A 60948-nucleotide genomic window follows, 5' to 3' on the forward strand; every position below is an offset into this window, starting at 1 on the left:
CATTAACATCATTATATAATTAATTTGGAGAATAGTCACTGAGAATAGTCACTATGGATACACAGTTTTTTAGGATACCTTGTAAACACAGTTTTACAATTATTTTGGAGGATAGTCAGTATGGACACACTACTCTCTAGGATTCAATTTAATTCATCCACAGCACAATTAACACACTACACACACATTAATCACATCACCAATATATTTTTATTCACAAGATCACAACTCTTGACATTATATGTACAACATTTATAATCATGACATCACCATTTATTCATATTCATTTATATCTATTAAACCTTTGACACCATATGTATAATATTTATAATTATGACATCACCAGTATTTAATATTTATCTAATTCATTTATATCCACTAAATTAATTATCTAATACATTCCTTTTAAATTTGAACCAGTTAACATAATTTTAATTTTTAAATATTCATTTTAATTCATTGAATACTATACATTTTAAAATATTTAAAATATTTAAATCATACTCGGGTATGTAACTAACTTAATCTATTAAAATATGCTAGCCATATGGAACATAGACCTAGATTTTAATTGCATTGTTGTACACATCACGATTCCAATTACTTGATCAGACATAATGAATTGATAAATAACCTCTCTTGATTCCTTTAATCATAATCACTTAGGTATATATAACATCCAGGCCCGGACTGGGACAAAAAATAGGCCCGGGCATTTAAGCCTGAGCAGCCCATATTTATTTATTTATTTATTGTTAAAGCCCACCCTTCATGTACCATCTTTGCATTTAATCATTCACACAAATCATTAACACATTCATTAATGCAGTCTCACAAATCATTCAAGCAATTCATCCACACATGAATTCATTAATTGTCATACGCATTCACACAATTCATCCACACATTTATTCATTCATTCTCATACGCATTCACACTACCCCCTCTCATCATCTTATCTGCCCCTTATCACTATGTTCCCCCTTTTCACTATGTAACCCCCTTCCCCACTTCTCAATATGTACCGCCTCTATCTATCCCCTCTCCCCCTTTCTCACTACCTAACCCCCCTCTGCCCCTTCTCACTGCAGCCCCTTCCCTCACCCTATTTACCTTGTTGCCAGAGCAAGCAGCAACTGCGACCGCGCCTGTGGCAGGGCAGGATTGACTTAGGGGCTGATGGAGCTGCAGCTCCAGGCTCCTACCTTAAAATAGGCCCAGTCAGGACCGGACTGACTGGGCCTATATGGCCGCATTAAGGCAGAGCCCCTTAAGCCCGCCGCAACTGCAACCGGGTCCGCCACTCTAAGGCAGAGCCGGCCTTAGGTGTTCTGGCGCCCTGTGCGGACTACTCCTCTGGTGCCCCCCCATCCCAAAAAAAGAAAGGAATAAAAACTTGTAACAAAACTCCCCTTTCTCACTATCTATCCCCCTGTATCACTATCTACCACCTCTGCCTCTTCTCACTGTTATCATTATATACTGAGGCAGACATTGACGGTGGTACAGCATAATACTTATCACTATATACTGAGGCAGAAATTGACGGCGGTACAGCATAACACCTACCACTATATACTGAGGCAGACAATGACGGTGGTACAGCATAACACCTATCACTATATACTGAGGCACACATTGACAGTGGTACAGCGTAATCCCTATCACTATACATTGAGCCAGACATTGACAATAGTGCAGCATAACCCCAATCACTATATACTATGCCAAACATTGTTGTGGTGTAGGCCTACCACTTCATTGTCTGGCTTAGTAGTAGGGATGCACCGAAACGAATTCTGGACTGAAACCGAAAATGCAGCATTTACCTGTCCGAAACCGAATATGACCTCCCCACACCATAAAAAAACCCCTTTTATTTAAAGTAAGTAACACACCAAAATAGGACAAAACAATTAAAAAACAATATTATATGTATATATATATGATTGTTAACAGCAATCACATTCCTATCATGCCCAGGCATTCCCAGATTCCAGGATGTACTCGCAGACTTGGCATGATAGGAGTATGATTGCCCTATCTACCCCTTCTCACTCCCTTCTGCCCCATCTACCCCTTCTCACTCCCTTCTCCCCTATCTACCCCCTTTCCCCCTATCTACCCCCTTTCCCCCGTCTCACGCCCTTCTCCCTATCTACCCCCTCCTAACTATCTACCCTCTCCCTCTTTGAAGTTCACTTACCTTTCAGGAGTCCTGCGGTGAGGGTGCAAGGCCTCTGCCTCCCAGCTCTGCCACTGTATGGAACAGTATAGAGTGATGGGAGTTATGATGTACTTTTAGAGCATAATTAGATCATGAAAAAGACATTGGAAATGGTACAGCATAACACCCATCACTCTCACACACTTACCAATCCACACATATATACCAATCCACACATATATACCAATCCACACCTATACCAATCCACACCTATATACCAATCCACACGTATATACCAATCCACACGTATATACCAATCCACACGTATATACCAATCCACACGTATATACCAATCCACACGTATATACCAATCCACACGTATATACCAATCCACACATATATACCAATCCACACATATATACCAATCCACACGTATATACCAATCCACACGTATATATCAATCCACACATATATACCAATCCACACGTATATACCAATCCACACATATATACCAATCCGTACATACACCAATCCACACATATATACCAATCCACACATATATACCAATCCACACATATATACCAATCCACACATATATACTAATCCACTCTCACTGAATATTTTCCTACCTTTCCTCTTTTCTCCTTACAGCTCCTTTTCCTCCTCTTCGCTCCTCTTCTTCAGTTCTTCTGTCTTCTCTGTCTTCTTCCGGTTCAGAGGGCACGGACAGCGGTGGGCGCGGCTTCAGTGTTGTGCGCCGGGATCTAACAACAAACCCCGGCGCACAGCAGCTGTTGCCGCGCGGATCACAAGGGAGCGGTATCGGAGGTCTTTAGCAGACCTCCGGCTCCCTTGAGTGATTTTAAGCCGGGTTGAACCCGGCTTAAAATCACTCAAGGGAACCGGAGGTCTGTTAAAGACCTCCGATACCACTCCCTTGTGAGCCTGCTCCTCCAGCGGCGGACATTACTGTCCGTCTCTGGAGGGGTGTCGGGTGGCGCAAGTTGGCACCCCCTGATGAGCGGCACCCGGTGCGGACCGCCCCCTAGAGTGTGACGCCCTGTGCGGTCGCACACCCCAAAGGCCGGTCCTGCTCTAAGGGGCCGGGAAGCCCCCACCAGGGCCGGCCTTAGGGGTTTGCGGCCGCACAGGGTTTAAATTAAAACATCGGGGGGGGTTTTCAACTTTATTTAACATCCTCCATGTTAAATAAAGTTAAAAAAACCTTTATTTAACATGGAGGATGTTAAATAAAGTTAAAAAAACCCCGATGTTTTAATTTAAACCCTGTGCGGCCACAGACCCGTAAGGCCGGCCTTGGTGGGGACTTCCCGGCCCCTTAGAGTGGCGGACCCGGTTGCAGTTGCGGCGGGCTTAAGGGGCAGGTGCCCCTTATGCCCTGCGTTAATGCGGCCGTAGGTAGGGTAGGGGCCTGGAGCTGCAGCTCCATCAGCCCCTAAGTCAATGCGGCCCTGCCGTTGCCCGGCCCACCGGGCAAACGCCCGGTGTGCCCGATGGCCAGTCCGGGCCTGATAACATCCCTATAAAATTATCATAAGTGCCGGTATTGTGAACCGTCCGGTTCAATCCACAAAACGACTGAGGTTAAACATACATACATATAATACATTAAAGCAGGGGCGTCCAAGTTTTTTCTGCAGTGGGCCACTTCATCAGAATTGTATCCATGCGAGGGCCGCACTCATTTTTCACTGAGAGAAAATATGGCCTTTAATAAGATATGCAGATTAAAATAAAGTAAATGACACAAAACCTTTACTTTTCTCTCACTGATTTCTGGGATTTCTGGGCCTACAAATTCAGGATTCTGGATAAGTAAAAATAAAAGAGTTCTATTTATTTTAGCGATGCACTAAAATGAAAATTCTGGACCAAAACCAAAAATTCAGGGTTCACTTAGCCGAAACTGAAAGTGACCCCCACACACACTTTTAATAAAAGTAAGTTACAAACCAAAATTGTACAAAAAAATGATATATTATGATTGTTAACAGCAATCTCAGGCATACCCAGATTCCAGCATGTACTGGTTGGATGGGCATTGTATTTTTTGTCCAATTTTAGTAACCACACTTTTATTAAAAGTAACACACCACAATTGGACAAAAAAATCAACAATATGACTTGGCATGATAGGAGTGTGATTGCTAACAGCAAACACACTCTTTTTATACCCAGGCAACCAGTAAATGCTGGAACCTAGGCATGATGGGACTGTGATTGCTGTTAGCAGATTGCTGTTAGCAATCACACTCCTATCATCCCAAGTCAGCCAATACATGCTGGAACAGGGTGGCTGTAAGTGTGGACCCCATACTGCTGGCAGCATCAATACACAAGGGGGACAACTAGCCAGCTTTCAGCATGTACTGGCTGACTTGGCATGATAGGAGTGTGATTGCTAACAGCAAACACACTCTTTTTATACCCAGCCAACCAGTAAATACTGGAACCTAGGCATGATGGGACTGTGATTGCTGTTAGCAACCACACTCCTATCATCCCAAGTCAGCCAGTACATGCTGGTACAGGGTGGCTGTAAGTGCAGACCCCATACTGCTGGCAGCATCAATACACAAGGGGGCAGCTAGCCAGGTTTCAGCATATACTGGCTGACTTGGCATGATAGGAGTGGGATTGTTAACAGCAATCACAGTCCCATCATGCCTAGGTTGCAGCACTTACACATCCATGCTATCACACACACATAAATTCATTCATTCACAGATTCATTCCCTCAATCAGACATACTCATTCACACAACCTCCCCACCCCCTTACCTGCACTACAGCTCTCTCAATGCCGATCACAGACTTCAGCAGGGGGCGCGGCCTCCCTCGTTCTCCCCACAGAGGAAGCAGGACTGGAGCAGAGAATAGCCCCTCCCACAAGTAAGCAGCAGGGCTCCTGTGATCCTGGCTGCCGATCTCACGCGGGCCGCACCTCGAGGTCCCGCGGGCCGCATTTGGCCCGCAGGCCGCATGTTGGACGCCCCTGCATTAGAGCCTTGGATGGGTTTTGTGCTCGCTCTTTTCTATGCACCTCTTCTCTGCACTCGATCATATTGATCATTCTCTTAGTGCCGATCTCCGTGAACTGTATTAAACTGTGTCTTCTTTCTCCGCCTATCAGGAGGTTCGTTCAAAAACCGTCCCGAATATAGGCTAGATAGCCTTCGTTTCTTTTCTTCGAACTTTATTGACACGCGAGAACAACAAAAGAACATCAATGTTACGTGACGATATCAGAGGAAGACGTGAATACGTAATGACACACACGGAAGCGGCTATAAGAAAGCGGACAGAAGAAATGGAACCTCTTACCGATCACTGATTTACTCACCGTTTGATCTCCTGAGGAAGCCCAAGGGGCGAAACGCATCGAGAGAAGGATCCAAGTGGACTTTTACTACTTTCTGCTTTTTGGTGGACTTTAACTAACGCCTGCATATGCACCTTTGTGCATGAACAAAATTGTGAGTGCATTTCTACCAGCAAACTTGTGTTTTATCTGAAGTTATTGCACCATTTTAGTTTGTTTTTTAGATTTTTAAGAAGAATATTAAAGAATTTCTTATACTTCATGCTGATGGGTCAGAATCACATTCTTCACTTGTGAGTGCAATACATCACCTTTCATTCACATTGAATATACCTTTGATAACCCCCATGCAAGGCTGAGAAACAAAGAGATGAGTAGGATTAATGGTTATTTTAGGAATAACCAAGAGCACAGTACATCTGCGGGGTCAATTGTCATTGTATTCAAAAAATTTGCCAAAAATGAGTAGTGTTATGTAAGGCGTGTAAATATTATTATTATTATTAACAATCACTATTATATAGTGACAAAGACAAAGAATGCCTGTGGCAAGGGTACTTGTGTATTTCCAACACAAGATGACAATGTAGCAGTACTTCTGTCCGTGCGTGGTGTCTAATTATGGAATTAGAGATGCAGAATGGACATGAAAAAGTGAATAATGGCACAGAGATAAAATCTTAAAAGAGGAGAATTAAGGTATAAAGAACGGGACATGTTAATACAGGGAAGAAGGGTGACAGGGAGAAAACTTGAGGGTGAAGAAATAAATGTCCTTTGGAAACTAAGGGATGCAACAAAGCGCTGAAGGTATAGATGATGTAATGTCTAGAAACACACATTCTAAGGCTAATTTAACCCCTTAAGGACCTGGCTGTTTAACCCCTTAAGGACAACGGGCGGTCCCTAAACCCATTGAAAACAATGCGTTTTGAGCCCGTACATGTACGGGCTTTGTCATTAAGGGGTTAAAAAATCTTACCCTTCTTTACAATGGCTGTTTTAACATTTCTGCTGTGTTTGTGTTTTGCTGTAATTTTTTTCAGGACAAGAAGGTCTTATTATTTTTATCATATCACCTAATTTACGATTAAAAAGAATTGTGAAAATAGAAAAAAAATACTTTTATGAATTTTGAGACAAAAAAACCCTGCTAAATAGATTCTAATATTTGTTCTGAGTGTAAAAATACCCAATGGTTTTACATCTTTTTGGAAGTTATAGGGCAATAAGGACAAGTAATAAATTGCTACTTTTTTTTTATTTAGCAGTAGTGACATTGTAACACTGATAGCTCTCATGGATTCCTGAATCACCCCACACGTGTACATATTTTTCAAAAGTAGACAACCCAGGATATTTAACTTGACACTTTTCATGTAGCCTTTTTACCACCAACAAACATTTTTTTCACATAGATAGCAATTCAGGTATAAATGTACAAAAAATTTAAAGGGTTACTAAGAAACAACACCCCAATCTCTTGACTAAAGTGATGCCACCCATGCATAAGTTTGTCACGTTGTTTGGAAGCTAAGATACCACATATCTTCTGGGTCTCTGGGGTAAGCTGTGTTCCCAAACAGGTCTCCCACAATCACCCCAGTCAATTCCATCCAGGGCGGACCAAACAGAAGCATAAAGAAAGCACTTCTGTATCCTTTAGTATGTCTAAAACATATCAACCAAAATTTCTAAATAGTCAACCTGGGACCTCATGATTTTGGAGTAGTCAGTCCGCTGATTGAGAACTCTACCAAGATATGAAAGTCTAATTGGAGAAGAACATTAGATATCTTTTAGTAAAGTACCATATAATACTTTTTTAAAAGCACCTTGGAATGCCAGGTCAATGATATCTCAAGACAAAGGACTGTACAATACTTTAGATGAACCATTCTGAATGAGAATTTCAGGTCCATGCTTGTAATTATTATTACAGGACAGGGGGAGTGATAGCAATAGAGCCAGTTAAGCTATGCCGAAATGTCGAAACTAAAAATCGTAAAGAATGAAATGAAACAAAAAAGATCTAGTGTAATGTTCTGTTGTTTTTGAAAGGGAACATTGAAAAGATTTAAAGATCATTGATTACAGGGGTTAAAATACTAATCCACAGATTGACCTTGGAATACCAAGCTGTAAATGCAACATCATTAAATGAAAATCGAATTAAAAGGTTTTTTGTTCATTTGTAGCAAAGAACATAACACTGGGTTCTCTGCGTTCAACACAGAGAAAGGAGAACAAACTCTGGTTTGGATGATGCACAATTTGTCATTTAATTAAAATTATTTGTGTGAGGTTACAATTAGCAATTTATGGTGTAAAGGAAAGTAAAAACAAATACATTACCATCAAACATAAACTGCATTAGTGAAATGTTTCCAATACATATCTTTGCATGCATGCAGATGACTACAGAGAATCCAGTTACACTTTGAGACATGGGCTCTGTAGTTGATATTCAGAGAGAAACACGGTCATATTAATAGGATTTGGACCAGAATCCCCACCTAAATTGTTCTATCACAATAACAGAAATTTGCCCTAAGGTGTATTTTGTAAAGATATAAAGATTTTAAAGATATTGGTTGCTGTTAATTCTAACATGGTTTTAGAGAATGACAAGGTAGGCTTTTTTAAGATTTGGACAAGGATGGAGAAAATAGAACTTTAAAGAGGAACTTCCACCAGCCAAAGTTTTTGTAGCAAATAAATAATAAGGAATAATTTCCTTTAAATTCCTGAAACACTAACAACGTATTTGCAGTAAAACTTTAATGAAAAGATATAGGAAACAGCTTCTACACTCCACATATAGCATGCTGGGCTGATATTTTATGGAATATGGATGCACCCAGCATGTTCTATACATATATGTTAAGTGTGGGGGCTGAAAAAAGGTATTTCCTATATTCTTTCACTAAAGCTTGACTGAAATTATGTTATCACCATTAAGGTAATTTAAAGAAACTTTCCTCACTATAGTTGCACTTGAGGTTCCTTTAAATATTTTATTTTACTTACCTATAGTTTGAAGAGAAATAGTCACCTACCTATGATCCTCTGGCACTCTTTTACGTCTTCACCTGTGACCTGTTAGCCTGGACCGCGAACATTGAGAACACTGTGATGATGTCACATGCAATGCGATATGCGTAGTGATCATGGAAGTATGTATATTACTGCAAATTGTGGTCTTCTTTGCAGCAATACATGGCTTCATGCAAGGGGTGTCAGAAGTCATTGTCTGCAAATGGCATCCAACGTCCCATACGGAAGACATGTATTGCAGAAAAGGCATCAAATTGCAGCCCTTTTTTAGCAATATGTGGCTGCTAACAAGGGGGTCTGACATCATCTGAGGATATCACTGTCCTGTTTGGCCTGAGGTCTGACTTGGTGAGGTGAGGCTGGAATGCTATGAAGACTCAAGAATCGGCAGCCTGCCCAATGGACGGAGCCAATGAAGCAAGAACAACTATGGAAAGTTTCTGGATAAATATTCCAACACACTGCTTTACCTAAGACTAGCTAACTAGTTTGCCAACTCCTTGAAGATCAATTGTGGAAGGAAGATACTGAAGCCATCAGGTATTGTCTCTACCAAATGCTTTTTATATTGGAGCAGGGTGTTCTCTGTGGTTAAGTCAGCAGCTTAATTTTTTAGCTATTTAAGAAAGCAAAGACATGCTGTATCTACCTATCATACTGCCATACTGTATCGGAAAGCTATATATTGTGTTCATTTGTATTTGCACTGGACTCTATTGTTTAGTTGGAACAATATACAATATCAGCATGAAGTGCCCATCACCAAGTGATAAACCCATAACAATATAACAAAACAATTGCAGTGCTGTATTAAGTCAGTTTTGTTTGTCAACAGGGTATGTTTTCTTTTATAGCCAGGTCTGACATTTTCTGGTAATAGGGAGGGTAAATTAAATAGAGCGGAACAGTACAAACTTTGAGTATTTTTGTTTTTTGTCAGATGAATAGAAAAAGGGTATAATGGCATGATTGCTATGTGTTCTAACAGCTTTGTGTGAATTGTGCTTTTTGTGCTAGGAAAGCTAGAATAGAGACAATTATTTGCAAAACATATTTGCTGTAAAAATCAAGTATATGAAATGAACGTGGCTGTCTGACCAGGGAATAATTTTCTTGCCTCTGACCCAATTCACATTCAGTAACTGCAGGAAGATGGCATATTCCGTCAACATCACTCACTAATGTTGTGAATAGAGCTGGCCAGAAAAAGTCTCCCATCTCCAAAAAAATGGGCTTCGGAGATTATGTTGGTGTTTCTTTCGCAATTGGTGGGAGCAGCTTCACATACGAAAAGGAAAGAACCACTGAAAGGTGTAAGGAAAATAAAAAGAAATGCATTCCCACCAAACGTGTCAGGAACCACATCGTTTGAGCCTGTGACCCAGATCATTCTTCTGTTTATATCACCACCAGCTGCCTTTGCAGTTGCTGGGATTCCCGTCTCCTCCATGTTCCCTTGTCATGCCATCTCCTGAACCACCTGCTCCTTGCTGGGGCATTTTTTCCTGGCCCACTTTGTTGTTGGTGCTCCTGTGCTTCCACCTGTACTTTGATTATTCATATTGGTTACCATTCTTTGCTGTCTTCTGTTCCCTGCTATGTACGACCTTGGCCAGCCTGACCTGAATTATGTCATAGTCTCCTGCCGTCTACCAGTTCCCACCATAGTCTCCTGTGTGCTCCTTGCCTGTAGATGGCACACAAAAAAATGGCTATGGCTGCAGTGGACAAGTCCCATATCTGCATGGGCGTAGGAACCCCTAAAAATCTGGGGGGGACAGCATTTTCCCCCATCAGATCCCCGCTTTCTCACACTATCTACCCCCTCTCACACGTTCTTACTATCTACCCCCCTCCCTACCCTCCCTTCTCACTAGCTACCCTCTCCATATCGGCCCCTTCTCACTAGCTACCCTCTCCCTACCACCCCCTTCACACTAGCTACCCTCTCCCTACCCCCCCTTCTCACTAGCTACCCTCTCCCTACCCCCCCTTCTCACTGTCTACCCCAGGGGTGTCCAAGGTTTTTCTGCAGTGGGCCACTTCATCAGAATTGTATACGTGCGCGCGCCGCACTCATTTTTCACTGTGAGAAAATATGGCCTTTAATAAAATATGCAGATTAAAATAAAGTAAATAACACAAAACCTTTACTTTTCCTCTCACTGATTTCTGGGCCTAGAAAGTTTTGTGACTACAAATTCAGGACTCAGGATAATTAAAAATGAAATAGTTCTATTTATTCTAGGGATACACCGAAATGAAAATTCTGGACCAAAACATTCACGGTTCACTTAGCCAAACCGAAAATGACCCCCCACCTTTAAAAATAATAATAAAAACTCACATTTTTAATAAAAGTAGGTAACACACCACAATTGGACAAAAAAAATAGCAATATGACTTGGCATGATAGGAGTGTGATTGCTAACAGCCAGTACATTCTGGTACAGGGTGGCTGTAAGCTAGCTATGTTTCAGCATGTACTGGCTGACTTGGCATGATAGGAGTGTGATTGCTAACAGCAATCACAGTCCCATCTTGCCTAGGTTCCAGCACCTTCACATCCAACCAGTAAATGCTGTAACCTAGGCATGATGGGACTGTGATTGCTGTTAGCAATCACACTCCTATCATGCCAAGTCAGCCAGTACATGCTGGTACACGGTGGCTGTATGTGATGTGCAGACCCCATACTGCTGGCAGCATCAATACACAAGGGGGGCAGCTAGCTATGTTTCAGCATGTACTGGCTGACTTGGCATGATAGGAGTGTGATTGCTAACATCAATCACAGTCCAATCATGCCTAGGTTCCAGCACTTACACATCCATTCTATTACACACACACTCATTCATTTACAGATTCAGAATCACGCATACTCATTGAAACACCCTCCCCACCCCCTTACCTGCACTGCAGCTCCTCGATGCCGCTCACAGTCTTCAGCAGAGGGCGCGGCCTCCCTCTGCATTCTCTGGTACTGCACAGAGGATGTGATGTAATGTCACGTGAACTCTGCTGGGTTCCGGTTCCTCTGTGCAGTACAGAAGACCCTCCCACAGGTAAGTAGCAGGGCTCGAGGTGCGGACCGCGTAAGATCGGTTGCCCTGGCCCTGGGGGGGATTTCTTAATTATCGGTCCCCCCCGCATGAGTTACTGGGGGGGATCTATCCCCCCCCGTCCCCCCCGGTTCCTACGCCCATGCATATCTGGTATATACGGGAGCAGTCTACTGGTAGATGGTAGATACTCCCATATCCGCCAGACCCAGGCAGGGTCCTGAACAAGCACCTGTCCCTGTGTGGAGACTCTTGTCTGACCCAGTGTGGGTAGTCATAAAACAGCTGTGGTTATGAGTGGCCAGCCCCAGGCAGACTTTCATTAGAGCGGGGCCTGAGTGGGAACCTGGGAAAACTGTATGGGGAGTAGGGCCAACGTGGGTAGGGAGTGGCCATGGCTACACAGCACTCCGCTGCCCAGAGAAAAAAGAAACTGACCTGAATACCTGGCTTCACCTGGAGAGTTCCCAGATTTACGCATCCTACATACTGTAGGACATTACTTTACATAAAGAAAAATTCAAAAACGCTCATGCTTCTGCTGGGCTTTAAGTGATTACACATGACCAGGATAACTATTAAAACATTAAAGGGCTTAAATCATGCTAGCCAAAAACTATAAGCCTTTCCATACTTGTTTGTTCTTAGGGTAGTAACGCTTGTTTAATATTATGGTTATTGGGTCTTAATCAAAATGAAAGGCTTAAATGCTCAAAATGAAATTCAGTCTCTAATTACCAACTACCAGAGAGCAGGCTTTCACGTTGGCATAATGAAAGTTTGTAAGATGATTAAATGATGCAGCAGTTCAATTTAATGAAGTGTAACATTGCAAAACAGTTAATAATGTGCTGTTATTTGAGTCCCCCTTAAAATACAATCCAGATTTTGCCAGTTTTGAACTGATTTTTATTATTTATCAACGAATCAAAAAAGGATTGAAAACTAAGTTATAGCTCAAAATATAGTGGGTTATTTAAAAATGTCTGGTGCATAGTTTAAAAAGTGGTCACGTCACCATAGGATAGGTGATAAAACCAACGATATAGATAGAGATAGATATATAGACAGATAGAAAGATAGATAGATAGATAGACTTTATTAGGTACATCTGTTCAATTGCTTAACACAAATAGCTAGTCAGCTAATCACGTAATCACGTGGCAGCAACTCAATGCATTTAGGCATGTAGACGAGGTCAAGACAATTTGCTGAGGTCCAAACCGAGCATCAGAATTGGGAAGAAAGGGGATTTAAGTGACTTTGAACTTGGCATGGTTGCTGGTGCCAGACGGCTCGTCTGAGTATTTCAGAAACTGCTGATCTACTGGGATTTTTATGCACAACCATCTCTAGGGTTTACAGAGACATCTCTAGGGTTTACAGAGAATGGTCCGAAAAAGAGAAGATATCCAGTGAGCAGCAGTTGTGTGCCTTTGTTGATGTCACAGGTCAGAGGAAGATGGGCAGACTGTTTTGAGATGACAAAAAGGCAACAGTAACTCAAAATAACCACTCATTACGACCAAGGTATGCAGAATACCATCTCTGAATGCACAACACGTCGAACCTTGAAGCAGATGGGCTACAGCAGCAGAAGACCACACCGGGTACTATTCCTGTCAGCTAAGAACTGGCTATAATTCACACAAACTCACCAAAACTGGACAACGGAAGACTGGAAGAACGTTGCCTGGTCTGATGAGTCTCAATTCCAGTTGCGACATTCAGATGGCAAGGTTACCTTTTGAGTCATAATTGCAACATTCTCACAGATTCTTTGCTGTCTCAGTCTTCTCTTGGAAAGAAGCAAGGCAAGAAAGTCTTTTATTATGAAGTTATCACAAGGATAGCCTGCACTGACCACCAAATCAAATAAAGGGTATTTTACAATTCAAATTCAGAAAAACAGACTCACACTATAATATATAGCTAGAGCTTTTCCTGCAAGAAGGGCCAAGGTTGCCTTGTATAATACATAATTAAAATTGTTTTAACCCCTTAATGACACAGCCCGTACATGTACGGACTCAAAACGCATTGTTTTCAATGGGTTTAGGGACCGCCCATTGTCCTTAAGAGGTTAATTACCAGCATTACGTCTTAGACTGTTCTAGTTTTTGCATAGTATAATATTTCAGACAGATGTAAATTAGCAGTGTGAATATGTTCTAGCTATGATATCTTAGACCAACCTACTAGACAAACATCCTGACTCTTTGGCATACTACTTTGTGATTAGCAATAGAATGGCTCAAAATCTATGGATGAATAGACTTAATTATAGAAACGGGACTTTATCACATTCCTTAAAATGCAGGGAAAGTCCCCCACAATATTACATGACTGACAACAATGGTAACTTCCAGGTGAGTAGATAAAGACGCTTATTGGAACAAAATGAGATAAAGTCAGGTGTTCCTCAATCCTAATCTACAATACTGTATACAGCACTGTAATACTCAAAATTATATTTTTTAATTCAATTAGATGAAATCTCACAACATTATTGTAAATAAACACCATTGTGTAGAACATACACAGAGTTAGTGATGTTTAGTTGTGTGCCACAGTGTTATAATTCCCTTCATCAGAATGGCATTTTGATTATTCTTGTGGTGTATGTATTAAGAGTTAATTACTTCTTTGTGATATTCAAATTTAGAAGTATAAATGTAATCAAAAAGTGATTACAAAGTAGGCAAAAATAAACGATGTTAACAGCTACTTCAATATTATAGGAGAGATAATTTCATCAAAAAGCGGAAAAAAAAAACTCTTGAACACATAATCTCTTGAACAGAAGGATAGATAACTCAAGACAGTATTAAAAACTCTGTCTGTACAAAATGTGGTGCGAATTTACAAAGTAATATCCCCAAGGAGGCAAAAAAGTAAAGGAAAACTTTAGAAATAAATTTAAATAAAACTACAATTGGTTTGGGAGAACAATGAAAAAAAACTGTGGGTAGTTGGTAATGCAGTATGGGTATCATATACTAAGCATATGTTGATAGCAACAGAGCCTGGTCTACACAGAAGAGATGTGGTTGACCTATACCCTCTACCATATATATAACATGATCTTCTACAGAAGAATACTACCTTCCAGAGCATCAGACTTACTCATAGGTTAGGGTTACTCGTAGAGTATTTTTATACATATTATTCTATAGGAGGGGGGTGTCAGGGACATGAGACTTACCCTTTTAACTCAGCCAAATATTTAATTTAATTTTGCTCAGATAAGCCCTAGTGGAAATCGCAAAATTAACTCTGTAATACCTTTTGTTTGTTCTGCAGGATGCAACGATGTGAAAAAGTTTATTACAGAGCCACTGACAGAATCCCTGGCCAAGTATTTAGATTAATGCTTGTATTGGGTAATTAATGGTACCAACTCACTATGCATGGTACATTTACATCAAGTTGAGAGAGTACTAAATCATAAAAATAATGGCAGCTGGACGCTTGCATAACAGCGAGAGAACATAATTCATTTGTCTTTCTTTCATTTTGTCTTTGGGCACTAGGGGAACGTGGTTATTCTGTAATAATAATTCTCCAAGATTTCATCTTCACCATAACCAATTGAATACTTCAGATCAAATTTCTTCTGTAACCTCCAAGTCTTGACAGTCTATGTTCTAATTACAGATCAAGTGCAAATTAGAAGGATAATTTGTTTAGGGGTTATTTTGAGGGGAGGATAGTTGGACCTTTTGTCTGGTCCTTCAATGTATGACCTTGGATGACTGCACATTAAGGAAAGTAGGGATCAGCAAACTGAGCTTACTTTGTCACGGTATGTCTGAAGCAGAAAATAGAGATTGTGTGAACTAATTAGTTCATTAAAATATCTCCTTTTAAAATTCTCCTTAACATACGATCTGCATGAATAAATTGTAATTTGCAGAGCATGAACAAGAGTCGACAGGGTCAACAGAGGAGGTCCTAGGGCAATATTCTCACAAGAAGTCCTATTCGGGAACTATACTATAGTGGAAAGAGCTCGAAATGGCAGGGTCAGCTTCACACACAATACCATAGCTACAAATAGGATTTCTTGTGAAGGAGACATCAGCAGTTGTAGCCATATGTGCTGGAAGATTATGTATGTGAAGCTTCAACTAGGCTTCCTGTTCTGTTCTGAGATCCCATATGTTTTATAGAACCTATGCAGAGTTTCATTACATTTAGCAACACCTACAAGACCTAAAAAAGACCTTATCTGAAACCTACATCCTAAAGTAATGAAATGCCTGGGTGTGAATAAGAGATGGTAATTATTAATCTCTGCGTTATTCCTATTGAAACATAACTGGAACCATGAGGGCGTTTGATTAAGCCAACCTGGGCAACTGATCTTCCTAATAAAATACCCCTCCTAACCACTTTTTCTAAATGTTAAAATGAAGCAAAACGGCTTGTTAGTTAAGCATGCAATCAAACAGGGGTTAAGCTCTCATCTGAGCTCAGAGGCAGGTTGCGCCATGTCATGGCTGTTTGTTCATCTCGCTGAAAGGTATAATTTCCCTGCCATTGATTTTCTCCGTGAAAACAACATGTTTGCATGTGGCGGGAGCTAATTTCATAGAAGAAATGAGAGACCTGCTCATTGCACCTTGATTGGCAATTGTGATAAATTTCTGTAATTATCTTTTGACTCGGAGCAGAGTCTGAATGTGTTAAGATGTTACAGAAGGTGACAGAGAAGTAAGAAGACTGTTTATCTGCATGTACAACTTTGAACATTACGCATAATATTTATATCTCCCACCAGGGATATAGTTAGGCCTAGGCCAACAGGGCTTAGGCTTGGGTTATCACTAATCTCTGATTGGCCATCTACCCCCCCATTACACAACCGCAAAAGGATACTCCAAATACAGGTCAAACAACAGGTACACAGGAAACCATAACAGGGTACTGGTGGGTTAAACAGAGGCAGAGTTAAAGTCCAGGCCAGGTTAAACATATCCAATAAAAGACGAATATTTATTCCTCCAAAATAAAAATATTAAAATAATAATATGCTTACAAAATAGAGTGGTGAGCACCCCAGACAGAGACTCATGCATACAGCTTCAAAATAGTCTAATTAATCCATTTTTTTTACGGTATTCTTGCTGAAGGAGTTGCGTGAAGAGCTCTTGCAAGGTTAGCTGTATCCGTGTCTCTTCTACTGCAGCCGTTGACGCATTTCACCTTTTTTCAGGCTTTCTCAAGGGAAGAGGTATCTTTGTTCTAGGGTTATTTAGATCACATTTATTATACAGTGCTTTCCTTCTTTCTTTTTTTTTGTTTATAAGATTCCAACCCTCCTGGACAGGGTTCCTGACAAACAGCCCTCCAGCAGAAGTGATAGATGTTAATGCAGTGAGGGAATTGAAACGTAAATAAAGAATAAATAAGAATATTCTGAAAATAGGAAAAGGGTCAAATATCATTTGAGGATAACAGAAAATAATTGACATGCCTGCTCCTTTCACTTCCAAGCAGGAATTATAGGGTTAAACTGGGTGGCTCAGTTACATAAACTTTTTGACTTCACTGTTTTCCCCCACAAAATTTTAAAATGAAGATGAACTGCATCTTCGTATCCATTCAAAGAAAGAATATATATTTTTAAAAAGTAATGATGGTGGGTCAGATGGTTCCATAAGACCAACCTTATCAGTAATCACCCTTACTAGTGCTAAACCCCCTAATGTAATCAAATGGGAGGCAATGAAACTTTCATCTTTATCTAATAATATATCCAGATTTTGAAGCCACTCCAGTAAAGCAATGAAGAAAAAAACACGTCGAAGCATTTTTATTTTAAAAGTTATGGTTTATTCTGAATTCATCTAAATTATTTGGCATTTTATGATAATATTTAGTAGCCTGACATGTCTTAACTAATTATTTAAGTGCATCGGAGAGAAAACTGCTAACGTCACAATTTTTTACATAGATGTTTTAATACAAATATTAGTTTTAAAAAAACAACCAATTTTCTTCTGCCATTAACCATTTTAAAATATGCAGTAATAATATATACATAAGATTTACACTCACTGGCCACTTTATTAGGTACACCTTGCTAGTACCGGGTTGGACCCCCTTTTGCCTTTAGAACTGCCTTCCTTCTTCGTGGTATACTTTCTACAAGGTGCTGGAAACATTCCTCAGATATTTTGGTCCATATGGACATGATGGCATCACGCAGATGCTGCAGATTTGTCGGCTGCACATCCATGATGCGAATCTCCCTTTCCACCACATCCACCACAGCCATTGGAGTTCAGTGAACTCATTGTCATGTTCAAGAAACCCGTTTGAGATGATTTGAGCTTTGTGACATGATGCATTATCCTGCTGGAAGTAGCCATCAGAAGATGGGTATGCTGTGGTCATAAAGGGATGGACTTGGTCAGCAACAATACTTAGGTAGGCTGTCGCGTTTAAACAATGTTCAATTCATACTAAGGGGCCCAACGTGTTCCAAGAAAATATCCCCCACACCATTACACCACCACCAGCCTGAACCGTTGACAGGCAGGATGGATCCTGGGCTGTAAAAGAGAGGTTGTGAGGGTCACAGAGAAATGTGAGGTAAGGGGGTGCGAGAGGGAGTATGAATGAGTAAAAGAATGTATATGTGTGTGCTAGCATGGATGTGGATGTGTGAGTGTTTGTGGGTTAGCATGGATGTATTAGTGTTAGGGGTGCACAAATGACACAGTGTGAGGCACGGAGACCAACTCCTACCTCGCCTCGGTCGAGGCAGGCTGCATCCCCAAACTCGCGTTCAGCCTGCCTCGACCCCTGGACTGTGACCCCGATACCGATCGTTTGCCGCCTGCCTTGACCCCTGGGCCGTGACACCGACTTCTCTTTTGGATTTGCCCTCTTGATAAGGTGTTCTGGACTTTTCTTATAGTTTCCTGCGCTACATTCCACATCCCTGCCTGACACACAGTTAGGCTCTTTGGGGGGCAGAAATGGCACAAACAAGCTGCTTGGAGGGGCATAGGTGGCACAGTGGGACGTGTTGCTTGTGGAGTTGTGGGGGAGGTTGGGGTCGGTTCCCTAGGTAGTTATTGGGGCTTTCTAACACTTTTGGTTGTTGGGATTTTAATAATAATGTGGTATTCTGTTATCATTGAGGAACAATTTATTGTATATTTGAATGGCAGTGTGACTCAGAAAGGTATGCATAAGTGATGTAGTGTGTGCGTACAAGAGCGATAAAATATATGGAGCGGGTGCCCAAATATTTCCAGGGCTGTTTCCCTTCCCAGTTGGGTCCTGGCTAGCACTATGAGATTCGTAGTCAGCTAAAAGAGGCAGGTGACCACCCTTACAGCCCTCTTACCACACACACACACACCACCAAATACAGGCAAAATCCTGAAAATTATCCAACCGTGGATCACCCTCATGCCACATTTTCGGTCTGAAGCAGTCTCCAACTTCTCATTTACTGAAAGTAGATTAGTTAGACTAAATGCTACTTGGGACATTGACCTGCTTTTCTATGTATTCAATCACATCTATCTGTATCATGACTGTATGATTACTGTACTTATCTTACGACAACAGTTAATATAATATATACATACAAGATGAACCAATTTTTAAGAGTTTTTGAAAATGTATTGTATTTTGAAAATTTTATTTTTTCATTCACCGCCCTCATCTTCCACAGTACCATCATTTTGAAAGCTACATGTTGCAGACACCTGATATATCAAAATGAGCTATGCCTTTATGTATAATATAAACTATGTCTCTATCAATTTATTATATGGCACTAAGGTATTACATTTTATGTTTATCTTGATTCTATAGGATTTTATGTTCCAAACTGCATTATATCATTTCATATATGTACAGTTTGCTTTATAAATTGGAATGATTTTTTGTATTGATCAATAAGGTTGAAGCTTATTGATAGCTACTTGAGTTAGCCATAGGCAATCAATGTATTTTATTTCACAATTTAATTTATGAACATTTTTTCATATTTATTATTGTGACTTCTAGTTTTGTAGAAGACTGTGATGCACTCATATCCACTAAACACTATGGACTCCAAAGAAACTGGGACATCTATACATGAAAGAGGGACAGAAGGGAGTCCTAAATTCTTCAGAAATGGACGTTCTGGGGAGACAGATACACAGTGGGGTGATGTAACCCGGTGATAAAAGTGAGTGACAGGGTGAAGAAGTGTGTGTGTGTATGTATGTATGTTAGAGTGAGGTGCATGTATAAGTGTGTGTGAGCATGAATGTGTGTCAGCATGAGTGTTTAAATGTGTGTTAGTGTGAATATGTGTGTGTATGCATGAATGTCTGTGTTAGCGCGAATGTGTAAATGTGTGTCAGTACACGTATGATGTGTTTCCAGGGCTGGCCCTCCTGTGCTAGTGGTATGTGACCGTCTGTATTGAATGCTGAACACAGGTTCAAGCAAGATAGATCTGTTCACTGTATTATCCTATTCTGCCGCTGCTCTGCATGGCTGTGCTGCAGGAATGACAGGGTTAAGCAAGTTGCATATAAAGCAGCTATATAGTTTTGCTAGAAATTATAGCAAATGTACTAATAAGTGAGTGAACATGAAGCTGTTTGAAAGTACAGAGCTACACAGAATCCCAAGGTCTCACATTATAAATTACCCCTGTCACATTTTTATGAAGCATATTAAGAAACACAGGGAGCATAAAGTCTGTTCTCCATTTACTGAACTCCTAGAGGGAGCTTGTAGAACAATAGACTGCGAGGTAAGGTTCAAGCCACGTGAAATACAGGAGGTAGACTCAGGCACACAATAAGGTCAGGATCCAGCACCGAGGTAGGGAATAAGCTCAGCACAGTCAGCAGGGACAGGAATGGTTTGATCGGTTCCATCTCTGTGCATGAATAATGATTGGGTCAGTGGCATGCGCTAGGCAGCGAGGAGATTACGGCAGTGTCATTGCCCTTTCTCACCGTGTCACTTTTACAGCTCCCAGCCATTACGGATAGACTTGTTCATAATCATGTCGCTATCTCTAAGAACATAGCAACAGTACATTTAGTTCAGAAGACATATAAACCGTTTGCCCTTTGCCCGCATCTAGTAAAACCTAAGGCATTGTTTTCCATTCCAATGCTTTCTTTCATTTTAAGAATAGATTTGCTATATATGCATTTAGAAAAGGCTTTAATGTACTAGGCACCAACGTGACCCCTTGTAATGTCTATTTGACTAGCTCACAACTTATTGAAAAGCATTCCTTCCCATGATGGCTTATGTTTGCCATTACTTAGTACTCTCCAATTTAAGACGATAGCTTATTGCGCTAAAATATACCCAAGACAATTACAATGGCTGTAGAGACTACTATATCTCTCTCTCTCTCATATATATATATATATAAATAGAACAGCAGAATTGTCTGAGGGAACATTGTCAGAATCCATTGTGTGTACTTTACAGACAGAACAATGCTACTACCGCCAACTTCCAAGTAACATAACCACAAATTAGCAGAGGTACAGGGTATGTACAAGTGCAGTAACAAGGACCAGTAGCTTTACAAACTAAATCATTTTCATGGCTATAACAGAAAAATGTATATTTTGTGAAACATTAATTTTAAAATCTTAGTTTAGGAATAGCACTATAAATAAGAGAGAAATGCAGTAGGCTGTTCCCTGTGACAAGACATATACCGGTACTTCCCTGCCACTGATGTCAGAAATCAAGACATGTTTATACATTTTTATACATGACCATACCAGGGAACTTTCTCTTAGGTAGGTATTATTATTACTAGGTATCACAACCGATTGCTAAGCCTCTAGTGAAATACATCACCAGTCTCCGGGTACGGGGTGGTGTTTAACCCATTGTTGCTAACAGTCCCAAAAATTAACAGGATAATCTCTAGAACCATGATTATGTCTTGGCTTCCCTGTCAGATGTCCCATTTGGATGGATATGTTGGGAACATTTTGTGTTTGGTTCCCAAATCTGCATTGTAAAAAGGGTAGGAGATGGCATGTTGATGGATAAAATGACCTGTGATGCCATGGCTCGGCCAATATGAGGAGGTTCAGCTTTATATTAAAGCACTGCCATTTATGTGTCGCGGACATATATGCATGTAATAACACAAGCACACTTCATACAGAAAAGTTGGTATGATGGATGTATCCACTCTCCACTAATTCCTACCCTCTAATCATTTTTAGTTTAAGAGACTATACCCTGCCTTCCAAGCATCCCTTTTAAGTAGGGACCCAGATCCCTGTCCCTCTTTCCTTCCTCTAATGTCCTTCTTCTCTAGTAGCTCAGAATGTTTGCCAGGAATGGAAGTATCACAGTTTTATACAGCCATAAAAGTCACAATGATTTGTATAAATACAGTGTACAATGTGTTTATATATTAAATTGTGTAAGTAAAATATATGTTGAGAGTTATGCTATAGCCACAACAATTGGCACCACTAGTCCCTCATTACCAGTTCCACCTTTCCCTGGTGCCAGTATAAGACAGAAAAAGGTAGACTAAGCCTGCTTGGTCCTCTGCGTATATATATATATATGACATTACATTTATTTATATAGTGCCAGCAGATTATGTAGCCCTATTACAATCAGTGGGGTAATTTAAAGTCACACACAATAACACACCAGTACAAAAGCAGAAGAGGGTCCCTTCTCTTTTAAGCTTACAATCCACTTGGTGGTAGAGGTGGAAGTAAAACAACAGAAGAGGACTGCTTAGATGGGGATAAGTTGATGGTTCATATGATTGAGGTTGTTAACCTCAACATTGCTTGACGGCGTGATTAGGATGATGACTGAGATCTAACTTTGTGGAATTGTATATAACATTATCAAATTAAGCTCTCACTTTTTGTTTGCGGATCTATTAAAGGTGCAGATTTCTACGACAAATGATTTAATATATTCTGTCACACGGACTGTAAATCCTGCTGTGTACAATGAGAAAATACAGTGGGAATAAATTGAGTTGACAGCAAAGGAGACCCATATAGTCCGTTGACTATAAGAGCTTGGTGGTCAGAGTGGACAACTCAGTTTTGAGTGGATTTCCTCAAAATGTACTGTAAAATCTGGTCGCCACAAACATAGAGCATAAAATTTTTGAGAACTTTTGTTTTATGTTGATGTTCCTCAGTATCCACATAAACACCCTGCTTTTATTAAATTGGACTGAAAATTGCATTTTTTATCAACAGCTAAATGAGGGTAAACCTAAGAACCAGTTTTAAGAAGGATAGTAATGGGGTTATAGCTTTGCATGTCCTATTACCTTCCCTGGATCTTACATAGGTGATTTATTTGACCCAACTATTATTCAAACTAATCCTCATTGTTACCTTCTTTTTTAACCCCTTCGTGACAAAGGCTGATTTTACTTTTTGTACCCTTCGTGACAATGGCCGTTTTAACATTTCTGCGCTGCTCGTGTTTAGCTGTAATTTTCTTCTTTCCCGTTTACTGAACCCAGGCACATTATATATTGTTTTTTTCAGGACAAGAAGGGCTTTCTTTAGATGTTTTGATTGTATCATATTATTTACTATTAAAAAAAGTATAAAATATGGTGAAAAATTTAGAAAAAAATGACTGTTTCTAACTTTTAGTTGAAAAATCTTTTACTCATCTATAAAAGGTAATGAAAAAACCTGCTAAATAGATTCTACTATTTGTCCTGAGTTTAGAAATACCCAATGTTTTTATGTTTTTTTTGCTTTTTTCTACACATTATGGGGCAAAAAAGTACAGGTAGCGTTTTGCTATTTCAAAGCCATTTTTTCCAAATCTGGTAATTCTCCCCTCATGTGCCATTTCGGGTATCTTTGAAGCCGGCCAATGCAATTTACCCCATCAAGTCATATATTTTTGAAAACTAGACAGCCCAGGGTATTCCAAATGCTAGTATTTTAACCCTTTTCAAGCACTAATTCTACCATCAGCCTTTGTCAAACTTTGTGGTAGTCATTTTTTTGCATTTGTTTTTCCACACACATTTTACTTCAGGTATGAATTAAAAGGTTCTGGTATATGTCACTATCACAAAACACCCCAATATGTGTTCAGCAACATCTCCTGAGTACAGCGATACCTCACATGAATGATTTTGCCTGGCTGTTTGGGGGCAGAAGGGCCACATTTGGGACATGCGCATTTTTCAATGCTATTTGGTACATCTTTGAGCCGGGCCATTTCAGTGTGGCCAATAAAGCCATATATTTTTGAAAACTAGACACCCCAGGGTATTTTAAATGCTGGTATTTTAACTCTTTGCATGCACACATTTTTACCACCAGAATTTTTTCAAAGTTTGCAGTAGTATTTTTTTGTGTATTTTTCCCCCACACACCTACTTTATGTATGAATTTACAGCTCCTGGTTTATGCCGCTGTCACATGACACCCCAATATGTGTTCAGCAACATCTCCTGAGCGCAGTGATACCCCACATGCATGGGTTTGTCATTTTTTGGGGGAACTAAAAGGCCACATTAGATGTGTGGCCATCCTTCCCCCTGTGTTATTTGGGACATTGTTGAACCCGGCCAATTCAATTTACCCCATCAAATCATACATTTTTTAAAAGTAGACACCCCATGGGCATTTTATATGCCAGTATTTTAACTCTTTCCATACGAGAATTGTTTTAAGCTAATGTGCTAATTTTAGGACTTGCTCACAAAAATATATTTTTTATATATATATTTTATTTTTTTTTGCCTTTTTTTAAAAAAAAATGTAAAACATTTTTTCAACTTGAAGGTTCCCCTGATAGTGACATCAGTGGGAAGTTATTTTTACATTTTACTGTTTTTTTTTACTATTTTTTTCTAATTATTATTAATTTTATTTTATTTTTTAATTTATTTTTACTAATCACACTGTGATTAGAAAGCTGGGCTCCATTGACTTGCATGGTTGAATGCAGTACCTGTATTCAACCTGCAAGTGGAGCCAGATTTCTCTAGATGGTCAGGAGACCGTCTAGCAAACTTTTTCACCTTTATTGTTTTTTCTCCCGGGCCGCCGCCATCTTGCAGATGGCGAAGATCACCGGCAGCGGTCACAGTCCATCCAAAGGTAAGTGTTTGGTGTCGCTGGATGCCTCCTGATCGAGGCATTCCAGCGACACCATTTAAGTTTAGGAGGTGATCGTTGATCGCCTCCTAAACGCTTTTAAAACGGGAGTCTGCCGCCATACAATGTATGGCGGTTGTTGACGCCCCGGGGAGGGGCCAGACATGGCCCCTGGTGCCGATCGTGGCGTTGCTGAATGCGTCGAGGTCGAGGCATTACAGCAACGCCGTTTGGGTGCAGAAAGCGAACGTAGATCGCTTTCTGCACCCGTTTAAAGGCGTGCCGGTTCTGGCACGTCATTTGTCATAATCGACTTGTTTTTCCGTGCCGTGCCAGAACCGGCAATTGTCATTAAGGGGTTAAATTAATTTTCTGAAGATTATGAAGATGGTGAAGATTTTTATTCACACCCTGTTAACCCGACAAGGCTGTAATTACACCCCTGTTACTTCAGCAACACTTAACTAAGGGAAAAACCATTTGCTAAATGTAGAAAGATAACACTAAGTGTGACCCAGCACATCGGCACATCTGCTAGATGAAAAATGAGAACCTTAAGCTATATTAATATAGCAGATATAATATCCAACATGAACACTTTCTGCACTTCTGCAACTCATGGGGCTGGGATTCAGCAATAAGTCTAAATCTGAACCCTGGAGCTCTATGCGTAAAGATTTCACAGACCTGCTCTAATCAGCAATATATAATCTACCAACATCATCGCTCCATGAAGTGAGAGGAACAAACAACAACAGAATTAAATTTTTCCCTTAATGTGTTTGCAATGAGGTATTGTATCCATTTACAGTTTAAATGAGCTCAGGAGGGTTCATTTCTGCACTTTTGCTCTTTAAAGAAGCCTTTATTTTGCAGTAACCTTCTTGCCCCCATTTTGCATCGCTGTTCACAAAGATAGACAGAGATAGAGACGGAGCCCAGGTACTGAATTGAAGTGCAAGGAGTTGGCAGAAAGGTCAGTTCTTTCAAATCTTGATGCCATTTGTCCCTTCTGTGCCCTCTCCAGATTCATGCTACCTTTCCTCAACAAAAGATGGCATTTCTCTGTTCAACGGAATAAATCTATTTTTGGTGCTGATATGAGAATTTAACTCTTCTGTACACCAGCTCTCAATACAGTTCTTAGAACTGGCAGACAGCTAACAAAATCAAGTTAGAATTACTAACCTTACCTTAAAAAAAACTGATAGCTTACGTGACAAAGAACATTGTTTCAAGAATTATCTTTCATATGTATGTATAAATATATATATATATATATATATATATATACACACACACACATACATACATACATACACAGTACATTTATACGCTCGCATATACTATATGACCAAAGGTATGTAGACACCTCTCCACACCATTTCTATAAGGCGTATAAAAACCAAACGCACAGGCAGCCATCTCCATAGTCACACATTGGCGTCAAAAGTGGCAGCGTTATAGGATGCCACTTTGGCCACAAGTCAGTTCGTGAAATTGCGCCCTTCTAGATCTGCCAAAGTCGGCTGTAAGTGCTATTATTGTGACATGGAAGCATCTAGGAGTAACAACTGTTCAACCACAAAGCGGTAGACCACATACACTCACAGAGTGGCCGTGTGCTGAATCATATAGCCATACCTGGGCCACTTTCCGGGTTTGACCCAGAGATCTCCGGATGAAGCACCGCTTTTCCAGTTCTCCGAGTAAACACTGGAATCCTCCAGGTCGCGGGAGCAGGGTCTTGACATGCCCCTCTCCCCGCCCATTTCCCCTTTAAATGGGGCAGTTTTCACGGGACGCTTCACTATCTGATGGACGAATCCGGGTTTGGCAGATGCCAGGAGAACGCCACCTACTGGAATGCATAGAGCCTACTGTAATGTTTAGTAGAGGAAGTCTGGTGCTGCTTTCCAGAGTTTGGGCCCCTTAGTTCAAGTGAAGAGTAATGTTAATGCTGCAGCATGCAAAGACATTGTAGACAGTTGCATGCTTCCAACTTTTTGGCATCAGTTTGGTGAAGGTCCTTTCCTGTTCCAACATGACTGCACACTGTGCACAAAGCAAGGTCCATGAAGACATGGTTTGGTGTGAAGGAAGTCAAGTGGCCTGCACAGAGCCCTGACCCTAACCCCATTAGGTGTGAAGGCTGTTATAGCCACAAAGCGAGGGGAGGCTACCTCAAATTAATGCCCATATGTTTTGGAATAGAACAGCCAACAACTTCACATACTGTAGGTGTCCACACAAAAAAATGCCCTCAGATTAATTTGCTCTCATCCTGCAGGTAGCTGACCATAGCAGCTCATTCTTTTCCAGAAGGTCCACTTGAATTGAAGTTGAAGTACTCTCCAACTTGACTAAAATCAACTCACTTCATAATGAAGAGCAGAGTTGAACTCAAAAGGACCAACAGACTGGACAACCAACCAAACCACCCACTTATGTGATCAACTCCACAGCAACCCAACATCAAGTCAACTATTCACGACTAGAATTAGTCAAGTGCTGCCACGTGGATTCAAGTTAGGTTAGTCAAGTGACAACCCAGACCCCAGTAAATAGACATGTATATCTACCAGACAGCCCTTAGATTTGCAAAACATTTAAAACATCAGAACATTTATGAACAGTATACAACTGAATATACCATCATAATACTGACCATATCATTCTATGTGAAGAAGTTTAGTCACTAAAGCTGACTTTGCACAGTATCCTTCTTTTCATGACCTTGTTAAGGACACGTGAAGCACAACCAGAGCATTCGGAAATTAATCTACTCCACGTACAAAAACAATCATGCGCCATAACTCACTCACCATTCGGCATGTTTGCATATAAATGGTCACAGATTTATTGTTGGTATACAAGAACTAATGGGCCAAAGAGTCTTCCTGCACATGTTGTTACATGTGTAGTAAACCACAAATGAAAATAAGCGCCATCTATCTTTTTTAGAATTTTTGTAAAGTGGTCCAATGTTACAAAAATAAAGAAAAAAAGATACATTTTGGGTTTCAAATAATAATGTGTGTCAGTGCTGGAGTTTGGTATTCATATCTGCCCAGCTCCATACAATAGTAAGTTTGTAATACTATTCCTTGGAAATACAGATCTGTTAGAGGGGAGATGAAAGTGTCGCACCACCACCTGGTGTAAAAACTCGTGCATTACAGAGGCAAAAAATCCATGTCCCCTGTCACATTTTTGATTGCTGAGAAAATCCGATAGTGACTGGCGTTCCGTTAATCCATTACACTAATGAAAATGACAATCTAGCATCTGCATAAGCTGACAGCTTGTGTCCCTGCGCTCCGAACAAGAAGAAAAAGGCACGACTAAACTGCAAGCAGTCTTACAGCCGTGATCAAAGGTTAAGACGTTGCTACACGGATCATCCATTTTTGTTTTTGTTGTCTGGTCTAGCCACAGATAAAAAAATATGCTAGGGAGGAAAAAACTTATGACCTAGAAATATTAAAATGTTGCGTTTGCAAACATGGAACATGGAACCAGAAGAAGAAAAGTACCGTATTGGCTCGAATATAGGCCGCACTTTTTTCCCCCACTTTAAGTCTTTAAAGTGGGGGTGCGGCCTATATTCGGGGTCTAGCGCCCGACGCCCGGGACATGCAGTCCCGGGCGCCGGGCAGGCAGCGGGGTTAGGATACAGATCCCCCGCAGCGGTGCAGGGGACCTGCATCCTACTCCCCGATACGCTCAGACAGCCTCCCCTGCCAGCACTTCCCACGGGGGGGGTGCCGGCACGGGAGGTTGTCTAAGTGCATCGTGCGGACCGTCCGCACGATGCGTTTTACCTCTGTCCCCCCCCCCCCGACTTACCGGAGCAGACTCCCGGGTGTCTTGCGGGGCCGGCGGGGGACATCTACGCAATACGCGTATACAACTTCCGGTGCCGCACTCAGCGGATGTGCCGGCACCGGAAGTTGTATACGCGTATTGCGTAGATGTCCCCCGCCGGCCCCGCAAGACACCCGGGATTCTGCTCCGGTAAAGGGGGGGGGCAGAGGTGGACAGTGGCAGCATATTCCGGGGGGGGGGGAGGACAGTGGCAGCATATCTCGGGGAGGGAGGACAGTGGCAGCATATCTCGGGGAGGGAGGACAGTGGCAGCATATCTCGGGGAGGGAGGAGGACAGTGGTAGCATATCTCGGGGGGAGGAGGACAGTGGCAGCATATCTCGGGGGGGGGAGGACAGTGGCAGCGTATCTCGGGGAGGGAGGAGGACAGTGGTAGCATATCTCGGGGAGGGAGGAGGACAGTGGCAGCATATCTCGGGGAGGGAGGAGGACAGTGGCAGCATATCTCGGGGGGGGAGGAGGACAGTGGCAGCGTATCTCGGGGGGGGAGGAGGACAGTGGTAGCATATCTCAGGGAGGGAGGACAGTGGCAGCATATCTCGGGGGGGGGGAGACAGAGTGGCAGCATGTTTTTTTGGTGCTTTTTTAAAGAAAAAAACTTTTTCTTTAAAAAAGCACCAAACTTTTAGGGTGCGGCCTATATACGGGGGCGGCCTATATCCGAGCCAATACGGTAATTGCAGAATTATTTCATTATTTAAAAACTTCAAATAAATGAAAACAGTTAAAACATGGGTTAAAAGGAGGCTGACCAGACATAACTGTTCCAGGAGCCATTCTCACTATATTTGTGGCTCTTAATTTACAACCTGAGGCTAAAGTACAGTTAAAGCCACGGAGGGGGTGCTTTGAGTTTTAACCTTCCTTTTACATGTGATCCAGTGAAACAAGTAGTCCTTTGGAGAGTTGGGGGGTATGTGGAAACACAAGCTTGCCCAGCTCAATGGGCTGGGTCACTGACCCTGAAGATATGGTGTAGGTGTGGACTATCTAGGACAAAATGCGTCAAGAAGCTGCAAACAGCGTCGGGATATAATAACGCACATGTAAAGTCCAAGCCCAAGATTACAGCACTTTGTCTATTTATGAAATACAAGTCTAGTAACTGCCGTTGAGATCAAAATTCCAGGCCTCCCTCTAGATGTGAAGACTCGCACTCAACAGCTACTGAGTTGTTGTCAGCAACTATCAAGACCGCACCGCAGTCCTATTTGGAGTCAAGCTGACTCACATTAGATACCTTCAAAAGGGGCCTCGATATTTTCTTAGAAAGGCACGATATACAGGGATATAAATAGAATAACATTAATATTTTAGAGGTACTTGATCCAAGGAGAAATCCGATTGCCTCTTGGAGTCAAGAAGGAATTTTTTCCCCCTGATGGCAGAATTCTTAGTAGCTTAATTAGGGGGTTTTTTTGCCTTCTTTTGGATCAAGAATAGGAAGGTTAGGTAGAAGGGTTGAACTTGATGGACTTAGGTCTTTTTTCAACCTTATGAACTATGTAACTATGTAACCTCCTCCCTAGGATTCAAGTTGATTTTGTGGAACCTTTCCAAAACTTGGCTTACAGCACCAACTCAGCTAAACGTTCTGTGAATAGATGAGCCACCATATATTTCAAAACCCTGCCCATTCTTGAGTTGTTCAGAGTCAAGTTGAAATCTGGTTGAGTTCTTAGTTGATTGTACAACGAGCAGCCCATTTAAGCCAATATTTTAAGGTATTCTTATGCAACTCACATGCCAGCTCAACTCAACTTTAGTGCACAAGCCACAATCATTGACTTATATGTCAAGTAAGTAAGATGAAATATTTAATCTCATTTACAAATCATTTACATGGTTTAGTAAACCAGAAAGTTTCTCAGAAAGTTCTTCAAGTTCTAAACGTCAACGTAAAGTTCTCATGAGTGAGCCTTCTTCTTTAAACATTTAAGAATAAAATTATTTTTTTATAGGCATTTCATTTAAATGTATTTATTGGAGTTTTGAAGGGAAAAGTGTTTAAAATCATCAACAAAAATGACAGGTGAAAATTATCATTTCACAGAAGCGCAGAACTCAAAGAAAATTGTAAGATGTTTTTTTTTCTAAATTGCAGGACTTTGTTCCTTAAAAATAGGAGGCATAATAAAAAATCTGCATTGTGAAATGTCAATGTGCATCAATAACAAAGAGCATTAGCACCATAAATTGGGTCGGATGCATAAAAGAAATTAAAAAAATAAATAAATGCTGCAATAACATCTTTTCTATTTAATTCAATCTTTACTATTACGTTCTTTCTTCGCTCTCTCCATTCCATGCTCAATGAATTCCAAACTTGTCACGGCTTAAAATAGATGTTTACTGAACTGTTTCTAAGTGCGGCAAAGCAGGGTGGCGGCAGACAGATTGTAATCACTGACACAAACACAGTAATACGGGTTAACCCTCACCGCACGTTGAGTCTGTGACGGTTTTCCAAAGGTAAGTTTCGGGGTATTTTGCTGAGTTTTACGGTAAAGCTGAGTACTTTTGCAGACATGTGAAAATAAAACTACTTTAGTCACCATGACTGATGAATCATGTATGATGGAAGCCTTCAAATATTGCCTGTTCTTCATCATGTCTGCTGCAGGAGCTACATGTCCATGATGTGCTAGCTGGTATAGTCAACATCATTTTAGCTGTTGTGGACTGCAACTCCCAGCATGCTGAGATACATGGTGGAATATGATGGAAATAGCAGTCTGGAAACAATGCTCTCAAAGCTGTCCAATTCATGGACAGCAAGACCTGTGAACTACTTTCAAAAATGTGAGATTTGGGAAAGCGACAGGTATCTTTTATCTTTTTTTTATTATTGGTAACTATTGAAGGGATAACAAAAGCTGATTTTTTGGATGGAGAGAGTTAAGCGAGCTGACATTTCTTCGGTTCCTTGGCTTCAAAACTAGACAAGAAAATGGGATTCCTGCAGGCAAAGTATTTCTTCACATCAGAGGGAATCTGCCAAAGGCTCAGTCAAAGTGACTTTCCATTTTAATCACACATATAATTAATATTAGTCTTCGTAGTCCCAAGACACCAGATAATAAGAAGGAGAAATAATAGCGAAAGCAGAAAACTTTACACTGCAGGAGTAAACGATGTTGCGCTGCCATTGTCTATCTTTGTACAAATCGCAGATCCTAAGAGAGTTTTTTACAGTGAAGGCACATCTGTAAGTAAAAGTATTTTTCATTAATGTATCCAGCTATGTCTATCCTTTGAATATTCTGTTTGGTGGCAAACCTTCAAACAAAAATAAAGTCACCGACAGTTAAAGGAGTTAAAGCAACCAGTATGTGGCCTGACTGCTAGCTCCAGATAGGAGGAATCGCATTGGATCTGTAAAACTGTATCTACTACTACTGCAAACTGAAATGAAATGCTGGGATATTCCAGAACCACATAAGGTGGTTTAAGTGTCCAACAGATTTATTTGAATATGTTTGGATAAGAAGGCAGGGAGATGTAGTGATCCACTTCATAGGATTCCCATGATTTTCTGGACAGTTTTGGTATATGCTCAAACGCAAGCTTCCTATAACTCCTTCAGACCTATTCACTAAACAGCAAGTGCATGAGACATGGCATGAAAATGCCCCATGGAAGGCACCAAGCTCATCCTGTGCCTCCCCCTTTCGAACCCTTCATCTGCCCAATATAAAAATGGCATTAGACCCTATAACAAAAAACCCTACCCACCCCCACCTCTACATCTCCCAGATAGTGGGAATAAAATCCATTCAAGCACCCTTGGGTCCCTCAGTACTTAAAGGGTACAATCTTGGGGGGGGGGGATTTTCATACTTTTCTATTAGGGCTCATCAAGAATTGTCGAACCGATAAAATCCTACACAAAAAAATTACCCCATGTTCGATAGCAGCTGTTTGATAGGTCTACTCATAAGCTAAAAAAGACCCACCAAACATTTTTAAGGAATAAAAGTACAAGCACCTTAAATAGAGATACAGCACTTTATGAGCACTGCAGCACTTTAAAGAATACCCCAGAGTCAGACGACCAAAACATTAGGAGACAACTTGTTCTGCAGCCTTTTAGCACATTTTGGATAGTGCGTGCTACATCCTGTAAGTGCATTGGAATTTAGCTTCATCATCTTATCCTAGTTACTTTCTTCTTGTTGCCTTCCTCCAGAATCAATGGAATTGAGAAAAGTTAGATTTTTGAAGGGCAATTTGTGAGTGAAATATATATATACGGTATTTATTTACACATTCATATTGTCATAAAACCAGCTCCTCCATAATACGAGCGCCCCTAAGGGGAGTTACAACCTAAATATGACCCTGATTTACAAGGTGTAAATGATACTTAAGGTAGCAAGGACTTGACAGAGGTCCAGGAGCAGTGAGTGGCATAATCTTGGCTGCCTTCTTAGACTCAGCCAGCTAGGGAACAGGAAAAAGAGCATATTGGAGAACCGCTACAATACGTTTCAGTTACAGATTGGTACATCAAAAATATAGTGATTCCTGGTGTGGGAGGCAGTTTTGATTTACGGGTTGGACTGAACTAAGAGATCTATTAGTGTATGGCTCAAGGAGTTAGGGATTGATCTGTATGATCAGGGGATACTTGAACATTTGGAGGCCAGATCTGTGCCTTTACTGCACCTATTTTTTGTGTACCATAAAACCAATTGGTAACAACATAACAAACAGTAATAGAATATTGCTTTAAAGTCCAACAATATTTAATGTGCCAGATTTATCCAAATTGCTCTTCAAAGACATTACAAGTCACCATTGCAACCAATGGAACATTTTTTCTGACTGTTATTTGTACCACTTTGGACCATACTACATAACCCCCAATTAGCAATTTTTTTCCGGAATCGAGGACGAGATTTGGAACTGATTAAGGTTTCAGCCTTTCCACCAGGAAATATAGGCAGACTAGATGGACCAAATTGTTCTTATCTGCCGACAAATTCTATAGTTTCTGTGCATAAATATAATTAGTTTGGGTTGTTTTTTGTAATCACCTCCAGGCTGCTGGGTGTTTATAATTTTTAGCGTGATCTTTCTATAATTAACCTCAATCGGTGGCCCGCTGCCGGTACTTAGTTTCACTAAGGGTGGATTATGTGGGATGACACCTAATACTCAGAATATTAACATGGTTGAATGAAGCAGATAAGTGGTGTGCTAACTATTTTTATTAATGTAGGGGAAAGCTTTGCCAAAGAACCTATACCAAGTAATGAAAAGATGAAAAAAAAATTGTTAAAAAGTTGGTCATAAAAATGGGGTTGCAAAACACAATTAACCAATTTACAACAATTGCCAAATCCCCATCACACAAATGTTTCAAGCATTACATTTTTTCTCAATTATCCAGCATCTCTGGCAAAGATAAATCACAGACACAATGTTCACTGAGTAACAATTAGAAACATTTTACAGAGCAAAAAAAAACCCTTACACTTAGAATAACTAGTTTCAACAATTTTCACTTAATAGAGAATATATCACATTAATTATATAAGTGTACATCAACATCTCATTCAATGCATTCATTCACAGACAAAGTTTCTTATGTTATGTTTAAACCACAGAATGAAACAGAGGAGCACAGTTGAATAATGACGGAAAATGGCAAAGGCAAGTCCACTTAGGGTCATTGGCGCATGCTTATACCATCTGTCTGTGCAAGTAAAAGTTTTCAGGATAACCTATTATGAAATAGACATACACATGTGCACTCTTGATGTGTGTGCAATTTTACCTATCCATTGTACCAAGTATTTGTTTAAGTGCGAGTATAGGTGTATTGACAGTGGCATATTCTGGCCTAGATGACACCTAGGATCCACGGCATAACAGAGACAATCAGCCTATTGGACAATCAGACTCACTTTAGCGCCATGGTTCAAACCCCTGGTTAGAAGGGAGATCACCAATCTTCCCAACTGGTCCATTAACAGTATAGATGACCGTGCCAAGATGGCACATCTTCAATAACATAATTTTGCCTGGGATGACAGCAGATCCCGCTACGCTGCATTAAGGACCGATTTGTGGAGGGCACGGAGGAAGTACCGTCCTTGGTTAGGTCTAGGGGGGCGCCAAAGATAAATACAGCACTTAGTATAAAGTAAATGTAGCCAAAAGCTTCCATCTTTATCTCTATGCGAGCACAGACCACATATAGATACATATTACATGTTTGTCTACAGAGTCACATAATGCTACGTGTGAGAGTGGTCTCTCCACCGCAGTGTCATTATTACTTTAGTGTACCTCGGTCCTCGGTATAGTTTTTGATGACAGTTGCACATAAAATGGACAAAAGCAACCCGAGAGACATTAGAACGAACGGTGTGCAAGAATTCACAGCGTTACAGAAACAGCAGTTTATCCCTGGAAAGTCCTCGCAGCATGACGTTCACATTAGCTGCGTAGCTTATCGATGTAAAGTAGTAATTAGCAGTTAACGTGTTTGTGTATAAAACAATATGTGTAAATTAAACTGAAAAAAAACAGATTAAATAGTAGGAAGAGAATTACACGCTTATGTTCTGAGGACATTCATGTTTATCTGCATTTCTTTGTTTTTTGAGCCTGTACAGATCAACTATTCCCAGGAATATAGGGTTTCTGCATCAGCCTTCAGATACACAAAGTACTCAAAAGCTACCCACTTCCACAGGCTGGGTCTCAGGGTGTGGTGGGGGGCAACCTCACTGCCCCCCACCACATCTGTGGATTTAGTAGCCCAATTCCAAGGTAGCTTCCCCAGATATTACCCAATTATTTGGTTAGTGTCTGACAGTTTAGCGTCCCTGACACCCCTACAATAGGAGAATGGATGTTAACGTACTCTGTAGGTATTTTAATAAGCATTCTTCCAAAGCGAAAAAGTTAGAACACAGAAGTTATAGCCATGTTGCAAAAGCTGCCTTCTCAATGAATGGAATTGCTGCTTGAGCTGTCAATCAGCGGCAGTAAATACTTCCCATGAAATCAATCAGAAGACACAGCAGAATCCCCCTATGCATTTGAAAAACAAACCACAGGGAAATTTAAAGGGACCATGCAGCTAAAGTGCGCAACGCATGACTGGATTGTCCCTTTAAATATAAATTATCTGTTAAAAGAGAAATGTAATAGTTTTCTTTTACTTGTTACCAGCTTGACCTGTTTGGTCAGCCCTATTTCCATGTTAAATGCATTTTGGAGTCCCTCTTGCACGAATGTCAATGCATTTTATTGCATACAAATCAGTACAGCCATTATTTAGTTATTACATTTTAAAAATGAGATTTTTATCTAATTTAACCCTTCTCTGGCTAGCTCTACTAAAAGCATGAAGCATTTGTAAGTACACTTCTTGCACATGCTTCGTGGCACTCCTACTCCACTCAACAGATGCTGAGTTTCCTATGAAATCAATGTGAGTAGCAGCCACTGACGTTTTGCTATCATACATGCAAGCGGCTTCTGATAATACTGATGACTCCTGGTTTCGGTAGTCAGGAAGGGGTTAAACAAGACAGAAGACAAGAATGCATTAGAGCGCATGCAAAATGGACTCCAATAAGCATAAAGAATGTAAATACAATAATCTGGGGATTAGTTTGTTCTTTAAGTCTGGATACAACCATCACCTAGCACTAAAGATATCACAGTAGTTCTTTGTTAAATTAGTTAATAGTCTACGAATTAGTATGCAGGCACATATTGCATGTGTTATCCAGAGCATCCTAAATAATTCAATGATCAAACTTTAGTGAGACAAGTTCTTCCTTTACAAATGATTACTAGTGCAAGAGAAGAGAAGAAAGGAATAAAGGTGGAAAAGGAGAGGTTTTTTTGCATATTCTTGTCCAGATGTGGCTGAAGGAAAAGGGTACAAGACGTATGAGGTAGTTGTACTGGTAAATGTTTCATTCATCTATAACATGTAACCAGTATATTATGTATCATTTGATAGCCTAAAAAGTCATGAGAAGAAAAGAATGTGAATGTTATCTCCAGGAAATATGTTCGGACTTAACCACAAGATGAGCTACTGGGGCAAAAGTCAAGGATAGGCACAGCACTGGTCATGGTGGACACCATGGGGTGCTGAGGTCTGTGGTGAGCAATTTAATGATCTTCTATGGACCTTCACAAACCTTGCCATGGACACTGGTGTCATCATAGGGACACTTTGCCTATCCCTGGCAGAAAGGTAAAGCCTGCCCAGTCTAGCTTATAAAATAAATGTTGTCCTTTGCTTGTCTACAGAAGAAATCAGTAAAACATGGAGGTGACCAAACCTCCACTGCTCTCTTGTTTCGAACACTATTGGTCTGTTCACTGGGGCTCATCTGGAAATTCACACAGAATCAGCCATTGAAAGTGTTTCTTTACAAAAGTGATGTTGGTGGGGATAGCTTCCTTTAAGGTAGAAAGATTTTTATTCATTCATGACATTTTCTAGCAATTTTTAAACATAATGTTGACTGAATGTCTGTTTCCTGAAAGCAGAAGTCATGGCAACATCTGGATTTTCATATCGCGAGTCCTTACTGAGAGGATCTTCAGAAAGGAGCAGCCATCCTGTTCTAAATGTATTTGAGTTGGAGCAGCTTCTGTATACAGGAAAGGCAGGATGGCGTCATGCGGATGAGGTTTGGCCAGGACTATATTTGGGAGACCAGTAAGTGCTCTTACTTCTACATCCAACATTGCAGGTGTGGCTTGTGAAGTAGGTCAGTGTAGATCATCATGAATATAAGAATACACAAGAAAGGTTTTCGATAAGATAAATAAATGATTGCATTTGACATAAATCCGATGAAAATTACAGCATTTTTTTTAGCATAAAAAATAGAATAGAATATGAAATGTAAAAAATAGTTTCTAAGAGGATTTATAAACGTCAACTAGATGGCAGTGTTTACTTACTGAATTTCAGGTCTGCTAAGACAAGAATAAAGATTATATAATAAAATGTAATATATGTAATACTTTCAGAAAGGGCTGTAAAACTTTGGAGTGCACTACCTGGAGAATTGGACATATTTGGATGTATTTAAAAAAATATTTCTAGAGATATGATCCCATATAATTCATTGCCCTTGGAGTCAGTAAAAGAATCCTACCTTTCCTCCGCTGATATTTTATTTTCATTCTCAGTAATTAGGCAACCAAGTATTAAACATCAGATTAATATAAAAGATTTTGTACAAACTTTATTTTAGATAAAATAAGTTAATGCTCAGTGTTATATATTATATATGGTAGAAACTTAAGTCTGATACATTGCCAATACCTCAGGCATTTCGCAAGTGTAGGAAAAGGTGTAGGAAACGCATCGAAAACTACGATGTATTCAGACACGTGAACGTTTCTTTTAAACTAAAACTCTTTGTAATTGAATAGTAAGATCTCATTTCTGTGCTCAGGGAGATAGCAGCCAATAAAGGTGAGCTGCTTACAATGGGCATCACCCACGTTCTAAACGCTTCGCACAGTCGCTGGAGAGGGGGTGAAGAGTACTATAAAGGAATGGAGATTTCCTACATGGGGATCCAGGCTCAGGATTCACCAGTATTTGACATGAGTGTTCATTTCTACCCTGCCGCAGAATTTATCCATAAAGCACTGAGACAGAAAAGAGGTGAGCCGGTAACACAGCACGGCACAGGCCACCGGGGATTAGAGTATTTCTATCATTTACGAGGCAAGCTCAGGGCCGAATTAATGGCGGAGCACGCAGAGCCATTGCTCCAAGGTCTGGCTGGTGTTCCCATACCTCTCACGTGTCCCACGAAGCAGTGATCAGGTCCCATACCGTGTGGCAATCGTCCTCCCTCACTACCACTGCGCGACTGGAAATGGCCACAAGGGACAGACAGAGGGGAAGTGGTGGATGATGTAATTCATACCTGCCAACAGTCCCAAATTTCCTCGGATAATTCTGTTTTTTGGCTCCTGTCCTGTCAAATTCGGGTCTGTCCTAGCATAAAAAAGTACTGGCTATGCATAGTCCTTTACACTGCGTCAGCACAACGCATTTGGACGAATAACAGCAGTTTTTTATCTGGACAAACACACTAATGTACCTGCATGATTCCATGTGCTGGTCCATCTACTTAACACCGCTGTAATTAAACATAGCATTGGAAACATCATGCGTAGTACTGTTGAATACCCACATGGTTCCCAGAAATGAAACTTTACTCATGGGAAATTTGCCTCATTCATAATATTTCCTGGAAACACATCTGCTAAAGGTGATTTGCTTTAAGAGAACAAATGAACTGTTTTGTCTAAGTGAAGGAACACGGATCCAGTAGTATTAAAACGAGTTCTGAAACTCAATCACACTTCATTCGTGTTTCCAATAGACTTGGGCACCAGGGGGCTCTTCGTGTTCGTCTTCGTGCTCGTCTTCGGGGAAAAAAAAATCTTCGTATTCCGCGAATATTCGCCCGTTCCTGTCTTCTCTTCGGGCGAATATTCGCGGACATTCTTCGTGCTCGTTTAATCTTCGTTTTCCTCCTGGTTGCCTAGCAGGGGTTAATACGGGGTTAATAACACATCACAGCAGCAGCAGCTGCCGTGAAGGTACGTGTGTGCAGCTCTATTGGTCGTTTCGGCAGGGGGCTGGTCTGGCATCAACGAGTGAATTGCAGAACTGCAGAATGCACTTCATTCGTTGATGGCAGGCGAGCCCCCTGCCGAAACGACCAATAGAGTTGCACACACATACCGAGGTGTACTGTCCATAGATGTTTAATAAAAGAATAGGGAATATTTTACATTTTTAAATTGATTTTGGACCACTTTACATGCCTAACATTTGCTACCTATTTACAATGGCATACTTTGCAACAACCCAACTTACTTATTGGACAGGACTGGAAAATAGCAGGACTGTCCACCAAAATCTTGGGTGTGTTGGCAGGTATGCTGATGGAAAAATGTTGGACAAGAACTAAAAAATAGCTTAGGGTTAATGTACGGTTATGTTTAAGATTAGTAGCAGTGCACTGGTTTGGTTAAAGATGGATTATGTCTAAATAATAATAATTAAATTTTAATGTTTTTTTTTAAAAAAAAATAGGGGTTTATTTAAATGTATTTTAAAGTTAGATTTATTATTTAGTACTTGATTATATTTATTAAATGTTTATAGTAGCGTTACCTACCGAGCTATACCTACCTATGTGTATTTGCATTTTGCATACCTAGTTTAGCTAAATTAGATGGGACAGGACTGGAAAAAAGCAGGACTGTCCCTGAAAAAGTTGGGTCTGTTGGCAGGTATGTGGATGGAAAAATGTTATAGGGTGAAGTGTGAGTTATAGTGTTAATGTAATGCTATTAGTGAGTGAAGGCCAGGGCAAATAACAAGGAAAAGGTCCTTGTGTTTTGTGCATTGTAAGTGTGTGTGTATGTGTGTTATGTGTGATGTCACTGTGTGTTATATGTGTTATATGTGTTATTGTGTGTGTTATGTTTGGTTGGTTGTGTATCAGAAGGAAAATAATGAAATGGAAAAGGAAATGGGAAAGGCAAATGAGTGGGCAATTGGCGACCCGCTCACCTGTTTCACCCCAGGGCAAAGCACCCAAACACTGTCAGTCTTAGACGTTTGGCAGCAGACTTCCAGAGCTCAGACACAAGGCCCTAGCGTAAGCTGGCCACTCCGGCGGAGGTAGCAGGCGTTGCCACACCGCAAACAGAGGCAGCCAGGGGGGAGAAACTGCCCTTACCATTAGGGACATTTTGGGCATGACTCTAGCCAGGAAGCGAACTGGCAGAGAAGAGATGCTGGCACCACCACCAGCAGCAGCATTGAAAAGGCGAATGAGTGGGCAATTGGCGACCCACTCACCTGTTTCACCCCAGGGCAAAGCACCCAAACACTGTCAGTCTTAGACGTTTGGCAGCAGACTTCCAGAGCTCAGACACAAGGCCCTAGCGTAAGCTGGCCACTCCGGCGGAGGTAGCAGGCGTTGCCACACCGCAGACAGAGGCAGCCAGGGGGGAGAAACTGCCCTTACAATTAGGGACATTTTGGGCATGACTCTAGCCAGGAAGCGAACTGGCAGAGAAGAGATGCTGGCACCACCACCACCACCACCACCACCAGCAGCATTGAAAAATTGGAAAGGCGAATGAGAGGGCAATTGGCGACCCGCTCACCTGTTTCACCCCAGGGCAAAGCACCCAAACACTGTCAGTCTTAGACGTTTGGCAGCAGACTTCCAGAGCTCAGACACAAGGCCCTAGCGTAAGCTGGCCACTCCGGCGGAGGTAGCAGGCGTTGCCACACCGCAGACAGAGGCAGCCAGGGGGGAGAAACTGCCCTTACAATTAGGGACATTTGAGGCATGACACTAGCCAGGAAGCGAACTGGCAGAGAAGAGATGCTGGCACCACCACCAGCAGCAGCATTGAAAAGGCGAATGAGTGGGCAATTGGCGACCCACTCACCTGTTTCACCCCAGGGCAAAGCACCCAAACACTGTCAGTCTTAGACGTTTGGCAGCAGACTTCCAGAGCTCAGACACAAGGCCCTAGCGTAAGCTGGCCACTCCGGCGGAGGTAGCAGGCGTTGCCACACCGCAGACAGAGGCAGCCAGGGGGGAGAAACTGCCCTTACAATTAGGGACATTTTGGGCATGACTCTAGCCAGGAAGCGAACTGGCAGAGAAGAGATGCTGGCACCACCACCACCACCACCACCACCAGCAGCATTGAAAAATTGGAAAGGCGAATGAGAGGGCAATTGGCGACCCGCTCACCTGTTTCACCCCAGGGCAAAGCACCCAAACACTGTCAGTCTTAGACGTTTGGCAGCAGACTTCCAGAGCTCAGACACAAGGCCCTAGCGTAAGCTGGCCACTCCGGCGGAGGTAGCAGGCGTTGCCACACCGCAGACAGAGGCAGCCAGGGGGGAGAAACTGCCCTTACAATTAGGGACATTTGAGGCATGACACTAGCCAGGAAGCGAACTGGCAGAGAAGAGATGCTGGCACCACCACCAGCAGCAGCATTGAAAAGGCGAATGAGTGGGCAATTGGCGACCCACTCACCTGTTTCACCCCAGGGCAAAGCACCCAAACACTGTCAGTCTTAGACGTTTGGCAGCAGACTTCCAGAGCTCAGACACAAGGCCCTAGCGTAAGCTGGCCACTCCGGCGGAGGTAGCAGGCGTTGCCACACCGCAGACAGAGGCAGCCAGGGGGGAGAAACTGCCCTTACAATTAGGGACATTTTGGGCATGACTCTAGCCAGGAAGCGAACTGGCAGAGAAGAGATGCTGGCACCACCACCACCACCACCACCACCAGCAGCATTGAAAAATTGGAAAGGCGAATGAGAGGGCAATTGGCGACCCGCTCACCTGTTTCACCCCAGGGCAAAGCACCCAAACACTGTCAGTCTTAGACGTTTGGCAGCAGACTTCCAGAGCTCAGACACAAGGCCCTAGCGTAAGCTGGCCACTCCGGCGGAGGTAGCAGGCGTTGCCACACCGCAGACAGAGGCAGCCAGGGGGGAGAAACTGCCCTTACAATTAGGGACATTTGAGGCATGACACTAGCCAGGAAGCGAACTGGCAGAGAAGAGATGCTGGCACCACCACCAGCAGCAGCATTGAAAAGGCGAATGAGTGGGCAATTGGCGACCCACTCACCTGTTTCACCCCAGGGCAAAGCACCCAAACACTGTCAGTCTTAGACGTTTGGCAGCAGACTTCCAGAGCTCAGACACAAGGCCCTAGCGTAAGCTGGCCACTCCGGCGGAGGTAGCAGGCGTTGCCACACCGCAAACAGAGGCAGCCAGGGGGGAGAAACTGCCCTTACCATTAGGGACATTTTGGGCATGACTCTAGCCAGGAAGCGAACTGGCAGAGAAGAGATGCTGGCACCACCACCAGCAGCAGCATTGAAAAGGCGAATGAGTGGGCAATTGGCGACCCACTCACCTGTTTCACCCCAGGGCAAAGCACCCAAACACTGTCAGTCTTAGACGTTTGGCAGCAGACTTCCAGAGCTCAGACACAAGGCCCTAGCGTAAGCTGGCCACTCCGGCGGAGGTAGCAGGCGTTGCCACACCGCAGACAGAGGCAGCCAGGGGGGAGAAACTGCCCTTACAATTAGGGACATTTTGGGCATGACTCTAGCCAGGAAGCGAACTGGCAGAGAAGAGATGCTGGCACCACCACCACCACCACCACCACCACCAGCAGCATTGAAAAATTGGAAAGGCGAATGAGAGGGCAATTGGCGACCCGCTCACCTGTTTCACCCCAGGGCAAAGCACCCAAACACTGTCAGTCTTAGACGTTTGGCAGCAGACTTCCAGAGCTCAGACACAAGGCCCTAGCGTAAGCTGGCCACTCCGGCGGAGGTAGCAGGCGTTGCCACACCGCAGACAGAGGCAGCCAGGGAGGAGAAACTGCCCTTACAATTAGGGACATTTTGGGCATGACTCTAGCCAGGAAGCGAACTGGCAGAGAAGAGATGCTGGCACCACCACCACCACCACCACCACCACCACCAGCAGCATTGAAAAATTGGAAAGGCGAATGAGAGGGCAATTGGCGACCCGCTCACCTGTTTCACCCCAGGGCAAAGCACCCAAACACTGTCAGTCTTAGACGTTTGGCAGCAGACTTCCAGAGCTCAGACACAAGGCCCTAGCGTAAGCTGGCCACTCCGGCGGAGGTAGCAGGCGTTGCCACACCGCAAACAGACGCAGCCAGAGGGGAGAAACTGCCCTTACCACTAGGGACATTTTGGGCATGACTCTAGCCAGGAAGCGAACTGGCAGAGAAGAGATGCTGGCACCACCACCACCACCAGCAGCAGCATTGAAAAATGGGAAAGGCGAATGAGTGGGCAATTGGCGACCCACTCACCTGTTTCACCCCAGGGCAAAGCACCCAAACACTGTCAGTCTTAAACGTTTGGCAGCAGACTTCCAGAGCTCAGACACAAGGCCCTAGCGTAAGCTGGCCACTCCGGCGGAGGTAGCAGGCGTTGCCACACCGCAGACAGAGGCAGCCAGGGGGGAGAAACTGCCCTTACCATTAGGGACATTTGATTCATGACACTAGCCAGGAAGCGAACTGGCATCGAAGAGACACTGGCACCACCACCAGCAGCAGCAGCAGCAGAATTGGGAAAGGCGAATGAGTGGGCAATTGGCGACCCACTCACCTGTTTCACCCCAGGGCAAAGCATCCAAAAACTGTCAGTCCTTGGCGTTTGGGAGCGGACTTCCAGAACTCAGACACAAGGCCCTAGCGTAAGCTGGCTACACCGGCGGAGGTAGCAGGCGTTGCCACACCGCAACAAGTGCAACCAGGGGGGAGAAACTACCCTTACCATCAGGGACATTCGAGGCATGACACTAGCCAGGAAGCGAACTGGCATTGAAGAGAGACACTGGCACCACCACCAGCAGCAGCAGAATTGGGAAAGGCGAATGAGTGGGCAATTGACGACCCGCTCACCTGTTTCACCCCAGGGCAAAGCATCCAAGCACTGTCAGTCCTTGGCGTTTGGGAGCAGACCTACAGAACTCAGACACAAGGCCCTAGCGTAAGCTGGCTACACCGGCGGAGGTAGCAGGCGTTGCCACACCGCAGCAAGTGCAACCAGGGGGGAGAAACTACCCTTACCATCAGGGACATTCGAGGCATGACACTAGCCAGGAAGCGAACTGGCATTGAAGAGAGACACTGGCACCACCACCAGCAGCAGCAGAATTGGGAAAGGCGAATGAGTGGGCAATTGACGACCCGCTCACCTGTTTCACCCCAGGGCAAAGCATCCAAGCACTGTCAGTCCTTGGCGTTTGGGAGCAGACCTACAGAACTCAGACACAAGGCCCTAGCATAAGCTAGCTACACCGGCGGAGGTAGCAGGCGTTGCCACACCGCAGCAAGTGCAACCAGGGGGGAGAAACTACCCTTTCCATTAGGGACATCTGAGGCATGATTTCAGCCAGGAAGCGAACTGGCAAAAGATACTGGCACCACCACCAGCAGCAGCGTTGGAAACGGAAAAAGGTGAATGAGTGGGCAATTGACGACCCACTCACCTGTTTCACCCCAGGGCAAAGCATCCAAAGACTGTCAGTCCTAGGCGTTTGGGAGCGGACTTACAGAGCTCAGACACTAGGCCCTAGCGTAAATTGGCTACACCAGCGGAGGTAGCAGGCATTGCCACACCGCAGCAAGTGCAACCAGGGGGAGAAACTACCTTAAACATTAGAGAGAAAAAATTTAACTTTCCAAGCTAAGAGCTGGGTAACCCAATTTGGGCAGATTGAATTTAAGAAAGGCAATCTGCTCCATCAGATGAGGTGCCATGCGTGAGCGCTGTGGACTCAGTATGTTTCCAGTCATAGAAAACACGCGCTCACTTTGAACAGTGGTTGGCGGACATGATAGAAGCTGCTGCGCAACCCATGAGAGTGCAGGCCACACACTCTTCTTTTCATCCCAGTAGCTAAGAGGATCAACATTAGGAGCAGAAGGAACTTCACAGAGGTAAAGTTTGACCATTTCAGCAGCACTACTCTCCTTTCTGCTGCTAGCTCTGTCAGATGGTCCAACTATACTGCCAAGTGCCTCTTCCCAAAACGCAGCTGCTCCACTCAGCTGTGTTGTGCTGCTTGTGGCACTGCTGCTGATGCTGCTGCTAGGGGTAGCAGACCACATCATCTCTTCCTCCTCCTGCACCTCACCCTCCTCGGACAGCATTCCCATTTTACGCTGCCAGTCACGCACCTTGTTGACCAATTGCTCCCGGTAGCTACTGAGAACATTGAATTTCAAAGCTAGCTTTCCCTTAATTCTTGGATCACAAAGGCACGCTAGCATCATTTCGGGACTCTCTTCCATTCGCTTGCGAAGGTGTACTTTTAGCAGATCCTTCAGCTTCCTGACTATGGCTGCTACGTCAGGATGTAGAGTGCCACCTTGAACAGCCTCACGGTTTCCAAGGAACACATCCATCTTGCTGCCTAGATGGGAGAACACTGGGATTACCTGGGCCAGACTGGCAGTGTTTGAGCTTAAATTTTCTGTGGCATCCCTGAATGGTTTAAGGACTGCCACTAGCTGGGCGATCACTGTCCAATCCTCCCTATTCAATGGAGAGGTAATCCCAATATTGTGCTCTGAGGCAAGATTATGGATTGCCCTCTGCTGCTCCAAAATCCTCTCTAGCATGTCTAACGTGGAGTTCCACCGTGTACTGACATCCTGACGTAGGCAGTGTACGGGAAGACCTGACCTCTCTTGCTCTTCCCTCAAAAGTTGGCTAGCCTTAACACTATGGTGAAAGTGCCCAGCGATCTTTCTGCAGCGGGACAGAACTACTGCTGCCACATTAGTTCCTTCTGACATTGCTGCCTTCACTACAAGATGGATGATGTGGGCTGCACAGCGCACACCAACAATATGACCATCTCGCAGCGCTTTCACCATATTGGCACCTCCGTCAGTTACCACAAAACCAACTTCAACATTGGTGCCCGCCTCTGCTCCCACCCAAAGGCTAAACATTTTCCTAATCGCATGCAGAATATTTTGGGAAGTGTGCTTTTCATCCATCACTTCTGCATGGAGAAGGAATGATCGGTAGCCTGCTGCAGCAACTTCCTTAGACACACCGGGCTGCCACCAGTGTGCTGTCAAAGAAAGAAAGGCATGCTGGGCGCTAGGTGCACTCCACAAATCTGTAGTGAAATGAACACACTGACCAGCAGCCTTGGAAAGCTCCTCTTTCACTGCTGCAACACAGGACCGATACAGCGAGGGGACAATGTTCCTGCTGAAAGTGGAACGTGACGGAACTGTGTATTGTGGAGCCACAGCCGCCATCAATTGTTTGAAAGGCTCCCCTTCAATCATGGAGAAGGATGCCCCTCCAACAGCAATGAACTGACCAATAAGTCGCGTTACTTTATTGGCCTGCTGTTTGGGCATCGTTCTCTTGGAGTGGAATGCCCCAAATTCTTCCAGGGTGGGCTGGGCATGCAGTGCTCCAACCTGCCTTGGTCTCTGGCTGCCAGCACTAGTTGCTGCTGCTGCTGCTGCTGCTATTGGCTCAGAAGAAGAAGCTGTTGGGGTTTTTCCACGGCCACCAGCTATGCTGCCTGCACTAAGTTTTACCTCTGCATCTTTCCCCAATAGCACAGCGTTGTGTTGAGTGCTGAGGTGATGCTTCATGCTAGCACTGGTAAAATGGCCAGACACTTTCCCTCTGCTTATTAGCTTCCCACAATGTTTGCACTTTCCATAGCGCCCTTCTTCAACATTTTCAAAGTGCTCCCAAATTGGGGCGCGCATAGCCTTGGAGTGTGCCTTGGGTGCTGCTCTTACTGCTCGGGGTGGATGAACAGAGGCAGAACTAGTGGTGGTGGGACTGGTGGTAACAGTACTGGCCATAGTGGGACTGCTAATTGCTTTAGATTTGCTAGGTTTTGCTGCTGCTGCTGGTGGTGGTGATGGTGATGATCGTAGCGGAGAAGGTGGAGGCTCAGGGGAAAATTGTGCACTAGTCATTTGGACACTGCTCCCTGAGGAATCTGATTCCTGACCACTCATCTCCTCTACTTCCTCTGGCTCATAGTCTAGCTCTTCATTAGCCAGATCGAATGGAATTCCTGCTAGGCTGGAGCTAAGACTGATATCGTCGTGAGACTCGTGACTAGTAGTAGTGCGAGCAGGAAGAATAGACTCTGCACTTGGCCTCTCAGTCTCAGGCTCCTCTGCTACCTCGCTAGGTGGAGTTCCACTATGTGTAGCCCTCTCTCTAACTGTCTTTACAAAAATTTTGTAAGGACTTGGTGGCTTGCTAGAGGTACTAGGAGGACATGGCGTGGCGGTACCAGTGGGAACAGTAGGCGCAGCACTAGTGGTGGTAGAGGCGGGGGTGGTGGTGGTGGTGGTTTTCCCTACAAAGGAATGAGATCGCTTTGGTTTGGGACCCCTCTGAGTCTTGCTGCTAATTTGGCTCTGCTTGGTACCTTGCATGCTGCTGGTGGATGGGGAAGATGCTGCTTGGGGCAAAAGGCACTTCTTTTTAGTCACTGGGCTGGTACTACTTGTGCTACCCTTTAACTTTGAACGTGCTTCTGGTGCTTTAGGCTTTCCGTAAAAAACCATAGAGCTTGTGGGCCTAGCCGCACTACTACTGCCTGCTTTTGGTGCCTTTCCTTTACTTGATGATCCTTCAAGCAATGCTTCCCCAAATGATAAGCGAGAGCTTGGCCTACTTGGCCGACTAGACTGACGCAAAGGCTGCATCTTAGAGCTGGTGGTGGTGCTGGTGGTGGTGCTGGTGGTGGTGGTGGTGGTGGTAGATGGAGCTTGTCCCTCCTTAGTCCCAAAAGGAGGATCCATTTCAAATTTTGTGTTGTGTGTGTAGTGTAGTGTAGTGTAGTGTAGTGTAGTGTTTAAAAAACTATAAAAAAAAAAATAAAAAAATAAAAATAAAAAAAAGGAAAAACGAATTAAAGACAAAAAAATTAGAGGAAGTTCTCTTCAGTGCTACTGCTTAAAAAGTAAAACTATGCACTACTGCACTGTGCTGTGTGCAATCTGCCAAAATCCTAAAGTTATTGAAATTATTAACTCAAGATTAACTATTTAATAACTAGCAGTATTTTATTTTTAATTTGAATTTACACGGGCCTAAGAGCTTAGCCTACCACTATGCTAGCCTAAAGCTATATTTCCTTACTATAAGTCTACCTCTAGGCAGACGCTCTCAAACCCACTAAGCTAAAGTGAGGTTAAATCAGATTCAGTATATGATTTATTAATTAATATTAAGTTATATAATATTAATAGATTAGAACTAATTTACTTATATATTATGTATTATAGATAGAAGAATATAGATTATGAATTAGAATTTAGAATTAGAATTACTTATATTATAGATTATGAATTAGAATATTATTATTTATAATATATTATAGATTAAGATTAAAGAAGATTAGAATTATTTTAGTACTACAGCTAGTAGCTTGAAGCTTTGCTTAGTACAGCTCGTCACAGTCAATTTTTCTTGAAAAGAATTAGAAATAAAATAAAATGTCACAGCAAAACAGTTATCTTCACTGCTTGCTGCACTCACTAGCCCAACAAGTTCACTTCACTGATGGACTGAGGTGAGCAAAACACTAAGGGTACTTTTAATAAAATTGAAATAAAATGTAAAATAAATGAGAAAATCTTTGCAAAACAGTTAACGTCACTGCTTGCTGATCAAAAAAAAACACAGCACTTATGCGGCTGCACTCACTAGCCCAACAAGTTCACTTCACTGATGGACTGAGGTGAGCAAAACAAATGAAATAAAATGAAAGATTAATTAAGAAAAATTGACTTGGTCTCTTACTGTTGCTAAAACAAAGCACAAACTATAGAGCTGCAGCACCAGTACTAATAAGATTAGCTGAACTATACGCTAGTAGTAATTAATTAATATTATTACTTTTATTTATAGCTAATTTAATTAACTATTAAGATAAGAAAGAATTAGAGAATTATTGATATTACTGATTTTAGATTAGACACTAGTAGATGTTCTGAATGTCTACAGTACACTCTACACTAGTATACTATTACTAACTATAACTGACAAATATATATATAATTTTATAATGAATTCAATTATTAATTATATTAATTAATATTACTGATTTTAAATTAGACACTAGTAGATGAATGTCTACAGTACACTCTACACTAGTATACTATAGTATATATATATATGACTGACAAATATATATATATATATAATATTATAATGAACTATTAAATTATAGATTCTATTAAATTGTAATTTATAAATTCTATTTAATTTATTTAAGCAGGACAGGCAATAGGCACTAGTGCCAGCCCAGGGCAAGGGCACCCCAGTGCCACTGAGGCACTGGGTGCACTGTCAACTCAACAGCACTTACACTAAAGTTGATGACAAATTAATTTTAAAAAAATTAAATTAATCAAATTATTATTATTAAATATATTAATTAAGTAGCACTGAAGTGAGGATGAAGTACACAGTGAGAAATGGCAGGCTAAGGCTTACCAGTCTCACACAGAACAGAACAATCTCTCTCTGTAACGCTCGGATGCAGCACAGCAGTGTTGCCAAAGCAGTCACAGCGAAAAATGAATGGATCTCTCAGGCAAGCTCTGGTCTTATAAAGGCGCCTTCAGAATTCAAAAAACAGCAGCACAGGCATTGGACGAGACCCTTAGCGTTACGTCACAAGAGTGAGCTGATTGGACAGACGAGGATCAGCTCACTCCTGTTTGAAATTTTGGCGGTTGCGCGGCAAAAACGAATCTTCGTGATTGTGAGTCTTCGTCTTCGCCTACGGTTTGCCGGCACTGTATTCTGTTCTACGTTCCTTCGGAACGAACAAAAAAACGGCCTCTTCGTGCTCGTTTTCATGTTCGCCCGAAGACGAATGCACAAGTCTAGTTTCCAAAGATACTTTGGAATCAAGAGGATAAACACTCTGTTTAGTACCAAGTGGTAAACCGGTCCAAGGTCTGCAGAGCTCATTTTTTTTTCATTTTGGATCTCAAAATAAATGTTGTAAATTCCAAAGTGGAAAAAGTTAAAAAAAACTATTTATATGACCATCTGCCACCTAATACGAACAGTGCTAAAGTCTTCAGATCTGTTATGCACCAAAGTCATGCTGAATGAAAATTGGAGTACAAGGTGCTTTTACCTTAAAGTTCTTGACAAAAATGTTTTGTATTAGTGATATTATTTTGTATCAGTAATATTATTCATAATTTCCTCAGATTAGGCTAGAATAGCTTTTAGGAGTCTAGGACGGAAAGGTAATTTTTCATTTGTTGTGAAATGTATTTGTCAGATTTTTGCATTGCTCTCCCCTTAGGTAAGATTCTGGTCCACTGTGCTGTAGGGGTCAGTAGATCTGCGACCCTCGTGCTTGCGTACCTCATGATACACCATAACATGACTTTGGTTGACGCCATTACCACAGTTAAAGACCGAAGAGGAATCATCCTGAACCGTGGATTTCTACGCCAACTAGTGAAACTTGACAATACGTTGATGAGAACCCATTACAATTAACATTATCCGCTATGCAACCAGGATGGAATTTTATACAATCTGCAAAAAAAAATCAATTGTTTGCCCAGAAGGCTATTGGTGAATTTCAATTTACTCATTTATGAAAAGCTTTGTATTTAATTGTTGGGTAGGAAAAAAATGTGCATTAACATTGTAAACATTTTTAAATGCCCTTACTTCATGTACATGCATGTTAAACATATTATATCAGGTTCCAGGATGGTTTACGACTTCAAACATACATATCTTTCTGAAGTTTAACATATTTCTTTGCCTTAATAGAACTGCCATTTTTAAGTACAGTGATTGGTATTAATTGATACTCCAACATCTAAAACTGCATTAAGCTCACATTTTATAATGTGATACAATAAAGGTAAAGAATGGATCTCTGTCATAGCATATTAACCCTTTCACCAGTACATAATGACTTTGTTGCGGTGGAAGGAACTCTCTCGTGTCGGCAGAAGAAGCAAGCATTACTGACCGATTGCGTGTAGCTGCGCTCGCCGCAAGTGCCGGTACACCGTCATTAGAGGAATGCCCGATCACTACTGACACCTACCAGAAGTTCACTTGATGAAAGGAGAGCCTCAGCAGGGTCTTAGTATGTGGAGTATGACTGTACTCAGATGTTGCTGAACATAAATTGGGTCACTGTTCAGCTGTGGCGCTTACAGTATACAAAAAAATGTATGATTGCAAAACTTTTTTTTATCTATTTCACTAATAATTATGTTTCATGGTTTATGTTTTATGGTTTTAAAAGATGGCCCTACTCCTGAACAAATTCATGTACAATTTTTCCATGTTCATCAAATATGGAAAAGGTGAATATTAGAAAAGCCCCAGGCTGAAGGGGTTAAGAGGATGTGATGTTTAACTGTATGAGCTAACAGGTTCATAACCTTTATATAGCTACTGCCTTCCAACAGTGTCTTAGCTCACACAGAAATATATTTTCTAAGACTCTGGTCCTCAAAACTATATTATTTTTTCAATCTATGTTGAAGTCCATTTAGCAAAGAAGTAACACAGCATGCATTCTTTCGTTATTGGAGTTTGAAAATTAGACATATGTCTCATATTCCACCTCCACAGAAAGTATTAGCATGCAAATATCTTGCACATGCTCAGTAGCGCCCCATTGAAGTATCTCTCACTAAAGTTAAACTTCCCTACATTGTTTCTAATCCTCTGTGTTATAATCCTTGAGATAATCCTTTCTTTCCCTTAGTTATTCCCAGTAACATTAAATGCACAGTCACTTGGAAAGGAAATAAATGTCACCCAGGTGGGGAGTAAACATAAAACTGACCTTCCTATCTTCGCTCTCCAGCAGAGAATCAATGAGCAATTTCTATCCATGCTTGCTGTGAGTGATCTAGGCTGGTTTCAAAGAAATGCAGCTGCTCCTCCAGGTAACGAGGTTTAAGTAGTTTAATACAAAGAATAGTCAAGTAATGCAGTCTTAATCCGAACATAAGGATTGCCACCGTTTAAACCAATGTTCAAACCGAAATAAAAATATAATCCATAAAGCTGAATGCCAGATGAAATAAACAAGGAGTGCTTTCTACAGCTTTAATGACCAAGCGCTTGCACAGAGGGTGTGCATTCATAAAACAGCCCAAATATCCCCCCAAAAAGAGGCTTCTGATAGTTAACTCTTCCCTGCCACTCATTTGCTCAGTTAACTTACAACACTTTGACCCTCTAGTTTTGGATTACGACCTCTTGTTCCACCATCTCCGCCTTTGAAACAAAGTTCCCTCCTGTACGCTGTTAAGGTATGGACTTGAATGAGAGATCTACTGACCATGTGCACAAAGCATACTGTGGTATACTCCCTACTTTCAGCAGAACGAGCTGGGGGGAGGTTAAATGAGATCAACTCCGATAACGAATGAATTCCCGCACCTATTTGCGTTAAGTAAAAATGTACTGAATCCCTTGCAAAAAGGACTCCAATATGTATTTAACATGAAAATAGGACTGTAGTGCACCTTTAGTGGTCATTAATTAGGATTTACTTATTGAAAAAATAGACATGACAAAAATCTTTTTTATTTTTGGTTTTCAACTAGTAAACAATGTTAGTACGTTATGCCTAAGAGTTTGGTTGAACTACATTAAATTATAAATGGAAAATATATCATCTGTACAAGGAGAAAAGGTTACTAAGAACATAAAAAACTAACAGGACTAATCAAAGTTTGTTCAAAAGACTCAAATTACAAGGTGGAAAAATATATATTTCCACTTTACAGGATAAAGCAAAAAGTAGATGTGCATTGCGCATTAAACTACTCTGTAATCTTCCCTATTCTATTTAGTTTAGTGAGATTCGTACACAGACAGATCCATAGAGAAATAGAACATTTCTGCACTTCTCTTTCTCCATGAATCTGCCTGCATTATTCTGGCCTCTGTGCCCACCACAGGAACAACCTCTCCCACAGTCCTCTAAGAGGGGAAGGTTACCCTTGTGGTGCACGCCAAGGCCAGAATAATACAAAGAATAAAGCAGCACAATGGAGAAGGAAGAAGTGGAGATCAGGAAGAAGAAGGGGAGAACAAGAAGCAAAACTGTGGATATACAGAGAAGGTAGGGAGACATTGAGAGAAAGAATCAGAAAGAGTGTGACAGATAATGATAAAGAGTGAGTGAGGGTGAGTGACAACAAATGTAATTTCTGAAAAAAGAAAAAAGAACCCCCTTTGAATTTCGTCTTTAAATACAACATGGCAAACGGTTAACACGTACAAGGGCATCTTTGCATGACAACCCCGTGATCCAGCAGCACAGAAGCAATTCAATATAGCTTGGTCACCACGAAATTAAACGTTAGCTATGCCTAACTAATATGCTATGCTGATGCACAATGCATACATTAAATCTGCCCTAGGGTTACATTAACAATTATCTACAAGCTCACAAATAATTGTAGCAAAATAGAAGTGAACCAAGAAAACAATATAATTTACTGCTTAGCTGTCTTATTAATCTTTTCTTCCACCTCGGACTCTTCCTCTTCTTCCTCCTCTTCAATTTCTTCCTCCTCTTCCTCCTCTTCAATTTCTTCCTCCTCTTGTTTCTCCTCGTCCCTATTTTTAAAAATGATAGCTTGATTATCAACCAAAAAACCTAAAATTCAATACCGTATTTGCTCGATTATAAGACGAGGTTTTTTTCAGAGCAAATGCAGGCTTTTTGTTTTTTTCCTAAATTAATATTTAGATTTTGGGGGGTCGTCTTATAATCAGGGTCGTCTTATAATTGAGCAAATACGGTAAAATGCCAAATGTTGAACTTATAGAAAGAGGTGCCACATCACAAATCTCTACTGTCTCGAAAACCCCACACAGTATCGATATGATTTTTCGACAGGAACATTGATGCCACAATTTATTTAAATGATGTATACGTTGTATGTTGTATAAAATGCCAAAAAAAGTTTAAAAGTTTAAAAAAATCCACACAGCATCTCCTGTATATGAACATTTACTAACCAACCATGCGTTGAGACGCTCCAACAAATACAGCCAGAGCCATGCCATTATTTATGAACTCAAGCATATAACAACATTGTTGACTGCATCGCACTAAGGAGTTTTCATGTAAGTGTAAGTTCAGAAATTCAGTAATGACCTAACGTTCTCACTCAGGAGTTGACAATGCATTTTAGGCATCTGTAAGAGAAAAAATAAAGTAGAGGCTGCAGCTCCAGAGCTACAGTACATCGTTCCCTCTGCAGTGTAATTTTATTGCCGGTCTTAGCTGCTTATAGTAGCCAGTAACTGGCAACAAGGCTCACGGAGGGTCTTTTGAGACCCCCTGGAAGTTTTGCGCCAGTGCTGAAGTTGGCGATGATGGACGCGCAAGGAGAAGCAGTCAGCAGGTAAATTCATAGACAAGCCTTGTAAAGGCCACACTCAGGTATCATATACATTAAAGCTCACATTATACCGGCAGTGGTGCTTAATCTCTGCCTCTACTTGTTTAAATGTTATATTTTTAAGTTATCAGTTGTGCTGAACTTACTGATATTCTTTCCCTTGGCTGCATCTGCGCAATAAACACATTCGGATGATAACAACAACTATGATTATAATCGGCAAAATTAAAAAAAAGCCTATGAGAAGCCAGTTCCGTAAAAGTAATTCTTCTCCATTTGTATTTAATTCAGCATTAATATCTAACAAAACAAAAGAAAAACAAAGATTAGATTCTTCCCAATGTGTAGATTTTGAAGATTGAGTCGTCATTATACATTACACTATAATTTCACTTTCATTATTTATTTTAACAAATATAATTTTCCAGATCTGCATGGTATTTGCTTACTTACCTACAGACTTTCCTCCCCCTCTTTTTCGGTTTAAGATGCAGATTAAGGGTTAAATGAGGCATCATTTTTGGATCGGCAATGAAGGGATTTTTTTTAAAAAAAGACCATTCTAAATATCTACTGGAAAGGGTACTACAACTGTCTGTGATGCTGCCAGTATTAGCTCGATTATGTTCTTACAAGTAATTACAGAACAATAAGAAAGTGTAAAGACAATAAGGGAATGTAAAAAAAATACAAATTACATTTTCAGTAGACTTGTGCAAACCACTTTTGGCCCATTTGTATTCAGAATATGAATTTCGTCCCCTGCCCATTCGGTTCGCCGGAATATGGGGGGGGGGGGGCAATCTTAGTTTGGGAATTAAATACCGTATTGGCTCGGAAATAGGCCGCCCCCGTGTATAGGCCGCACCCTAAAAGTTTGGTGGTTTTTTAAAGAAATTTTTTTTTAATAGACATGCTGCCACTCTGTCTCCTCCCCCCGAGATATTCTGCCACTCTCCCCCACCCAAGATAAGCTGCCACTGTCCTCCTCCTCCTCCCCCCGAGATATGCTGCCACTATCCTCCTCCTCCTCCCCCCCGAGATATGCTGCCACTCTGCCCCCCCCCCCCCCCCGATTTACCAGAGCAGACTGCCGGATGTGCCAGCACCGGAAGTTGTATACGCGTATTGCGTAGGTGTCCCCCGCCGGCCTCGCAAGACACCCGGGAGTCTGCTCTGGTAAGTCTTGGGGGCAGAGGTAAAACGCATCGTGCGGGAAGAGTGGGAAGTGCTGGCAGGGGAGGCTGTCTGAGCGTATCAGAGAGTAGGATACGGGTCCCCTGCACCGCTGCGGGGGATCTGTATCCTAACCCTGCTGCCTGCCCGACTCCGAATATAGGCCGCACCCCCACTTTAAAGACTTAAAGTGGGGGGGGGGAGTGCGGCCTATATTCGAGCCAATACGGTATTTGTTGCCCACATTTACTCTCTCTCACACTCTCTAAATGCTTCAATGTGCCAACCACTTTCGCTTCTGCCGACCACTTCTGCTTCTGTATCTTCTTCATCTTCTCCATTCTCTTCTTTCTTCTCCATTCGATCTTAAATCTGGTATCTTCTTTCTTCATCCGCAACTCAGCTGACATAACCTGGAGGAAGCTAGGCGCTTGTGGTGACATCCTCTCACCGATCCTTGAATCAGGGAAGAGGACGTCACTACAAGCATCGTAATTTTGCCCTCATGTGAACTGATGTCATCTCCCTCATTTGGAGTGATTGGGGAGTGCACGTCACTGCGAGCACCGCCATATTGCCCTGAGTTGGCGCTTTCTGGGATGTCCTCTTAGTAATACTAAGCAATACCGTAAGCATTTTTTAATCTAGTGAGTGCTTTGATTGTAATTAGGTTGTGTATTTAGCTCCAAGCTCATGGTCAGCATCCATTTTCAAAAAAGCACACGGTCAGCCTCCGTTTTGAAACAAAGCACTTGGTCAGTGAACTTTAACACAGCTTGATAGGTTTACAGTCCTATCTCTTACTCTCTTTTCACACTCTCACATTTAGGTTAATGTAATGCTGTTTTTGTATATTCTGGTTTTGCTGTCTGTACTTGCCATTTTTTGGAACACAGCATTTATTGTGAAACCTTTACGTCAATGCATAATTCATCTAAAACCACAACACTGTTGCCTATATTGTGTTAAACATAGAATGTGTTGGCAGATAAGAACCATTCGACCCATCTAGTCCCTGGCCATTTCTCATTTCTTATTTCATATCACTTCTGCTGAAAGGCCATGCATCCACTACTATCTCAGTAAAGTAATACGTCCTAGTTTTCCTTTTAAACCTTTGCCTCTCTAATTTAAGACCATGTCCTCTTGTTGTGGTAGTTTTTCTTGAAATATACTCTTGAAGGAATGGCTTCCAATAACAAAATACTAAAACACCACCCCAGGGCTTTAATACGCCTCTGACACCATCACTTATTATTATTTTTTTCAGTGTAACCCTAGCTCTGCTAAACTTTGTTGTAGCATACTGGTAAAAATTAACTAGTAAGAGGAGAAAGACGCCAAACACGTTCCTCATGTGGCTTAATCACAGGCAAAAAGTCTGAGGCATGAAATGTGGCATCAGCTTCGATTTGAAACAGCAGGGGGTTGGCAATGTATCTTTGATTCTCCAGACCACATCACACACCAGTGTAGTAAGTGCTGTTTTGCTTCTGATCTATTTATTACATATATTTATCCAAAACCACAAGCTCCTGGGAGAAACGATGGTCGCCCAGCACCTCGGTCCTGAATGAAGTCATCATCCCCATCTGTGCTCCTACTCACGTCATGGGCTGATCAAGAACATCAGTAAAGCTTACAAGTTATGATGTAATCATCATAAAAATGAGTAACACATTACTAACCCACATCCTGCTTTAGACTCTTAAATCCAATGCGCTCGTCAGGTTCATTGCAAAATGCGGATTTCCAGCCTATGTCGCAGTGACAATTGTGTTTACTGTTGCAAACCTCAAATACAAAATGCAGACCAATTTACAGGGAGTTAATAACAAGTTTCCAGAGCAGATATAACTGTGTGCACAGAGAAGGACACATCAGCTGTATATACAGATCGCCGTGTCAAAGAACCATTTATTGATTTGCTTCGTTTCACTTACTCCATGGCCATTGCACGTGGTATCCCGTTCACAGCTGTAGTCAGATTGGGAGAAATGTCGGCACTTCTGTCTAATACAGATCTGAAAACACAGTTTTCTTTTATTTACAACTTAATAGCATTGCTCTTCACATCAGAGAAAAATATACATTGTAATAATTATTTAAAAAAATACTATTAATATATTCTTTTGGAATGAATTATATTCTTTTGGAATGAAAAACACATTAAAGGGGCACAGGTCTGCTAACAAACTGCACTTTTACCTTTAGTCTTTCCTGATCATTTTTATTCGGCAAACCATTTACCATTTTAATAACCCTCTGATGAACTCTCTCCAATATGTCTATATCCTTGTGGAGATGGGGTCTCCAGAACTGTACATACATTACATTTATTTATAAAACGCCGGCCGATTCCGCAGCGCTGTTACATTCATTAGAACAATTTATAAACAAACACAATAACACATACAATAACAAACTGGTGCAAAGGAGAAGAGGGCCCTGCTCTTGCGAGCTTACAATCTAGCCGGTGGTTGAGGGGAGTGAGACAATAGGAGAGGACAGCTTGGGTGAGGATGAGTTGATCTGCTTCTGATGTGTTGAAGCCATTTGTTCCGATGGCTGTAATTGGGATGATGGTTGGGAGTACTGTAAAGCAATGTTGTACGCTTCCCTGAACAAGTGGGTTTTCAGAGAGGTTTTGAAAGTTGTGTACGAGGCAGAAAGTCTGACTGAACGGGGAAGGGGATTCCACAGGAGGGGAGCGGCGCGGGTGAAATCCTGAATACGGGAGTGGGAAGAGGTAACAACAGTAGAAGAAAGCAGCATGATACGCTCAGTGAGGTCTGAATGTTGATCATAGGTCTGCTATTCATCCAACTAGCTATACAACCCAGCCCCTGCTTGCTTTGTCCGATGCTTTATTGAACACTAATCTGCAATCACCTTTTTGCCTCTAGATCCTCTTAATACATGGACTCCTTGGAACAAAGCTCGGGACAGAGGTGCAGAAGCCAGATCCCCGCTCATGGACAACTGTTTCGTCCTTACTGGGATTCACCAACCTGGGGTTGGATACTGGTCTATTACTTCGAGGCTTAGAGCGATATGCGAAGCACACACAACATGACCGACACTAAATCCACATTCCCCCTCATTAACAATGCAGTAAGTTCAAGGATCGCATTCATTTGTGCAAATCACGCTAAATCTACTGTTTTTCAACCTATGTATCACAGATATTGTCAGAGAAGGTTGGGTCGATATTGTTACAAAAGTAATGTTACATCTTACTCCAAAACTCATTGAAAACATGATATTTATTGAATGCTCAGGAAAAACTTCTAGGGTGTAATCTAGTTACAGAAATGACTGTTCATTTTGGTTACAATAGACAATTTTCACTTATATTTACCTTGTTTTCCCCACACTTCGTGCCGTCTTTAACCGGATCCACGAGATCTTGTGTTATATAATCTGCATTTAGACAGGTCTCATTTTTCGGAGTGTAGAAAGACACGGTCACATTGGCGACAGCGACCTTGGCTTCTCCTGTGATAGCACATTGTACTTTGCCACAGAACACATCTCTAAGAAACAGGAGAAACAGAAAACGAGGTCAACTGCAATAATAAACGCAATAATAAGCAGTCTTACCGACGCAACTTTACGGATCTATACTGATAATGATCTTATTAGATCTGTACAAGTTTTGCATAGTGGCTAAGGGAATTGTATATGTTCAGACCGGCACTCTTGCTGGGTAAAATCCACAACCTAATCGGTGTATTCGCTTGGCTGATCCCATGGGACGATATGTGTCATTCTTTTCTTAAATGGGACTGTCTCTTTAATGTGTTAGACAATAAATTTTCTAGACATGAGTCTTAACTGTAACACAAGTCATAAGTTACTATGTTTTCTTTCATAGTAGGTGATTAGACATAGAGAATGACTAAATGATACATTTAATGTGACAAACATCAGTTTTATGGGCATCAAGAGGATTGGTCCCGTTATATGCAATTAGTAAAATACCCTATGATTATGCTGTACAAATTATATTACCATAAAGCATGATACGTATAAAACAATATTCTTGCACAAAGTATTAAATGTCGAGCAAGCAGCAGATGCACTTCACTGGTTTCTATGTTTCCATGGCGATATCACCACATTAAGAATCTTATACTTTGAAGCAGAGCTACTCTTTATGAATACGAACCATATTCTTTTCAATAGGACTTACTCTATTTGGCACTTGGCATAGAATCCCCTGACACCACCACAATTTCCAAATCTGTCCCCAATGATATTAAGCTCTCGGTAACATTCATAACTAGCACTTCTAGAATCTGTAAAACATATAAAAAATATACATATGTGATAATATAGACTTGTTATAGGAGACAATTGCGTGAAATCAGTGACAACGGACAGTACATAGCAGGGATTCTATACAGTGTATTAGATCACTAAATGTATAGAAAACATAAAAAGCCACATCATTGACTCACTCTATGTACCCAATAAAGAAATTACATTTGAAAAAGGAATAAATATAAAGAGATACCAGGTTCACGTGTGTTCTGTTTCAAATGAACAGAAAGCTGCCATTTTGCCAACGCACAGCGTGACCGAGGACCAAACTATCCAAACTATCCAAAAGCAGGAGGCATTTTAGCTCTTTGGCTCATTCTCATTCATTTGATGACCTGACCCGTGTTAGCTATTGTATGATGTTTAGCAAAAACACAGCCAGAGCAATGCAGTCTGAAGCAGAGAAAATGTCAGAAAGGGACAATTAGCAGAAAAGAAGAAAGATGCAGAAGGACGAGGCAAGTGGGAACCAGCAGGAAAAGAAGGGAATGTTTCATAGGTTTATTAACATGCCTACACTGGAGGATTCTGTCATATTTCTTACATAATTACCTGGACCAAACATTTGTTGGCACTGCAGGTCAGCACTTTGACACTTCCCGTTGAAGCAAACACCGGCTTTATTATTGCATGGATTGCCGTTTTGCTGGTAGATATCACTACCGCATGCAGCTTCCGTCCCAGAGCAGAACTCAGGAAGGTCGCATTCAGCTTCAGATGCCCTACACAGCACTCCAGCTGGAACAAACTAAACATATTGTA

The 60948-nt window shown here is 41.8% G+C and overlaps 1 protein-coding gene across 1 annotated transcript; it reads left to right on the forward strand.

Annotated features, from left to right (window-relative positions):
• Positions 1-37171: 37171 nt before the first annotated feature.
• Positions 37172-58946, forward strand: LOC149300136 (dual specificity protein phosphatase 26-like). The gene is made up of 5 exons (XM_089485569.1): positions 37172-37338; positions 38087-38301; positions 50586-50764; positions 53054-53068; positions 58767-58946. The coding sequence occupies exons 1-5, from the start codon at positions 37172-37174 to the stop codon at positions 58944-58946; spliced, it is 756 nt and encodes a 251-aa protein (XP_089341695.1).
• The last annotated feature ends 2002 nt before the right edge of the window (positions 58947-60948 follow it).

This window comes from Sceloporus occidentalis, unplaced genomic scaffold (genome assembly GCF_023333645.1).
Source record: "Sceloporus occidentalis isolate IW3139 unplaced genomic scaffold, rSceOcc1.0.p SCAF_26, whole genome shotgun sequence".
Classification (NCBI taxonomy): domain Eukaryota; kingdom Metazoa; phylum Chordata; class Lepidosauria; order Squamata; family Phrynosomatidae; genus Sceloporus; species Sceloporus occidentalis.

Coding starts and splice junctions, on each gene's coding strand:
- LOC149300136 (XM_089485569.1), top strand. CDS start 37,172: ATGGCAACATCTGGATTTTCATATCGCGAGTCCTTACTGAGAGGATCT. Junction 37,339..38,086: donor GGACTATATTTGGGAGACCA/GTAAGTGCTCTT, acceptor TTCTGTGCTCAG/GGAGATAGCAGCCAATAAAG. Junction 38,302..50,585: donor AGCACTGAGACAGAAAAGAG/GTGAGCCGGTAA, acceptor CTCTCCCCTTAG/GTAAGATTCTGGTCCACTGT.